Source organism: Arachis hypogaea, chromosome 4, assembly GCF_003086295.3.
Source record: "Arachis hypogaea cultivar Tifrunner chromosome 4, arahy.Tifrunner.gnm2.J5K5, whole genome shotgun sequence".
Taxonomy (NCBI): Eukaryota; Viridiplantae; Streptophyta; class Magnoliopsida; order Fabales; family Fabaceae; genus Arachis; species Arachis hypogaea.
The window spans coordinates 102,432,090-102,504,178 of record NC_092039.1 but is presented as its reverse complement, the minus strand read 5'-3'; the positions used below and the strand labels follow the sequence as shown (position 1 = coordinate 102,504,178).

General features: G+C 32.2%; 3 protein-coding genes, 1 long non-coding RNA gene and 1 pseudogene across 10 annotated transcripts; 3 read left to right on the top strand and 2 right to left on the bottom strand.

The window, feature by feature from the left end:
- Positions 1–5,601: 5,601 nt before the first annotated feature.
- On the top strand, positions 5,602–6,771 carry LOC112797082 (uncharacterized). Of its 2 annotated transcripts, none has more exons than XM_025839841.2 (2): positions 5,602–6,257; positions 6,410–6,771. In XM_025839841.2, exons 1-2 carry the CDS (start codon positions 5,741–5,743, stop codon positions 6,469–6,471), a joined length of 579 nt encoding a protein of 192 aa, XP_025695626.1. In that variant the 5' UTR covers positions 5,602–5,740; the 3' UTR covers positions 6,472–6,771. The 2 variants fall into 2 exon arrangements, with proteins under 2 accessions (XP_025695626.1, XP_025695625.1); XM_025839840.3 differs by having other exon boundaries at positions 5,621–6,257; positions 6,407–6,771.
- Positions 6,772–37,569: 30,798 nt separating this feature from the next.
- Positions 37,570–40,911, top strand: LOC112795098 (receptor-like protein 7). The gene has a single exon (XM_025837056.1). The coding sequence runs from the start codon at positions 37,570–37,572 to the stop codon at positions 40,909–40,911; it is 3,342 nt and encodes a 1,113-aa protein (XP_025692841.1).
- A 4,355-nt stretch (positions 40,912–45,266) lies between these two features.
- On the bottom strand, positions 45,267–46,199 carry LOC140184337 (uncharacterized). Its single transcript, XR_011880789.1, has 2 exons — positions 45,973–46,199; positions 45,267–45,880 (listed from the first exon to the last, which is right to left on the bottom strand). It is a non-coding gene; the product is annotated as an uncharacterized lncRNA (long non-coding RNA).
- A 2,189-nt stretch (positions 46,200–48,388) lies between these two features.
- Positions 48,389–51,549, top strand: LOC112794357 (gamma-interferon-responsive lysosomal thiol protein-like; annotated as a pseudogene).
- Positions 51,550–52,011: 462 nt separating this feature from the next.
- LOC112797081 (kinetochore protein SPC24 homolog) lies at positions 52,012–57,017 on the bottom strand. Of its 6 annotated transcripts, none has more exons than XM_025839838.3 (7): positions 56,477–57,017; positions 54,660–54,777; positions 53,597–53,824; positions 52,798–52,939; positions 52,574–52,675; positions 52,397–52,470; positions 52,012–52,293 (listed from the first exon to the last, which is right to left on the bottom strand). In XM_025839838.3, the coding sequence occupies exons 3-7, from the start codon at positions 53,772–53,774 to the stop codon at positions 52,178–52,180; spliced, it is 612 nt and encodes a 203-aa protein (XP_025695623.1). In that variant the 5' UTR covers positions 53,775–53,824; positions 54,660–54,777; positions 56,477–57,017; the 3' UTR covers positions 52,012–52,177. The 6 variants fall into 6 exon arrangements, with proteins under 6 accessions (XP_025695623.1, XP_025695624.1, XP_072091867.1 ...); XM_025839839.3 differs by having other exon boundaries at positions 54,680–54,777; positions 56,477–56,937; XM_072235766.1 differs by having other exon boundaries at positions 54,660–55,182; positions 56,477–56,932.
- Positions 57,018–72,089: the final 15,072 nt, after the last annotated feature.

Genomic DNA, 72,089 nt, shown 5'->3' with positions numbered 1-72,089 from the left:
ATCACAATCCAGTTCAAAACAGATTCAATCACAAAAAATACACACATCAAATAGGTAACCAACAATTCTACACCAAAAATCTAAACAAATAGTTTGAACTTAATAGGATCAGATCAGATCTAATTTGATCTCAAACCAAACTACAGACAAAACAAATACAAAGTTTTAACTCAAAATCAGAATTTATAATCAAAAAATATTATCAAAGAAAATATATGGAAGCAAATGAACAGAGCATAAAAAAACCCAATCAAATATTCCATTACCAACAGCACAACAGACTAAACATAGCCAAAAATCAAGAACAATCACAACAAAAATTAAAAAATAGCAATAAATAATCATCTTAAACTCTGAAATAAAAAAATCTATCAACAAAAATTCAAAAATAGCAGGTTCAGAAATTAAAAAATAGCAGCAGCATAACCAACAACAAGGTTTAGACTTTAGAACCAACAATTAATAATACTTCAAGTAATCAACTTCAACAATTAATCTTTTAATCATGCTTCAAGCAAGTAATCAGTTTCAACAATTAATCATGCTTCAAGCAATCAACAGCTAGATTTAGACTTTAGAACCAACAATTAATCAATGCTTCAACAATTAATTATGCTTCAAGCAATCAACAGTAAGGTTTAGAACCAACAATAAATTAATGCTTCAACAGTTATTATTACAAAAAACAAAATTTATACCTAGGGATAGTGGAAAACAGGAAAGGATGCAGAGCTGGCGGCAACAGGGACAGTGGTTAGCAAGATCGCAAGAGGCAAGACAATGACTAAAGGGGTAGATGGTTCGAACAAGCTGGCGCCGTGCGGGAAGACATTACGCGACAGCAAGTGGAGCTGGCGGTGGCTGCGATTTTTGATGGATGACTTCATGACAGAGAGGTGCTGCCCTAACAGAGCTGGCTGACGTTCGCTCCACGAAAGTTGCGACGGTGGCGGTGGCTGGACAGAGTTGCACTGGAAGCTCGCGGTGGATACTAGAGATGTGAGAATTGAGAGCAAGAGGTGAGAGTAGAGGGCTGGAGTCTCAAGCGGAGAGGGCCAGAGTGGTGAGTGGGTGGGTGACTAGGGTTCCTTTCACTTTCAGCATGCAAAAGCAAAACGCAGCGTTTTAGGACCAAATTTAAAAATCGACCGGATCACGATTCGGTTTGATCGACTGATTTCTGGCCGATTCGGGAGTCCAACTCCGGTTTTAAAATCTGGTGGTTTTGCCTTTTATCCGAACAATGTTTGCCAATGGTTCCCGGTTCTAGACACAATCCAACTTTCTTTCTCCCTATCTAGCATGACATACATCTTTACTCTGCATCTCGTGGCTGTAATTCTGTTTGTCCAAGTTGCTGCCTTCACCCGAGACTCCCGATAACCTTCTCGCATGCAGTGAATAGATTGATTAATGGGTATCTTTGATTCCTTCCGCGTCTTGTCGAAATTCATGTTCCTGACTTTAGTTACGAACCCAACTTTCTTTGCATAAAATTTTTTTGCCATAGACAACAAATCAAAATACATTCCTATGACTGGGATTTTCTCTTCACTGATCCCACTATGATCCGACAACTGTAATGCAATTCACAAAACCAAATACCAATTAAAACTAGCATTAACACACTAACTATAACGTGGTAATAAACAACAATGAATAATGATGAGTTTGGAAAACTCTAATTTAATTTTGATGATGAACAAACATTATTAAAATAATTATTTACAAAATTATTAATTTGATTTTCATTTAATATATGTTAATTAATAATTTTGTGATGCAGGTTTTTAATTTGGGCCGAAAATAAAATAAAATGTTGCAAGTCCAAGTGTGAATTTACTCCTCAATTCAGCATTGATTCAAAAATATTCAAATATGTATGGCTGAATAGTTGTGATGTTAATTGGGTCAGAACTCAAACATTATCATAAGCCCAATTAGTTTGATTGAATCAAAATTTTATTGGGTCAGATTAAGCTTAATTGCTACAAAGCCCAATTTCAATTTTGATAAATGTTTCCATGCATGATCCGAATCCAAAATGCATCAGGAAAGCAAATGTTATCATTTGCCTAATGCTTCCAACGGATGTCTTCTCTCTTCAAGGAGTGGAATTCAAATTTTTTAATAAAGTGAATTGAATACATGCATGGAAACTATGAGAGAGAACTTGAGTTTGACAAGATTGATTGCTTAATGCTGCACGCTACTCTAAGGGAAGTAAAAGTAATTTTGTAATGATATTGATTAACACATTCAATTGCTTTTCTTCCAAGTTGCTTATTCTCTCTCATCTCTTTCTTCTTCTTCTTCGGTTATTGACCAGAAAACCATGGAAGTTACATGGAGCTACACACACCGAAAAGAAGAAGCTGCATGCATCAAGACCATCAAGTTAATGATGGCACGGAAAAGAAAACCAAAAGTATGTTGTCGCTGAGATAATCACCAAAAAGTGGTAAGATTTGGTGAGGTAATCTCGGATCCTTCATACTCAAAAAGAAAGATGAAGATTCGGCCAGCAAAGAAGATCTTTGGAGGATGGCTTGTCTCTGATTCTGCTCAACCACCATAGGAAGTAGCTAGAGTGGCGAAGTGATGGAAGAGGCAGAGATTGGAGCAGATGAAGCCATCATCATTATGAAGCATCAAGGGCTAGAAATCCATCTTGGAGAGGAAGCCAAGGATGGAGCGCTCGGATTGATGAAGAGTGATGACCAAGGAAGGACTAGAGGTATTTGCATGTTGGTTTTTGCATTAGTTACCTCTTCTCTCTCTGTGGCCGAACCGGTTTGTTTTGAAGGAAAGGAAACTAAGCTCGGGTGGGTATTTCAACTGTGAAGGCTTCACTTCTCTATAAAAGGGGTGAACAGTCATGGTTTGATTCAAGGAAAGAAAGTGAGAGTGCAAAGCACAGAAGTCTCATAGCTACCTAAGCTTACAGATTTTCTTCTCCTTCAATGTTCTGTTTTGTAATTTTTCTGTTTAATTTTATCATGTCTTGAGTCTCATGGAAAAAGGCAAACAATGAGGTTTGTATGAAAAAGCCATAGAGCGGAAAAAGGCAGAGAGTGCAAAATTAAAAGAAAAAGCCATAGATGTCTTAGAGTTCCTTTGTTCATCTATGTTGTGTTTCATGATTCTGTGGGAATCTACTTGTAAGTTGGGTTAGCACTTTATAATTTGTAATCTGGATGATTATAGTGAAATTCCATCATTGTTGTGATGGAGACTGGATGTAGGCTGCATTGCACTTAGCAGCTGAACCAGGATATATCTGGGTGTAATCTTCTCTCTACTTAATTTCTCAACTAACCTCATCACTGTACCAGATTTTTCCAAATAAATCAACTTAAAAAACATCTAATTAGCATGAATAAGAAACATTCACATAATACACTGTCATACAATTCCCTACAATGGATGTCCAACATATCCAACATACCTTAGACCCCTCTGGAATAACAACATCACCCACACTCAATTCTTCATTGCCTTAGGTTGAATTGATCAATGTGCTATTCAATCTGCCTTTTGGGGTTAAAAACTCCATGGATAATACTCTCTTCCGGAAGCCTTGCACTGCGACGGCAGCTTCTTTGTGAAGGAAACGCTCCGCGTGATGGTCTTTACAGGAGAACGGGGACGTTATCAAGTCGGGAACACAACTTGAACCATGCTCACGAATGTCACCGCTAATGGTGACACGCAACGGAAAAAAGTGACGAGGGAGCCACGAGATGAATGATTTGATGGAGAGGGTGGGGGCAATCGATGAGCAGAAGAGTGAAAAGTTGCACCGCAGCCGAAAACAACTTGCACCACGATCAATCACAGCATTGCTAATGGCAGCACGGACTGAGGTTTGCCACGAAGGGAGCGCCGGGAGGATGGTAGGATGGAGGAGGTTGGCGCCTTTGCTGTTTGGAAGAGAAAACCGATGCACCGCAGCCGTGAAGAGGGAGAGAGGGTGAAGACTAGGGACCCTTGAGTGTACTTCCGTGATTCCCGTCGAAAATTTGGAACGTATCATTCAAAACCTGATTTTGGCATGAAAACAATTAATAACAAATATTCAAAATTAAAAATAAATAAAGCTAATTAAGATAATTATAATTAATTGAGTTGTTCAATTCTTTATTGGTTAGGAGTTGGTTCCATATACTTTTTTTATTACTTAGGATATTAAGAGAGATTACAATTAAACAGTTTAATTAAGTTCTTTTTGAAAAAATAGCTTAAACAATAAATGGCTATATTAAAGTAGCTTATAAATAAGTTATTTTGTATTTGGATTTTTAGTTCTAAAATTCCTTATTTTATAAAAATGTGATAAAAAGTAGTAGGTATGAGAGAAGTCATTTTTTTAACTTCTCTATACGTTCCTAAATAGCTTATTAGAAAGTCGCAATTTGGTTTTAAAAATTGCACCAGACATTAATACTACAGTTTTCATAAAAGCTCAAGAAAATTACTTTTAAAGCTTTCCAAACGGTCCTTAATTAAGTTTGAAAATGGTAACCCTTATATGTATATAAATAGGATAACGTAGTTGAGACAGAACACACAATAATAACAACAATTCCCTCTTTCTTTAATATTGTCAATATATGAAATACTATTCTCTATCTCTTTTATATGCAACAAATAAATTCGTATTTTCAGATATATGAATCATTTCTATTATATTAAGATAATTATATTAGTGAATATTAATACTAAAATTTTTTATTTATATTTTTTATTTTTTATTTTATATTTATTTATTTATTTATTTTACAACATTATTAATGATTTGTTTTATGCTTCTCTAATTCGTTATAACAATAAAATCATTAATAACGACTTAATTTAAATATTTCATAATTTATTGGTGACTGAAAATATTCCATAATTTGATATTACACACTAAAATTATAATTTATCTGAATTATACCACTTTTTTTTTATCAAATTTTAAAAAAATTCACAGCTAACATGTGCCTTAACTAATAAAAAAATTATTATAAAAAATATGTAAATTTATTTTTAATAGATTATTGTATATTTATTAAAATAAAAAAGTTAAAGTATTCTACTAATAGTAATTTTAATTTGTGTCTCTAAAATATATATCAGCTAAATTCTAACTTTTTTACACAAATTAAAAAATAAAAATACATTATTTTATAATTGAAAAAACATAATAATAATATTTATATTTTAAACAAACAATTAACTGATATAACTTTCTATTTCCAATAACAATTAGTTTAATTATTTGTACTCTGATCAGTAGTGTCCATGAGTTAAAATTTATTTATAAAATATAAATACTTAATTATTTATTGTCTTTAAAATTATGTGAAAAGATAAAAAAAAACATTTTCAAGAATTAATCCAACTATCTTATAATATTTATCCCAATTATATTTTTAATTATAAAATATCTTCATATTTATAAATTATAATATCAAGTGTTAGTTTTTCTTCCAAATTTATTCTAATAAGAATGTAACTTTAAAGATGAATAAATAGAATATTGATTATATTAATTAATATTCAACTTTTTATAAAAAAAACATTTGTATTTACCAATAAATTTTTTTTATTACTGTCAAAATAATTTATCTATTTTCATTGATATCCGTGTATTTTTATTCTTTTTCTACGTTGTTCTTATCTATTTAGTGCTTAGCAGGAGGAAATCGAGGGGAATCACAATTACAGTCACAGTTACAATCCACAAATCTATACTATGGAAGACGGTGTAACGGAAATTGATCAGAGTTTGGTTCCACCTCTGAATCGGAGTCCAGAAGATGGATCCAATAGAGAACACGATGACGAGGCTAACAACAATGGCGGTGAAGATGCTAAAGAAGAAGAAGGTAAAGGTGGCGGAGTAATTAGTAACTTGATCTCTACACTGGTGTCACCCTTGAGCACTCCAAGAACAGGAAAATCAGGACATGAAAGCGAGAAAGGGATGTTCAACTCTGAGGAAGGTGAAGGTGCTGGTTCTGAAGAAGGAAATAATGGTGGAGATGGAGGAGGAATCATAAGCAATATTGTTTCGAATTTGTTTCATAATCATCAGAGTGAAGGTGGTGTGGCGGTGGAGAATGCGAAGAAGGAGGAGAAAGAGAGAGAAGGAGAAGAAGATGACGAGGAGGTGAACAAGAATAAGCGTGCGAAGATTGGGGATGATGATAATGGCGGCGGTGGAAGCATCGTTCATGACATTGTTTCACATTTTCCTCCATCACTCCCAGGTACGCAACAAAAAATAAAAAATACCTGCTATATCAATTATTATATTTTATTTTATATTATTAATTATTGAGAAAACTATACCTTATCAAAAACGATAAAAAAAAAAAAAGAAAAATGGTGTGTGATAGGGAATGGGTGTTTGTTTCAGCAGAGGGTGCGGTTCCTACGGCAGACGAGGCGTCTATTTTGATTAACTCTCTGGTTCGTGACTAGCCAAATTATTGCTTCAATTTGGCACCAAGCTGCAACCAAACAAGCAGGATTCTTTCAATTTTCAATGTACTCTGTTTTGTGTTTATTTAGCGTTTTCTTTTTAATTTAATTTTGAGGGAGTCTGTTTTGTTAATTTTGGTAAGATTCTTGTTGAGTATATATATGGATATGGACTATGCGGCAGAAATCCATATATTTGAAGCTGGGCTTGTTGCATTGTTGCTGGGAAATTTTCAGTGGCGTGTACAGTTGTATTGTTGTTCTTGAAGATGATGAACATGGCTAACTTTTTCTAGTGGATCCTCACGCCTTTATATGTGCTAGCTACTTAGCTTGTCATACTGGTTTTTTTAGTCACATTTTTAGAATTTATTTATCTAGGTTACAATAATAGATCTGACTAACGTAAAAATTTGTCTTAATTTTATATAATTTAAAATTTTCAATATATAAATTTTTTTTAGATGAAAACATCGAATGTAAAATTTGTTAAGGATTTATTTTGGAGATAATAATAGTAATAATAATAATAATAATAATAAATTATTTTATAATTTATTATTATTATTATTATTATTATTATTATTAGAACATAGTTTTATGTTTATTTATTTGTGAATTCAAAACAGGATCAATTGGATTTATTTTAATTGCTTTTTTTTATATCATATCCTCGGTGATTTTCTTTTCTGTAAAATTTGTACTGGTTCAGTGGTTCTTGTAAAATCTTGGTAGTCAGTCGCTATGAGTATACAACACAAACATAAATTCTTGTAAAATTATTTTTACAAATAGTGTCCTCCTTATTGATTCACCATCTAATGGGCTGAGCCCATAGCGAGGTTTGTTGGGCCTACTTGGACTGCTTGAATCCTGATCTTTGATTGCTTGGGCTTCCACCTCAATTCGTGCAGTCCAATAAGCTGTGGATCTGTGGATAGCTGTGAGCTGAGGGAAGCGGCGCGTAAGACTTCGTTTATAAACCGAGCCATTTACTGACCAAAAAAAAAAAAAAAATCAAGCCATTGAAGACCGTAGAAAAATATAAACTGGATGCAGTTGGGTAGTTGCAAAGAAAGTTGCTGGAATTGCATGGAAGAACAAATTCAAGTCCATTGGTATTAATTTGTTGATTTTCTTTTCTCTTTTCTTTTTAATATATTATCTTTCGGAACTAAGGTTGGCTCTAGATATGGTTTAAGGGAGGTACGGTTTAAAGTAACTGTGTGTGAAGAAGACAAAATTTGTGAGATAATGACCTTGGAAAGCAAGTTATCAATAGGTCATCAAGTGGAGTTTTCTTGTCATGATAACTTTTTTATGTTCATTGAATTTTATTTATCTATTAGTTTTATTGGTTGAAAAAATATTTTAATTAGGTTATGAGCCAATTCCAGCCACCTATAATATGGGCTACAACAAAAAGGCCAATAACATAAAAAAATTTCAAAACCTTACGCAACCTAACCTAACCCCATTTTCCTGACCAAAAAAAAAAAAAACCTAACCCGATTTTCACTTTTAATCATTGTAAAATTCAAAAATTACCACATAAAAACTCTCTCCTTCCTCTTCCGCCTTCCAACTGCGCCGAACTTCATCTATTTCGATTAGTTCTATCGTCGGGAGACATCACCGCCACACCGAACCGTGCCAATCAATCTTCTGTCATACGAAGGAGCTGTCGTACCTAATATTGAAATTGACGTCCACAACACGCACGGTGAAAGTTTCTAGACGGTTTCATTGCGCTACACGACCTGACGTCGACCTCGAAAGGACATTTGCTGGCGCCCAACCTTATGCCTGGTGCACAGAATGAGCGGTACTTAACCCCTATTTTTTGGCAGAAACATGTAATTGTTGATGATCGGATGTTTTTTCCATGATAAACGGATGCTTTTTTTTGTAGAGATTTGAATGTTTCTTTTAGCGTACTTGATGATCAGATGTTTTTCCCAAGATAAACGAATGTTTCTTTTTGTGGAGATTCAGATGTTTTTTGGCACCACTTTTTGTGAATGTTTCTTTTTGCGGGGATTCGGATATTTAATTTTGCGGGGCTTGCAAGGAGAGAGGTGACGCGGGCTACCACTTTCGACAATGATATCAGCTACAATGGGCTGGCGGCAACAGCAGGTGCACGTCGAAGGTCTGATGGGGTCACATGAGACCTTGTATGCATAGCCGCACGTCGCGATAAAGAGAATTGGAAGCAGGGAGAACTGCGACGCTGTCTGGGACACTCCAATTATCGGGACTCGCAGCAACTGGAGCACGATGTCTACAGTCCGATCTCGCTGCAAGATATGTTGCGTGGAGATTGGTGCATCGCAGTGATGAGATTTTGATGCAACGAGACTAACGCCACAATGCGATCAGTATGGTGGATGAGGCGACGACGCACGACTGTTGCTGGAGCTTCAAGAAACGGCGACGCGAGGATATAAAGTTTATGGTGCAAAAGCAGCTACGCGATGATAGTACATAAAGAGTGTTTCGTGTTAGGTGTATATGGTAGATTTTTAATATCATAATCCTATATTTTCAAAATCCTAATTTTTGAACCATTGTTCAAATTGGCTTATAGTGGAGTTAGTTCTTTATACTTGTTCTTTTTATTTTATGTTTCTAAAAGTTTAAAATATGTATCCGAACCCACTTACAAAATTTAATTACTATTGGCTTATCTTTTAAAATTTACTCTTGATAATATATAATGAAAAATACTAGAAGCTAAAGTATTGATGACGGGTAATACAAAAACATACTTTAATTAGTTATTAATTTAATTTTTTTAGTTTAATAATTTAGTAATTCAATAATATATTTTAGCTCATTTTTGTAAACATTGATAATTAATTGTTGGATAAAAATAATAAATTTTGATGATCTTCTAATATTTTTTTTATATAATTTTATCTATTGATGCATGTCTTCTTTATATATGGGTAATTTTATTTATTTTACGAAGTTCTATATTATTTACAAAGGTTTTTTGTGTTTTTTATTTTGGGACAGCTATCGTGAAACTTAGGGAGTATTTACTTTATTGTTCCATTTTCATTTTCGAAAGTATAAACGAGTATCATAATTTTTTTTAATAAGTATGCTTTTGGATGACATTAAGCGGTGAGATTTTTTTTTAACTTTTTAATTTTTAAATGTTAGTGTATTTGACAATTTTTTTAAGTTAAAGTAAAAATACTAAAAAAATTTAAAAATATTTTTTTAAAATGCTATAATTTGCAATCTTTTAAGAATATTTTTTATTTTAGAAAAAAATGTCTTACCATAATAGAAAGATATTTTTATATTATTCTATTCAAACATAATTTATAGGTAAAAAATATTTTTATATTAGAAAGATATTTTTATATTATTATTATTATTATTATTATTATTATTATTATTATTATTATTAAAACATAGTTTTATTTTATTTATGAATTCAAAATTGGATCAATTGAATTTATTTTAATCGTTTTTATATCGTTTGAGACAACTCTGCTAGAAACTAACTCAATATCTACTGATTACAAGCCAACTCAATTGGGTTTAATAACAAAAAGTCCAAATAACTAAAGAAACACCCCAAAATTCATCCATTAGTTACCTAACCTCCCCAGTTTACATTTAGTCAAACTAAAAAAATTTACCGTACAATCTTTTTTCTTTCTCCCTCACTCACCATCCCTCCTGCTGCGCCGCCGCCATCCACCGGTGAAGTCACCGCCATCGCTGTCAGTCGCGAGCTCCATTCCGTTCAACGTCGTTGCCGCCGCGTCGATCAACTTCTGCGTCCTTGCCAACACTGCGCCGACCAACCCACCGCCTCCACGCGCGTTCTGAGTGACGTCCGTGTCCACCGTCGTCACCGACCTTCCTCCTTGTGGCGCTATCCGCCGCAGCGCCGACACCCTCTCACTGTAAGTCCTCTGTCTCTATTTTTTACCGCGTTTGAATATGTATCTGTTTCTTTTTTCAAACCTTATATTAGAGGAAAGTAGTAGTTGGAGTTTTTTTTCTGTGATTTGTGTTTAATAATGTTAAATTTGATGCGATTATAGATTGGATGTTATTGTTATTATAGATTGGATAGTTTTTTTTAAAAAAAAAAAATTACTTTGGATCTATTGGTGATGCCATTGAACAATTGGTTTTTTGTTAGGAATTTAAAAACGTGATGCTTTGATTTTAGAATTTCACTTGAACAAATATTAACTATTAGCAATCTATTTATGAAGTGTAGTTTTGTTAGTGCTGGATAGAAAGCTTAGCATTTATCACTACTGTCTTGCTACGATCCAAGATGTTGGCAAGATGGCAGAGCAGTGCGGCCGAGCATTTTCATATATTTGATTAACTGTTGAGTATGTTTATTCGTGAAATAACCATGCATCAAATATAAGATTGTCAAGCAATCTAATTACTCCTGCTATTGGTGTCCTTATTTCATGACTCTAATGAATCCAAAATCAAAACTCACAAACACACCTTAATTTATTTAAATAAATCAGCCTCATATTTGGAGTTGCTTAAATTATATGAAAATTAATTTTCGTGCTTAATTATTATATAGGATAAACCACCAAAAATGCACTCAAATAATTGGGTCGCTGACAAAAATACATTCAAATTTTGTTACCGACAAAAATGCCCTTATTTATACTCGTTTTCAAACATAAAGCCAGACCGAATAAGAATGAAAGGACCAACTATGGAAGGTGGCCTCTCATTCCCTACCCGACCTCTTTGAAGAGGTCGAACACCGACCCAAGAGCCCAGCTCTACTTATCCAATGCGACAGGTGACTAAATCTCTATTGTTGGGCCAACCGTGGGGAGCTCTCGACCACCAGAGAGATTTCGGAGAGGAATCAAGTGAGAGAATATAAGATGAGAAGACACCACATCCAACTCAAAACCTTAAGGTGTCAAGTTAATAGGTCTCTCATCTTATAAACTCATCACTCTTCCTTGCTTTCTTTGATGTGGGACTAACTTCATACACTCCTCACACTTGCAACACTAACAATCTCCCCCTCAAGTGTAAGCCTCTACATCAAACATCAACTCCCCTTTAGCTCCTCAACCACATATGAGTATTCATCCATCACACTGCCACAAAACACCGCGGGACACGCCGCCCGGACTACCTTTGCCGGGAAGACTTTCGATGCTTCACCTTGAATACCCCTTAAAACCAGACCGATTAAACCATCGGCTCTGATACCACTTTGTTGGGCCAACCGTGGGGAAATTATGGGTTTACACTTTGAAGACCAAAGATCAGGTTTTTAATGTGTTCAAGCAATTTCAAGCTTCCGTTGAAAGAGAAACTGGGAAGAAGTTGAAATGCATTCGTACTGACAATGGTGGTGAGTACTCAGGTCCATTTGATGCTTATTGTAAAGAGCTTGGTATAAGATATCAAAAGACTCCTCCGAAGACTCCTCAATTGAATGGCTTGACTGAAAGGATGAATAGAACATTGGTTGAAAGAGTTAGGTGCTTATTGTCACAATCTTGATTGGCAAAATCCTTTCGGGGTGAAGCTTTGAGCACTGTTGTTCATGTCTTGAACTGGACACCATGTGTTTCCTTGCAATTTGAAGTGCCTGAGAAGGTATGGTCAGATAATGATGTTTCTTATGATCATTTAAGAGTCTTTAGATGTAAAACTTTTGTTCATATTCCTAAAGATGAGAGATCTAAGCTTGATATAAAGACTAGGCAGTGTATTTTTATTGGCTATGGGATGGATGAGTTTGGTTACAGGTTTTATGATCCTGTTAGCAAGAAGGTGTTTCGGAGTAGAGATGTTGTCTTTGTTGAAGATCAAACATTGAAGGATGTTGATAATGTGGAGAAGCCAATGGTTCAGCCTATTGATGATTTTTCTGACTTGGATATTACTCCCTCTATGCCTATGGTAGAAGATGGTAGAGTTGAAGCTCAAAATAATGAGCATGATACAAGTGCAGGTGAAGATAGAACAGTTGATTTGATACTTGATGAAGTTGGTGATAATGATCAAGATGAAGAACCAGCTTTAGAAATTCCTGCAAATGCACTTAGAAGGTCTACAAGAGAGAGAAAGCCTTCGTCAAGGTATTCTCCATATGAGTTTGTTTTGTTGACTGATGGGGGAGAACCTGAATGCTTTGGAGAGGCTGTTGAAGATGAAAGCAAAGCTCAATGGCTTGAAGCTATGCAAGAAGAAATGAAGTCCTTGCTTGAGAATGATACCTATGAGTTGGTGAAGCTACCGACGGGTATGCGAGTTTTGAAGAACAAATGGGTATTCAGAATCAAGAATGAAGAACACAATTCTAAGCCTCGATATAAGGCTAGATTGGTTGTTAGAGGCTTTAGCCAGAGAAAAGGTGCTGATTATGAGGAGATCTTTTCTCCTGTTGTGAGGATGTCATCCATTCGTGCTGTGCTTGGATTAGCAGCGTCTCTTGATTTGGAGATTGAGTAAATGGATGTGAAGACAGCTTTTCTTCATGGTGATTTAGATAAGGTCTACATGGAGCAACTAGAGGGCTTTGTTGTTAAAGAAAAGGAAGATTTTGTGTGCAAGCTTAAGAAGAGTCTTTATGGGTTGAAGCAAGCTCTAAGACAATGGTACAAGAAGTTTGAATCTATTATGGGGGAGCATGGTTACCGTAAGACAACTTCAGATCATTGTGTATTTGTGCAAAAATTTTCTGATGATGATTTTATCATTCTTTTGCTTTATGTGGATGATATTTTGATTGTGGGCAAGAATGCTTTGAGGATTAATGAGTTGAAGAAACAGTTGAGCAAGTTCTTTGCTATGAAGGACTTGGGTCCTGCCAAACAGATTTTGGACATGACTATTACTCGTTATAGAGGTTTCAAGAAGCTTTATTTGTCACAGGAGAAGTACATAAAGAAGGTGCTTCAAAGGTTTGGCATGAATGATGCTAAATGTGTTGCTAGTTCTTTTGCTCCTCATTTTAAGTTGAGTACCAAGCAGTGTCCAACCACTGATGAGGAGAAACAAGCAATGGATAAAATTCCTTATAACTCAGCTGTTGAAAGCTTGATGTATGCTATGGTGTGTACTAGGCTAGACATTGCTCATGCGGTTGGTACTGTAAGTCGTTTTCTCTCTAATCCAGATAAAGAACATTGGAATGCTGTTAAATGGATTATGAGATATCTCAAAGGTACAACTAACTTGAGTTTGAGTTTTGGTGGTGAGAAACCTTTGCTAGTTGGCTTTACTGATGCAGACATGGCAGGAGATATTGATTCTCAAAAGTCTACTTCAGGTTATTTGGTCAAATTTGCAGGGGGAGCTATTTTATGGCAGTCAAGGCTACAGAAGTATGTTGTACTTTCTACCACAGAGGCAGAGTTTATTGCAGCACCTGAAGCATGTAAAGAGTTGTTGTGGATGAAGAAATTTTTTGCAGCACTTGATTTCAAGCAAGACCGTTATGTGTTGTTTTGTGATATCTAAAGTGCTATTCATCTTGCCAAGAATTCTACTTTTCATGCAATATCTAAACATATTGATGTTAGGTATCACTGGATACAGGATGTGTTAGATTCCAAGTTGTTGGAACTTAAGAAAGTTCACACTGATGACAATGGTGCTGATATGATGACAAAAGCATTGTCAAGAGAAAAGTTTGAAACATGTTGTTTGATCGCCGGAATGGCGAGAGCCTCCACCTAGTTGAGAAGGGGGAGATTTGTTGGGTTTTTTCTCTCCTTTATGAGGCTCAAGCCCAACATTTTGAGGGTGTTTTTTTGCACTCATTGTGCCACAACCCTAATAAGATTTTGGGGGTAATTGAGAGTGTGAGAGTGTAGCCACCAAGTGGGAAAGAAGAAAGAAAAATAGAAATTTTCGTTTTTATCCAAAATAGTAAATTTCAAATGCCAGTTTCTCATTCGTTCACCGTTGGATTGGCTTGAAATTTGAATTGCATGTTTCTCTCATCTTGTTCTTCATTCTGGTCGGTGGAGATTTTTATTGGAGGTTTTCAGTGGGAGAAATTGGCTTTGCAAGAGAGAAATTAGGATTCTCATTTTTATACAGAGCAGCAATCTTTGAATGGCAGTTTCTCATTCTTTTACCGTTGGATCGACGTAAAATTTGGACTGTAGATTCTTCACATCTGGTTCTTTATTTTGAATGGGAGAGATTTTAATTAGAGGTCTGTAGAGAGAGAAATTGGCTTCGACAACAGCTCTATTATTTGGGTATATTTCATCTTCTTGCTTCTCATTTATGAGCTTTGGTGCTTTCATATTTTGGCTAGTTATATGCACGTTTTTGTGCTTTGTTTGAGACTCTCTTGTATCTCATTTGATTATAGTGGAGCTATTTCATTGGTCTGGACGATCCGTGATTTTTACCTCTCACATTGAGGAGGTTTTCCACGTTAAAATCTCGGTGTGTTTTTGTTATTGCTTTACTTGCTATATTTGCTTGTTATAGTTGCTGCCATATTGTGTTGTGAGTACTTCTATATTGTTCTTGTGTTGGATATTTGGGTTGTTTCCACTGCTAGGCTCTTTCATCTATCTTCTATAAAAGATAGACTCCAACAAACTCCCAAGATATAAGATAAGATAAAATGGAACTACCACCACCAAGGAGATCATCAAACTCTACTATAAATATACTGGCACTCTCCAGGTATAACTCACGTTACTCTACTAAAAACCTGCTTAAAACCCTTGTTAACTTAAGCATTGGAGTCTCTTGCAAATACCACCACCCACCTCCTCATCACGAGGAACTCAGACAGGCGGCACCTCGACATCAACAAGTCGGACACTGCCACTTGAAGGGACTTGGACCTCACGTTCAGGTCCAACTCAATATTTTAGGTAACCCTCTGAATAACCCTCAAATAATTTAAAATCGTGACAAAAATGCTTAACAGTAAATATGTATTCTAAAAAAAATGTTTTAGAGATTGAATTTTGATGCATTTTTTGCAAACATGATTAGAAAAATGAGATATTTTCACTCGTAAATTTGGTGATTTTTTGTTAAGTATATATATTTTTTTATTTTTTTGTCAACAACCAATAATATTTTTAACAAATCACAAAAAATATATGCTTAACAAAAAATTACCAAATTTTAAGAATAAAAATATCACATTTTTCTAATTATGCTTGTAAAAAATCACATCGAAATTCAATATCTAAAACCTTTTTTTGAGAAATACATATTTAATGTTGGATATTTTTGTTGCGTTTTCAAATTATTCGAGGAAATTTTTGTCAATAGCAAAATTCGAGTGCAGTTTTGTCAACCACAAAATTATTCAAGTGCATTTTTGATAGTTTACTCTATTATATATATAGTCATATTTTTTTAATTAAATAACCAACTATTAAAATAATCAAATTTTTTAGTAGAATAATGATAATCAAATATGAAATAGTTAAATTATCAAATTTATTTATAATAGTACAATAAATTCTTTTCTTATGAGATGTCAAATATGCATTTCTATTGCCTTGATTGATTAGTGGCTAATTTTTTTGTGGATGTGAAATTGTTTAACATGCAAAAAATTTTTCTAGTTAAAAAATTTCGTAGTACCCTTTCCTGACCAAGTAAACAAGTGATCGTTTCAAACTTCAAACTTCAAAGATTACAAAATATTATTACACACGACAGCAATGACTCTCAAAACTTGATCTCTCTTCCTTCCAGATGTACTACCAAATTAAATAAAATATTTCAGTGAACTACTGAAGTCTTTAATTTGCCCATTGGTGGAAGCTTGACTTCCAAAGATGGGAGCTAGTTTGGATGCTAAAGTGATAAATACTGTTTTGTTTGTAAAATAAAATAGAATAAAATAAATCTCATGAAATATTGGGCAGGAAAGCCTAAGCTCCAAAGTTCACAACATTAATAAATAGTAGTGCAATTTTTCGCAAGAAAATTATGGCAAATTTGAACTGATGGTAAAATTTGAACAGAACTTAATTCAATTATATTCTAATATTCTATTGATTAAATCCCTACGTCTCTAGTAATAATAATGCTACTAGAATGAAAATTCACGTTGTGAGACAGATAACTTAATATTGAGCAAAAAAGTAAAAAAAAAACTATAAATGCACTCCAAAAATTAATATTCTGACAAAATAATTTCAAAAAAATGATAAAAGGACAAACAGAATATGAAAAATTAGCATTAATTAAAAAAAAGCTGTTTTAAAGGTAAAGTGTAATCACCAACTATTCTCTATCTCATTGTCTTTATTATTGTTGCTGTTATTATATGTGTTTTGAGTTTACTAATTACATTCATCACGAATAATAATGTAGTACGTAGTACGTACGCACAAAGATTATTTTGTTATTTTACTCAAACAAGACAAACCGGCGGGACTTGTCAGTTGCATGGCAATTTTATTGATAGGGAAGTTAACAATACATAAATAAAATGATGTGGAAGGAGGGAATATAATGTGACACAATAATATAATGATTATTTTCTGTCGTTATAATCGTACCATATACGTGCAGTGCAAAGGAATATATATCATGCATGGGATAATTTAAAAGTTATTAAAAATTATTATTTTTGTTATTATTTTTAGTCATCAATCAAAATTTTTTAGTTTCTAATAATATATTTTAGCCTATATTTTTAAATATTGATAGCTAATTAATGGTCAAAAATAATAAATTTTAATAATATTTTAATATTTTCTATAAAACATTTTAATAGATAATAAAAATTTATCAATTAATAAAAAGAAATTTTTTTTTTAAAGAAAATTTATATTGAATGATCTTTTGTAATTTTTTAAATGTTCCTTAAATTTAATTATCTGGTTTTAAATTACACTTTTTCTCGCAATTATAGTTTTTGGTAAATACTATTTTGTTTATAATAAAATAAATAAATCTCATGAAATATTGAGTAGGCAAGTTTAAGCTCCAAAGTTCACAACATTAATAAAAAGTAGTACAATTTTTTGCAAGAAAATTACGGCAAATTTGAACTGATGGTAAATTTAAATTTGCTCAAATTTTATTCAAATTATATTCCATTGATTAACTTCCTTGTCTCTAGTAATAATGCTACTAGAATAAAAATTCATGTCGTGAGTCAGCTAATTTATCAATGAGTAAATTACTATAAATGCATTCGAAAAATTAATATACTGACAAAAACAAAAAAAAATAAAAAAAAACAAAAGTTTCTAAAACAATAAAAAATAGCAGTTTTTATATAATAAATGATGTTTGGCTTGTAACATACGATAAAAAAATTCTATATCCAACTTAAAATCTTAAAACATTTTATTTATGAGTCTCTTATTAATACACTTTTTTTTGTTTTCTCCAATTTGAGACTAGCTATATCGCTTGCTCTTGCTAATCAATAGAATTGATGATATGTGATCATATAAAACAGCACTTTTTATTTCAACATTTCAATGTTGTTAGGCATTCATTAATTTTAAAGCGTAAAGTATTATCAACTATTTTCTTTCTCATTATCTCTATTATTGTTGCCGTTATTATATGTTTTGGAGTTTACTATTTACATTCACCGCGAATATAATGTAGTACGTAATACGTACGCACAAAGATTTTATTCTTTGACTCAAACAAGACAAAGCAGCCGTGTCAGTTGCATGGCAATTTTACTGATAGCGAAGTGAACAATATATATAAATAAAATGACGTGGAAGGAGGGAATATAATATAGATAATTTGATAAATTTCTTAGGTAAGAATCGTACCATATACGTGCAAAATAATGTGACACGATAATTTAAAACATTTTAAAGGATAATAAAAATTAGTCAATTAATAAAACGAAATTTTATTTTTAGAAAATTGGAAAAATTATATATAAAATTTAAAAATACACATAAAAATTTATATTTATTGATTATTTAAAATTTTTAAATGTTCTCCAAATTTAATTTTAATTATCTGATTTTAAATTGTATTTTTTTGTCGCAATTATAATTTCATTGTGACTAATATTTTTTTCACACATCTAAATGTTAGTTTGGATTAATTTATTTAAATAAAAAATGCTTTTAATAAAAAATACATTTATTAATTTTTAAACTCATTTAAATACATCTTTTAAAAGAAATATTTTATTAAAAAATTATTTTTTTAAAAGTTAACAATATTTTACTTGAAAAAAATAAAAAATATTTTTAATATTTAATTTTTTTTAAATGATCTAAATCTAAAATAATTTTTGTCTATTTAATTTTTTTTAAATACAAAAATAAATACATTTTTCAAAAGTCAATATTTTTTTGTTTCGAATCATTTTTAAATTATTAGTTTTTTTATAATATATATAACAGGTATATGAAAAATATAATAATATATTATTAATGGAAATAATAGAAAAAATGAATAATATCTTTAATTATGACGGGATCATCGGTAAAAACAATTTTTTTTAATAATAAAAAATCTTTTTTATTATTACCGACAACTTAGGCACTAGTAAATTTAATATTTTTTATTTATTTTTGACAAAATTTTTATTAACAACGACACAAACGTCATTATTATTATTTTATTTTTATAGACAGATAATAAGTTCAACTTAAATTGGTGTCCAAAATTTGTTTAAAACACTCAAATTGGTTCATATATCATAGTTATTAAAATCAGATCGGACTAGTCGGTTCAACTAAAAAATAAATAAACCGGTCCAATCTAAAATTAGAACCGTTTAAGATAAAATAATCAGTGCGAACTAGTCAAATTCGATGAAAACTGGATTAGACCAAACTGCTTGGTTGAAGGCAAATCTACGACGCTCCAGCTTTTCAAATGTAAAGCTTGTATGTGCGTACCATTGAGCTGGAATGCTTTTTACTAATATGTATACAAATTATTATATATATATATATATATATATATATATATATAACAATATTTTATTTTATTTATATTCAATTTATTTTAATTTTAAAATTACTCATTTTAAAATCAATTATATTTTATTTAACTATAAATTTTATTAAATATATACAAATTAAAAAGATAAACAAAAAATTTTATTAATCACAATTTATTTTTTTAATAAATACTTGTAGTATATAATAATAGGTAAAGACTCACATGTAGTTGTTTTCATATGAAGTTAATAGTTGAAAATTGTTAGATGATATTTAATCAAACTTGTCAAATTATCTAACGGTTCTTAAATATCAACTTCACATAAAAACAACTGTATGTGAGTTTTTATCTATAATAATATAATAATACAATAAATACAAACTAATTAATAAAGTATTAAAATTTGAAAATGATAATTATTTTTATAAAAAAAATAAAAGTACTTATAATAAAAAAATAATTAAATTTTATATAATTATTTAATTCTACCGGGTTAACTGGTTCGACCAGTGACCCAGTGACTCAGTAACCTTACCAGTTCGATTATCGGTTCGATTCTGACAACTATGCCATACACAATTATAAAAGAGAAATGTTACAGGACCATAAGAATTTATTATTTTTGGCCATCACTTAACCATCAACTCAATTTGTTTAGTCTAGTTCTTTTAGTGTAGTAATCCAACAACATACTTTATCCCATACTTTAAACATTGATGGCTAATTGATGACCAAAACGATAAATTCTGATGGCCCTCTAGCATTTCTCATTATAAAATCCTAACTCTCAAATCTTCATCTTAATCATTTGTTTTTCCTCTCCTCTTCTCTGCTGTTCTTTTTCTCCACGTCTCCTGCTGTTCTTCTTCTCTTTTTTGCGCGAGGCATGATGGGTGGTGGTGATAGAAGTAAAAAAGTTTAAGGATGAAAAAATCTAATGTGAGAAATTATAGCGAAAACAGGATTCAAAACAAGGGTAAGAATATTGTGTTATGTAATTGTGGGCTGCTTACGGTCATTAAGTATTCAGCCACCATAAACAATCTTGGAAGGTCATTTTATAGGTGTTCTAATTATGAAATAAATTTAGATATATTTGAAAGCTATCTGATTCTGTTACTTTGTGTTTTAAAGAATAATTTGGTGATTGTTATTCATTGTTTGCGCCTGGTTATTGCAATTTAGTGTCTACTATAATTTTTTTCGCTGGACTAATGAATATAAAACACAACAAGGTGTAGTTCAAATTTCATAAGAAGTACTGAATGAGCTCAATTGGAGTGTAGAAAATTTAGAGAGTGGTGCTAGCATATTGAAGATTATAATAGTGGTCCTGGCGTATGTTGTGGTTTGTGTTGGGTTTGGTTTAGATTTTTTTTTAGTTTTTAGTTAACAAGTAAGTAACGTGGGTGTGTTTGTGACCATCATGTACAATCTTAAGTTCATTATATAATGATTAAAATCAAGTTAAGTTTGGTAAGTTATTTCTCAATTTTCAGTTCATTTTCAATGGATAATATGGTAAAAAAAAACTAACAAAGATGGATTGATAAATAGAACAACTCCTAATTAATTAACATCATAATAAGTTAATAACCATTATGTTGGTGCAAAAGCAAAATATAAGTTAGGCCATTTAGTACTAGAGCCACACCAACGTACAAAAGCAAATACAAAATATAAGTTTAGTCATAATGTATAAAAAAAAAGCAAACTTAACAGCACCAAATGTGTCCTACTATCCATCTAACATATTACATTTATTATCGCATCATCAGCCTTTTTTTATTGGTGTTTTGATTCAGATGTTGGAACAAACTTCATCGAAACTTCTATCTTTCCAGATGTTCCTATACTTGCTCCTTCGATTGTCTCCCTTGAAACCATATTAGCAGCACCAACATTTGGCAGAGGTGAGCTGCAAGGGGCAGATTTTGGCTTTGGAGAACTGGCAACATCAATAGATGGCCTAATAATTGGAAGTTTATTTTGCCTAATTATTTTTTGCTTCAACAACTGTCAATCATAACAACTAGAATGAACCACAATGCTAATATTTGCAATATTAATAGTAATAAATGATTATAATACTCAATAAAAATGATCAAATTGTGGTATCTATACAATATTAGTAACATATATTACCTCAGCAACACCTTGAGCAGCAACACATATGGTGTAGATATCGTTGTTTACATCTTTTCTCATGGTTTACATCAACCATCCTCCACAGAAAAGCCTTAAAAAAAACTGCATCCAAACCAATCAAGGGTCTACAATCATGCACAAAAACTTCCTAGCAACCATGAAGACACATAAAAATTCTCAAAGATAGGGTCTCCCATAGGTTGTGCACTAACACCTAATTTTATAGTCAATTTCAAATTTGACCTTAGCAACTCCTCTGTATATTTCCTAAACTTGGCATACTGGGATGCTTCATCACTTCTCACAATCTTCCTAGCATCTTCTAAGGATCTTATAATGTTGGTCCTAGATAATTGCACTCTAGTTTTCCTCTTGAAATAATCAAATATCTTACAACACCTAAAAGTAGGTTGCTTCATAACTTTCTTTATTAGGATTCAGTAACCCACTTTCTAGTTACACACTTATTCCTTGTCTTTCTCTCACAAGTATGGTTATTATTAAATGTCTTAACCTACCATCATGCATGCCTCTTGTTATAAAAATAATAGACTAACTAAGGACACTCTTTATTTTTACAAACAACTCTAACTCTAGTAGTATCATTCTTTAAATACATTACTCCCATTTCCTCTTGTAGAGTATACTTTGTAATAGCCCTCTTGAAAAATTTTCTAGTTGTAAATTCCATTCCTAATTCCAACCTGATATGACCGAACTTGGCAGCATCATTGAAGATCGGATTGACAACCGGGTCTGCATCATCATCAGAATTTGCTAGAGTCCTTAACTCATCTGACTTCTAAGAGTCACTCGAAAATTAACTTGTAAATGATTAATTTAATAAAGTGCATTAGATTATACATACTTTAGTCTAAAAAAATATGATTTAGCAAAACATAAATGACCCTGATTCAAATAAATTATCAAGACTCCACTTATCAGATTTATATCCTCCATCTTTCTCAAAGTTTGAGTCATATATTGGGGGGATTAACATTATTTTATGAACAACTTTCTCTTTTTCCTTATTTTAAGTGTTGATTGCTTTCTTCTTTCTTTTTTTAGATGACTCCTCTCAACTTCACTATTAGATTCTGAAAACCTAGGTGGCAGGTGTGGCCTATACAAACTATCCTCTACATATTCATATGAATCAAAGGAGTCACCATCAACCTTAATATTTTGTCTTTTAGCTGTCTTCTAGCTATGGGATCTTGTCATAAGTTTATTTTCTGATTTTGTTCAAGTGTTAAACTTAAAGGCAACATGTTTTTTTGTTTAAGTAGCTTTTTTGGTTCCATTCCTTTCAACAGTTCTTAAGTTGCCTCTTTTTTTCTTAGTTGGGGGAGTGGGTCTAACTAGGTTTGGTTGAGACATTGCATTGGAGGTATGGTATTTTTTTTTTGGGAGTAGTAGGATTAGATTATGATAGGGGCACCCTAACAGTGGGGGTTCAAAATGGGCTCTGAATGGATTTTAGTATGGCCACTTATGTGGGTTCATGCATGGGCTTTGCTGTGGGCATTGATGTGGGCTTCAGTGCATTGATCATAGGATGGGTGATGGGCTTGGGTATACATGTATTTAGCTTAGTAGTTGTTGTGTTCTCTTCGTCATTAGGGTCATACAATTGGTTTAGAATTATGTTAATTTCCTTAACCTATTCTAACCTGAGACAGTTCCATCCTTTTATCTCTTCCACCAACACCTTGATCATCATCAGACAACTCCATATAATTTATATATTCAGGAACAAATAAACCATGCTCAAAATATATATGAATAGCATTGTTATTTTGATGACACATTTTTACTATGTCCCTTAGATCATGGTTCTCTTTCAACTTTCTCAAACCAAACTCCAATCCTTCTTTGTGGTCCAAAAACCAGCATGCATCAGCTTTATCATAGTCCAAATCCTAGTAGTAACCAGTGACAGCAAAAACATCAAGATAATCTTCATCAATGCTAAGCCATTCATCGATGAGGCTGGATGTGTACATAATATTTTTATTAGGAGGTTATGTTTCAAATCTTCTTCCATGGTAAAAAATGAATCTCGATCAATCACTCGTCCTAAAATGCACAACAAAACAAACTAGCATTTATCACTACAGAAATAGAATACATTACAAAAACTCCTAAACAATCACTCGATAAAATAATGCACATCCACCACCATAAAAATACACACTAAACCTAACTAACACATGCATTTATCTTATTAAAATAGATTTTCACCACAATAATGATTATAATGATCAGAGGATTCAAAATAGAAACCTTAAACCCTAGAAGGCAAATAAAAAATGGATGAGGGAGAATATAAAAAAGGGACAATGCAAGCAACCTAACACCAAATCATTGAATCATCATGTAAGACCCCGAATATTTGAAATTTAAAATAATGAGTTAATTATAATTTATTAGAATTCTTTAGAATTTTATATTCAGAAAATTATTTCACAAAAAAATATTTAAGTCAAATTGATGATACTTTGGGTTTAAAATCAATTAGGATTTATATAATTTTCATAATAATTAGGTATTTTCTTATTTAAAATTCAAAATTTTAATAGTTAAAAAATATTGAGAATTTTATATGGTTTAATTTGAATATTAGAATTTTGAATTTAATTTTATGAACTAGAAAAATTAATTAGAATATCTCTAATTCTAAATTAGAGTAGCTATTTGAAACTAATTAGTAAGTTGACAAATAAATAGTGTTCTTAAAGTAAAATTTTTATGAATTTTGTTTGATTTTAAATTAGTACTCTACTCTCTAATTCTATCAAAATATCTATTCCACCCTTACTTTTTTTACTTAATTCTAAAAGTCCTGACCCTAATTTTATCCAGACACACACCCTTACACATCTCAATCGCCACACTAACCCTTTCCTAATCCTAACACACACACATACACACGCAGGCACGCACGCACACACCCACACCAACATCGGCATCGGCAAAGAAGAACTATCGTCTACCATCGCTAACGCAGTGGAGAGAGAGAGAGAGAGAGAGAGAGAGAGAGAGAGAGAGAGAGAGAGAGAGAGAGAGAGAGAGAGAGAGAGAGAGAGAGAGAGAGAGAGATGCACGAGAGAGGAGGAGAAGGACAAGGCTGTCCTGCCATGCACTGTTGTCGCTCCTGGAGTCGATTGAAGCCACTGTCGCTGCTAGGGCTTGCTGCAGGAAGCATCACCGTCACTGTCGCCATTGCTGAAGCTCCCGTCATCATTGATTGGAAGACACCGCTATTGACAGGATGAACAGAACGTGAAGCGGGAGGGAACGAGCTCATAGAGGAGGGAGGAATGTAGCCAAACATGAACAAAGGGGGACGAGAAACTCGTAGAGGAGAGGGAGACCTTGTTGCCGCACCTTTGGTCGCCGGGAAATGGCGTTTTCATTGCTAGAAGCTGCAATCAGAACTACTATTATTACTACTCTGATCTCGTTCTGCCATAGTTGCTATTGCCATTGTTGTTGTGATTATTGACAGCGTTGCTGCAGCTTGGTGTTATTAGAGGTGCTAGAGTTGCTGCTGCTCCATTTTTTTGTTCCTTTTTAGTTTTAGTAAGTCATTCTTGCTCTACAATCTTCACTGCTATATTTTGTTATAAGCTTGATTGAGAATTTAGAGACATTAACATCTTAGAGCTGATCTACGGCGAGCCGTGATTGTTGATGCTCCGAAGGAATTAATGCTGCTGTTGCTCCATTCTCTTATTTCTTCTTAGTTGCAGTAAGTTCCTATTCTAAAACCTCACAGTTATTGCTGTGTTATTAGTTTGTTAAGGATTTTGAGGTATTGATGTCATAGGGTTAAATTACCGTAATTTCAAGTTGTGTTTGATGGTGTCGTTGTTCTGGAGTGCCATCAGAGTGTTGTTGTTCCTACAAATTAGGAATAAAGGGTTTACCACGTTTATCAATTCCTGCGGGTTTCGATTAACTGAGGTAGGAGATATTTGTTTTATAAATTTGGAATGCTTTGAAAGTTTAGAAAATATGTGCATTTGAGTTGATGAATGTTTTAAAGCTTGTTTATCTTTATAAAAGCTTGATTAATTAAGTTTTGATAATTTAAGATTGTTTTTCGTAATTCATTGAAATCGATAACGAATTAAAAGAGATTAAATGCTGTAATAATAAAAATAATTAGTAACAATGCTTGAAGTCTCTTATTGGGCGGATTAGGATTTGGACAAATTGTTTGTTACCTTAATGTGTGAAAATTTAATAATTTAAAGATAAATTAAGATAAAAAATAAATACATTGATATTGGAAATTTGATTTGGTTGAGAAATTGTTTGATATTGGAAAGATTGAGAAGGATTTGATTGATGTTTGGTTTGGATGGAACTCTTGAAGGGTTGAAAATTTTGAGTTTTAATGGAGGTTATGCTAAAAGTTTTATAAGATTTTGAATGAAATTAAATAATAAGAATAATGGAGACTAGTGTTACTTTCACAAAGACTGAAAATTTTATTTTGGATTTTAATTTGATTAATTCTAATCAAAGAGTCATGTTTTAAGGATTTTTATTGAATTTAAAGTAATGGATATTTAAAATGAACTTAAAGTGGAGTTGAAGTTAGTTTAGGAACTTGGTTAAATAAAATGAGTTTTATGATTGTGATTGATTTGGTAAAATTGATTGGTGAGTTAACTTACTTGATTAACAATGAAAAGAATAAATAAAGTAATTACAGTTAACTTGAAAAGAGATTTAATTAACTAAAGATCTAAAAAGCTAATTAATTATCAATTCAAGGGTTCGGAATAAGAAGTGTGAGATGAGATTCAAATGGAATTAAATATAAGACTGGAGGAAAAGAGTTATTTAAAGAATATGACTACAAAGTTGTGATTTCTAAGAATGATGAGGGAAGTATTAAGTATCTTTACCTATATCCAGAATTTGAACTAGAGGATCATGAAAGTTTGGTTTGTATAAAGTGAATAATTAAACAATGATGTGATGAGACTGAATGAAATATGGCGTGCTCGAGTTAGATTGATGTTAGTTATAAACGATTATGTTGTATTTGAGTTTGTTTGCAATCTTGACCTCGAGTCTAGGGTATTGTATTAGATACCTCATACCCACAAGCCATATGTAACAACCTAAGCCTAACCCGGCGGATATTAAAGTGTGTAATATAGGAAGTAGAGTTGTGTTGTTGGTTATGAGACTAATATAAAAAATAAGATTTTGATTAGAGGGTCACAGTGAAAAGTGAGATTGATATGAGACTCAGAGTGAGAATTGTGATTAAATTGAGATATATGCAAGAGATTATAATTGATGATGATGATATGTTATTGATGATACAATTAGTAATAATTTTGAGCTGTTAAGCCTTTCTGACAAGTTTGTATCCCATAGTAAACTTTGTATGGAGTCAAAGAATCATTCTAAGGGTTCGAAATGTGTCGGGGATGAGTTTAATAAGTCTAATTGAAATAATTCTCCTATGAAACTTGTTAAATGAAATAAGAGCACTATAGGAATGGTGATTTCGTCCCTTTCACGGTGAGAATGGTGGCATTGTCCCGCTCACAGATTAACGATGATGTTAAATATCCTAGTGATAGAGGGGGTTATGATGAATTATAATTATAACTTATGAAATTGGTTAAGATTGTGATTATGATTGAATATGATTATAAATGTGATATAATAACTGAATTGGAAAGGACAGAAATTTTGTCCCGCTTACGTTACTGTGGTTGAGATATGATTACTGATTGGCAAGGACATAGATTTTATCCCGCTTGCGTTAGTGATGAAACACCTGCACCTGATAAGGATGGTGGTTTTATCCCGCTTGCTTAGTGTTGCAGTGTGGATGTGGGGATGGTAGTTTTGTCCCACCCACATTCTCTCTGATTGTAAGGTAGAAAGATACTCTTCTTCTTTATAAGTAGGAACCATTGTTATAAGTGCAATAGAAATAGTCATGTTCCTCAACAATACTTCATTTTTTTAGGTCTTTTGGTGAAAACAAATTGTATAAAGGTGTTCACGATTATAATACTCTTAGACAACCAAGAAGATTTCACATAAGAGGATCCAAATGAATTTGGATACCTAAGGTTAGTTGAAGAACATACAGGTTTGCCTTACATCTAAGAAGAAAAAGAACATGTAGTATCTTGATAGTGGATGTTCAAGGCGTATGACTAGCTAGAAATGCTACCTTCTTCATCAAACTCAACAAGTATGATGGTGGGTTTGTCACTTCCGAAGATGATGGTAAAGGTAAAATAATTGCCATTGGTAAGGTTGCCAAAGAATTTTCTACTTGCATAGATAATGTTTTTCTAATAGATGGGTTAAAGCATAATCCCTTGAGTATAAGTCAATAATGTGACATTGGATATGTAAAAACCTTTAGGAAATTAAATTGTAGAGTCATAAATGAAAAAACAGAGGCTATTTTGTTTATTGCAAAAAGATATGATAATGTCTATGGTCTCACTCTAGATTATCTTAAGCTTCAAAATGTAACTTATTTTTCTTCGATGGAATCTGAAAAATGAATATGACACAAGAGGTAAGGACATGCTAATATGTTCCAAATCTCTAAACTTGTTAAAAAAGAATTAGTTAGAGGCCTTCCTAATATTAAATTTGACAAAGACATCACATGATACTTGTCAAATGGGTAAACAAACAGAAACTTCTTTCAAACCCAAGAAAGATGTCTCTACTAAGAAACCATTGGAATTGTTACATCTTGACTTGTTTGGACCAACTAAGACTCAAAGTCTTGGAGAAAAAAGCTATAGAATGGTTATTGTGAATGACTACTCTAGGTTCGGTTGGATGTTCTTCCTAACTCATAAGCATGAAATATTTTCTATTTTTGAAAAATTCAACAAGAAGATTCAAAATGAAAAGGATCTAAAAATTGTTTCAATTAGAAGTGATCATAGTAAAGAATTTGAAAACCATTTTGAATCTTTTTGTGATGAACAAGGAATATCACACAACTTGCCTTATCCTAGAACACCACAACAAAATGGTGTTGTGAAAAGGAGAAATAGAAGTTTACAAGAAATGGCTAGAGCTATGTTGTGTGAATATGATGTTCCCAAATTCTTATGGATTGAAGTTGTAAATACAGCTTGTTACGTTTTAAATCAAACTCTCATAAGAAAGTTTCTGAAGAAAACACCCTATGAACTTTGGAAAGGACACCCTCCTAATCTCAAATATTTTTACGTGTTTGGTTGCAAGTGTTTTATACTGAATATAAAAGAAAATTTAAAAAAATTTGATCTTGAAATAATAAAGGTATTTTCCTTGATTATTCCACAAATAGCAAGGCCTATAGAGTCTATAACAAGAACTCTAAGACTGTTGAGGAGACTATGCGTGTCACATTCTATGAATCTATCAATATTCCTAGTGTTTGCATTGAAGAAATTCCAGGAATTGAAGTTGAAGTAATGAAAACTACTGAGACAGAACATTCTAACTAAAACTCACAAGAAGCTGCACGTGAAAGCTTAAAGAATGGAAATTCTGTAGGAGACCATTTGAAATTATCTCCTATCGAGCAGAAAATCCTGAAGCTGATGCAACTGCTGATCAAGATGACCCTAAATCTTCAACCCAAATCAAAAGGCCAAGAGAATGGAAATTTTTGAGCTATCTAAAGGAATTCATAATTGGTGATCCCTCCAAAAGTGTGACAACAAGATCATCTTTGAAAAGAGTCGAATCAAATAATATATCTTTCATTTTAAATATTGAACCTCAAAATATATCTAAGAAGTACTTGCTGATCCATCTTGGGTATTGGCTATGGAGGAGGAATTACATCAGTTTGAAAAGAATCAAGTTTAGACCCTTGTACCTAATTTGAATGGAAAGAAAGTCATGGGTACAAAATGAATTTTTAGAAATAAATTGGGTGAAGATGGAACTATTGTCTGAAACAAAGCAAGATTAGTTTCTCAAGGTTATGGTCAAGAGGAGGGAGTTGATTTTGATGAATCATTCATACGTTTAGCTTGAATGGAGGCCATCAAATTGCTCTTAGCCTATGTAGTTCATTGTGGCTTCATGCTATTCCAAATGGACATAAAGTGTGCATTTCTAAATAGAATAATAGATAGAGATATCTATGTGGCTCAACCTCTTGGATTTAAAAACAAAAACTTTTCAAATTATATTTTCAAACTAGCTAAAGTCTTGTATGGTTTGAGACAAGCTCCTAGAGTTTGGTACGAGAGGCTTAGCTCATTTTTGTTGAAAAATGAGTTTCAAAGAAGAGCCACTAACACCACTTTATTTATTAAAAATTCCAATGATCATTTCATTCTTGTGGAAGTTTATTTTGATGATATCATTTTTTGTTCCGCTAATGAAGATTTGTGTGCAAATTTTGCTAAGCTTATGACTAGTGAATTTGACATGAGTATGATGGGAGAGCTTACTTTTTTTCTAGGCTTGCAAATTAAGCAAACTGCAGAGGGCATCTTTGTTCATCAAGAGAAGTATGCCAAACAACTTGTCAAGAAGTTTGGACTGGACTGTGTTAAACCAATGGGAACTCCTATGCATACAAATATCAAGCTAGACAAAGATGAACATGCTAGAGATGTAGATGAGACTAGATATAAAGGAATGATTGGTTCCTTAATGTATATCACTTCCTCACGGCCTGATATCATTCAAAGTATTGGTGTGTGCTCAATATTTCAATCAAAGCCCAAGAAATCTCATCTCTTAACTATGAAAAGAATCATCCGATATGTGCTTGGTATCAGTAATTATGGTTTATGGTATCCAAAAATTGATTCCTTTCAATTAGTGGGTTATTGTGATGCATATTTTTCTAGGGATAAAGTTGATAGAAGAAGCACTAGTGGCATTTGTTGCTTTCTTGGCAAATTTCTCAATGTATGGTCAAGTAAGAAGCAAGTAACAATTGCCTTGTCCACTGCCAAAACTGAGTACATTGTAATCTCTTCATGTTGCTCTCAATTATTGTGGTTGAAAAAATCAGTTGGTTGATTACAAGTTGAATGCATCTAACATTCTATTATTTTGTGATAATATGAGTGTAATAAATATTTCAAAAAATCATGTTTTGCACTCTAGAACAAAGAACATTGAAGTTAGATTTCACTCTATTAAAGAACATGTGTAAAATAGAAATTTAGACATTCAATTTGTTAAATTAAAAGATTAAATAACTAATATTTTTACTAAACCTTTGATTGAAGAGAGATTCTGTAAATTGTATACTGCATTGGGTATTATTGATTCTTCTAATTTTTCTTGATCTTTCTAATGCTCTAATTTAATGTTTTATCTCACAAGTCAATATGAGATAATTCTAGGCAAATGATGAGTGAGCTTCATTAAATTGTCACAACACTACAAGAAAATGGAACATTTGTAACAAAAAATTTGTATCAAATTTAAAATTATTACAAAAAAATAATATTTTATAATAATTTTTTATTATTACAAAAGAATAATGTTTTGTAACATTACAAGTTGTTACAAAATATGATAATATTTTGTAACATGTTTTATTTTGTTACAAAATTTTGTTAGTTTTTGTAACGATATAGTGTTTTGTTACAAAAATTCAAAATATTTTGTAACAATTTTTTTTGTTTCAAAAACTCCAATTGTTTTGTAACAAAATAACTTTTTGTTTCAAAAATTCTAGTTATTTTGTAACAAAAAATTAATTTGTCACAAAATTCAATATTATTTGTAACAAGTTAATTATTTGTCACAAAATATAAGCATATTTTATAACAATTTTTTTTCAAAATGTTAAACACTTTAAGAGTAAAAAAAATTGTGTATATATTTTTTTCAAAATAATTTTATTTTATTTCAAAAATTAAATTTTTTTATATAATATATGTATTCATTAATTTTTAAAAATTATAAATATTATTTTATATTCTTCTAAATAATTAATATATAACTTTTATTAATAATTAGATTTTTACACTACAAATAATTTAATAATTAGTAGAGATTTTTTAGTGGAAATTTTTAAAAACTTACACAAAATATTTTTTTGTGGCAAATAATAAAATTTTCCTGCATAATTTTAAAAATTCCCCCACTATTATACATAATTAAAATTCTCAACCCCCTCCAAACAAGCCCTAAAGCTCTCAGCCGTCACAGTGTGAGAGAGAAGATCTCGTGGAAATGTGCAAGAGGCTAGCTTCAACCCTAAAGCTCGTAGTCGTCGCTGCCTCCATCGCCGCCACCATCACCACCACCATATCTGTAAGACCCGAAACTTTTGAAAAATCTTATTATGATCAAGTCTCAAATCATATAGTTATTTATAGTCATAATTTCAGAAATTATTTTATTAAAGATAATTAGAGCAAGTTTTGATTAATTGAATTTGAAATAAATTAGAATTATTATCCAATTTGATAATTATTTGATTATTTTCTATATTTAAATTATAAAGTTGATAATTATGAAATAATAAAAATTCTATATGATTTGGAGTAAATAATTAATATTTAAAATATTAATACTGCTGCTTTGGAAAATAAAAAAATTAATTATATTATTTCTAATTTTTGGATTTGAACATTTTATTGAAAGTAATTTGTAAAATTGATGAATAAATAGTATTTTTATACATTATTATTGTTGGAGTAAAATTTATTCTTAATGATTATATTATCCCCACTTTTATTTAAAATTACAAAACTACCCCTAGACCTATTTTTACTCAAAACCCTAATCCACCCTCACTCATCTCCCAGCCGTAGCCCTTCCCCAAACATAAACGCCCTCAGCAAACTCATCAAGCTTGAAACACACACAGCAGCACCGAACTCAAGAAACAGAAAGGGTAGAGAGGAGAAGGATTCACAGGAAGAAGGGGAGGGGAGAGTGAGGACGGTGCCGGCGGGCGTCATTGCCGCTGCGCCGTCGTGTCGCGCAGAGAAGAGAGAGGTTCGAGCCGAGGAAAGAGAAGGAGGAGAAGGTTGCGCTGTTTTCGCCGTCCTTGTGCCACCGCCGTTCGGTCCGTCCACGAGCTGCTGTCAGAACCGCGCGCGGAGGAAGCCGTCGCGAGGAGAAGCGTCGCGTCGCTGCCGCTGTCTGGGCCGTCTTTGTCGTAGTGAAATTTGTTTTGTTACAAATATTACTTTTTCTTGTAGTGCAACTTGGAACCTTTGTGAATATATCAGATATTGTGGACCCCTAATGTTTGTTTCTCTTTTCTCATATGGACCATATGTGTCTGACTTTATTGGGCCAGTTTTTGGACTTCCATTTAAAATAATTCTTTTCACATTAATTTTTTAATTAAATGCATTTTTCTGATACATGGTGTACTGTATGTTTCTTGAGTCACAGCTATAAAACTATTGATTTTCAAATTTTTTCAACATTTTCAAGTTGAGACCTTTGCATTCACATACCTCATTCTTCACATTTTGAATCTAACCAGTGTTCTATAAGTATTACTTTTTTTAGCGCTTTTCATTTTGTGACATACTAGTTATGTTTTCTAAAATTTCCATTTCATTTGTTTATATTTTGTTAAGACATATGCATGAATGTGTTCATTCAAAAATTGCTTTACCTCGTTAACATTGGTTTCTAAATCAAATTCTGCCAAGATCAAAACTTTAACTGGGATTGTAAAAGATGTGTTTCAAGAGTTTGAGAATTTGTTTGATCTTCCTATTAACATTGGGCTAAAAGAAAGAGCACTGAAGGAATGACTGAATCTGCAAGGCCGCTTCGCATCCTCGAAAACTTTGCTGAAGACATTGTAGCTGGTTCCATTATCTCTGAAAATGAGAATGATGAAGCCTTGGACGACTCCAACTCTGATGCCTAAATTATCCCATCTTTGATCTAGACTCTTCAAACTCTCTCTTAATACTCTGTCTTGGTTGCTAATTAACTGCTACTTCTATGTTTCTAACATTTTTTTTTGCAAGTTCCTTAGTTTTCCTCTTTGATAACAAAAAGGAGAGCAAAGAAAAGAAAACTCTATTGTGAGAGGCTTAGGCTTTTGATGTTTAATGTATATGTTATTTATTTTTTGCCTTATGTGTTCATTATAAATTTGCTGCTGCATCTTTTTCATATTTCTTGTGATAGTTGATTATTTGTCCTGTATTATTGTTGCTATGTTATATTGCTTTGATGCTAGTTTTTGGCTATTGTGAGCATTTTCTATTTCAAGAAAAAGTTATAATTAAGGGAAAATATGCTGACATTAAGGGAGAGCAGTACTCATCCACATTCAGTTCAAATAATCATCAAAGGAAAGTATTCTTACTTCATTTAAATTAAATTTTAATTTTATTTATCCTATTTTATCATGTTTGTCATCAAAGGAGAAGTTGTTAAGTTAGAATTGATTTTGGGTATATTAAGATGATGACAAACATTCATCATTGGATTAAAAACCCAAGTAAAGTTTAATGTGTATTTGTAAGTGTTGCACGCCCAATACACACATCTCAACCCACAACATGCAGAATTAGAAAAACACTTCACAAGGCTCAAAATAAAGCCTCAGCTCAATGGTGACAGTGAAAATTAGAATCACAATACTAAGAAAAATGGTTCAACATTACATGGTTTGACTAAGGAAGCAAAAACAAAAGAGACAGTTGAAAACACTATGAAAAATGAGAGACAGCACAGACACAAGGACAATACTAGATAAAACGGCAGAAGATCACTAATAAAGTTGGATAGAGCAAAACAAAAATGCAGAATAATGTACAACCGTTGTAATAGCGCAAAATGAAAAAGGTATGCATGCCAAGAAAGATACCAACTCTAAGGACAGCAGAGGATCAAAATTCAGAAGTTGGTAGGACAAAAACAAAATGCAAGAACAAGTAGTGGAGCAGCTCCAAGAACAACAGAAATAGTGAAAAAAGTGGAAAAGCATTGCATGCCAAGGATGACAGCTACAACGGGCAGAATAAACAAGAAAATTAAAGAGGCAGTGATGGAATTTGAAGAGCGAGTTTCATACTATAAAGTTGAAATCTCAACAACATTTGAAGACAAGAAAAATAGAGTGACACTTGAGCATCATCTCATATACTTGAGCTGAAATATTTTTCTTCAGTTTTGTGATTCATTTGAAATTTTAATACTATGGCTATCTAATATTATTTTTCCGTAATTAAGAAAAAGACATATTATTGGTGGTAGAAAAAATAAAAAATTCATGAGAGAAGAGGCAAGAGAGATGCATTGAAAAAGTCAAAGAAAATTTTTGTATATTTGGTTTTGTTGAACTAGGATTAGTTCTCTTTACCAAGTTGGGATAGTACTTGGTGGTGGCTAGGCTTGGGTAGAAGTTTAGTGGTTGATACTCGATAAATTAGGTTGTAATTCATTGGTATTGGTGTATGTAATTAGTTTGATTATGGTGAAAATTCTGCTATAGTTATGGTGGAGACTGGATGTAAGTTTCATGGCACAAAAAAAACCGAACCAAAATACATGCCGGCCTTATTCTCCTCTCCCTTTCTTTTTTTAGTTCTGGTTTTAGAAACAAAACGCAAAAAATTTCCTGCATAATCTGCTTCCGCGAAATACAACATAAAAGAACTTCATTTCTAAAATCAACTTGAGTCAACCCCTCTTTCTCAAATTTTAGTATTACCATCAACTATATAATAAACTACCTGTCTTACCACATAAATTCTCATTCTAGTAGCATCACTATTAGAAACACAACACAAGAAGTTAATCAATAGAATATAATTTCAGTATATTTTATAGTAATTTATTTAAGAGTAAAATACCCGTCTTACTGTATGAATTCTCATTCTAATAGCATCACTACTAGAGACACAAAAAATTAATCAATAAAATATAATTTGAATAAATTTTAAGAATATTTTGTCATCAAATTGAATTTGCCATAAATTTCTTACAAAAAACTATACTATTATTTTTTAGAAAAAATTTCATTCTCCTTTTTTGAGAGATGTTAAAATGACACTTCTCTCCCCTTTATTTGTAAAATGTACACTACCCCTAATAACTTTTAAAAAATTTCTTCCTTAATCCATTTTAAATTTTTATGTTAACTAACATTAACTTTATCTTTTTCTTAAAAAAATATTTTTTACAATAATACCGTTTAATAAATTTTTTTTGATTAAATTTTGTTTACCAAAATATTCTTTAATAAATTATTTTTCTATTGATTAAATTGTATTTTTTTAAAATATTTTTGAAAAAATTTTTTAATGATTAAATTATTTTTTCCGAAGATATCCTTTAATCATTTTGTAATTATTAAAAAACTTGCTTTGTAAAGATGTGAAGGAATGAGATACTAATTTTTAAATTTAGAATTTATCCATCTCGATTTGTTTTTAATTTTCAATAATTCTATGAAATAAATTATTTATTAATATTAATTTTATACATATTAACAATGGTAATATCTTTTAATTTAATGTTAAAATAATATACACTTATATCAAAAAATTAATAGTAAAGTACAAAAATAATTGTTAACGAAAATTTTAGTAAAATCACAATTTAATAATTAAAAAATTATTGAAGAATATCTTAAAAAAAAAATAATTTAATCATTAAATTTTTTTTAAAAGAATATTTAATAAAAATATAATTTAATCAGTAGAAAAATAATTTGTTAAAGAGTATTTTAGTAAATAAAATTTAATCACAAAAAATAAAATTTTTATTAAACGACGATATTTTTATAAAAAATAATTTATTTTTTTTAAAAATGAATAAAGTTAACGTTAGTTAACACAAAAAATTTAAAATAGATTAAAAAATTTTTTTTAAAAGTTTTAAGAAAAGAAAGTATATATTTTATAAATAAAAAATATCATTTTAACCTCTCTAAAAAAAGAGTGAATTTTTTTTAATGAATAATATTCTGAATTTAATTTTGAGTTTAAACTTTTCTAAACAATATTTCATGAGATGTATTTTATCCTATTTTATTTTATTAAAAAGAAAACAGTATTTATCACTTTATCATGCAAACTCGCTCCCCACCGATACGCAAAAGACCTCAATAGTTCACTGAAATATTTTATTTGGTAATAGCAGGAAAGATCAAGTTTTGAGAGTCATTGTCTTATGTAATAATATTTTGTAATCTCTTAAGTTTGAACCTATCAATTGAATACTCATTATTCACTTGTTTACTTGGTCAAGACAGGGTATTAGGCATTTTTTTAACTCAATTTTTTTACATGGTCTTAAACAATCTTTTTATGTGTAACTGTATAAACAAAAAATTGCCTACCATTTAATCAATTGCATATACAATATATATTTGGCATCTCAAAAAAAGTTTTATTATACTATTATAAATAAGTTTGATTATTTAACTATTACATATTTAATTATTCTATCATCATAAGTTTAATTATTCTGATAACTGATTATTTAGTTAAAAAATATATAAATTAATATGTATAAATATATAAAAAATATATAATGACTAATTTTTAATATACATAAAGTATTTTTTGTTCTTAAAATATATCTAATATGTATTTTAAAATAATTATATTACTAAATACTAATTTTTATTAATAATTTAATTATATTAAAAGAGTAATTTATTAAAGTTTTTAAAGTAATTACACATTAATAAAAAGTGGATATTACAATGAAGACTTTATAATTGTCTTCATGTGAAAATTATTTTTTTTATTCTTGGATGATAAATTGTATGATTAGATTTTGATATTTATAAAAGTGTTGTCTTAATTTAAAATGTGGCTAAATAAATAAGTCACACTTTTAAACAAAGTATTTTTATAAAAATATATTTTTGTCATCTTCATTTGAGTAGTTGCCTTAATAAAAATGTTGTAAGATAGTCAAATATCTACCGAATAATAATAATAATACTACAGAGAACTATAAGAAGAGTTTTAGATTATCTATAAATAGATCATGCTCCAAATGTTTACATACACCATCCTCAAATTTCTTAATCTACCAACCTTAGTTCCAGTAGCAAAATTCCCAATGAGAACCCATCAAATCTTCTTGGCTTTCTTTATACCCTTTTGGTTGATAAACCTTAGTATCAACATTGATGCTGCAAGAAATCACTATTGCTTTGGCCATCAACAGCTTTTGTTGCTCCAATTAAAGAATAGCCTTATATTCAACCCTGCTACATCCAAGAAATTGGTTCATTGGAACAAAACTGATGATGATTGTTGTCAGTGGAATGGAGTAACATGCAACAAAGGCCAAGTAGTTGGTCTTGATTTGAGTGATGAACTTATCTCTGGAGGACTACACAACTCATCAAGCCTCTTCAATCTGCAATATTTGCAGAATTTGAATTTGGCTCACAATGAATTTGGTTCTTCCATTCCTTCCACATTTGGAAAGCTAAAGAATCTGAGGCATTTAAATCTATCAAATGCCGGCTTTGTGGGACAGATTCCGGCCGAGATATCTCAATTAACAAAGTTAGTTGCTCTCGATTTGTCTTCATCATTCTCAACACAACATACTCTCAAACTTGTGAAGCCAAATATTGCCATGCTGGTGCAGAACCTTACAGAGGTCAGGGAGTTGTTCTTGGATGGAGTGAAGATATCAGATGAAGGAAAGGAATGGAGCCAAGCTTTATCATCGCTGCGAAAACTGCGAGTTCTTAGCATGTCATATTGCAATCTCACAGGATCAATTGATTCTTCAATATCAATGCTAGAGGCACTCGAAGTGATTCGACTAAACTTGAATAATATTTCAGGTCTAGTGCCAGAATCCTTCTCGAGTTTCTCTAATTTGAAAGTCTTGGAGCTTAGGGATTCCAGGTTGAGTGGCTATTTTCCAAATGGTATCTTCCAAATTCAATCACTCAATGTTCTTGATGTGTCAACTAATCATGATCTTCATGGTTACTTACCAAAATTTTTGCAGAATTTGTCTCTTCACACCTTGAAACTTGACAACACAAAATTTTCTGGACAAATACCAGATTCCATTTCCAATCTGAAGCACTTGTCTACATTAAATCTTTCCAGTTGCCAATTCAATGGAACCTTGCCTACCTCAATGTCAAAACTCACCCAAATTGTTGAACTAGACTTATCATTTAATGAGTTTAGTGGTCCAATTCCATCTCTTAATATATCTAAGAATCTTAGATATTTCTCTGTCTTGCACAATAATTTGACTGGATCCATTAAATCATCTCATTTTGAGGGCCTTCTACATCTCCTTAACATTAATTTAGGTGATAACTCTCTCTTTGGGAAAGTTCCTTCATCTCTTTTTACCCTTCCATCTTTGCAAGAGCTCACACTTTCTAATAATGGATTTCAAGGTCCATTGGATGAGTTTTCAAATGCTTCTTCCTTCCAACTACATTTGGTTGATTTGAGCCATAATAGACTAGAAGGACAGATCCCTCTTTCGTTCTTTCAACTTAAAGGACTTCAATTCCTCCAACTTTCTGAAAATGAATTCAATGGCAGTATACATCTTGATGTGCTTCATAATCTACCAAGCTTGCATACATTAGGCCTCTCAAACAACAATTTATCAGTTTATATACCACCTTTCAATGATGATCATAGCCTTTCATCCTTTCCTATTATGAAGTATCTGTTGTTGGCATCTTGCAAGTTAGGGGAATTTCCTGGTTTCTTAAGAAACCAATCCCAACTTCATGCACTAGACCTATCCAACAACCAGATTCATGGACCAATACCCAATTGGATTTGGAGGTTTGAGTCTTTGGTCTATTTGAATCTTTCCAAAAATTTTCTCACAAGTTTGGAAGGCCCTTTGGAAAATCTCAATTCTAATCTATATATCCTTGATCTTCATTCCAATCAACTTCCTGGGTCAATTCCCACTTTCACAAAATATGCTGTCCATTTGGACTACTCAAGCAACAGATTCAGCTATGTCCCATCCACTTTGGACAAGTATATTCCTTCCTTATTTTATTTCTCCCTTTCAAATAATAGCTTACGAGGAAACATTGATGATTCATTTTGCAAATTTTCCTCCCTTAGGTTGCTTGATCTTTCATATAATAGCTTCAAGGGCTCTATTCCCAAGTGTCTGACTAGAAAGAATAGCACACTTAGGGTCTTAAATCTTGCCAAAAACAAACTCATAGGTTATGTTTCTGATCGAATCTCGAGTTCTTGTAACTTGAGGTTTCTTGATCTCAATTCAAACACTTTGGTTGGTCCAATTCCAAAATCTTTGTCCAACTGTCAGAAACTGCAAGTTTTGAACCTTGGAAACAATCACTTCTCAAATGAATTTCCATGCTTTTTAGGCAACATTGCCACACTGAGAGTGTTGATTTTAAGGTCAAATAGACTCCATGGTCCAGTTAAATGCCAACATAGCAATAGAAATTGGGAGATGCTTCATATTGTTGATCTAGCCTCCAATAATTTTAGTGGTATGGTATCTGGGTCTCTCTTGCAAAGATGGTCAAGAATGATGGGCGATGACAATGAAGCCCATCAAAAATTTGGAAATTTATTTTTTGACATGTTTGATAACCATGATACCATACGTTTTAAGGATCTTTTCACTGTCATTGATAAAGATCTTGTGATAAAGCTAAACAAATTGTTGGGAGGAGAACCTTACTCTGTGATAGATCACATATTTGCTTATTATGTGACTGCCAATGAACTTGGAGGTAGATACTTGGATTCAGTTACAATTGTCGGCAAAAATTTACACTTGAATTACATCAAAATTCCTTCCATCTTTACTGCATTGGATCTCTCTTCCAACCATCTTGAAGGTCCAATTCCTGAAGAGCTTGTGAATTTGAGAGCACTTCATGTTCTTAACTTGTCACACAATGCATTTTCTGGTCACATTCCATCTTCTATAGGAAACTTGATGAATCTTGAATCCATGGACCTATCATATAACAATTTGAGTGGAAGGATCCCTACTGAGATTTCAAGTCTATATTTTCTATCAGTGTTGAATCTCTCCTTCAATCATTTGGTGGGGGAAATTCCAACAGGTTCTCAGATTCAGACTTTTGATGCATACTCCTTTGAAGGTAATGATGGGTTATGCGGCCTTCCATTAACCAAGAATTGTGGTGATAATGGAATGAAAGAACCATTGTCACCATCTTCTGAAAAGAAAACTTCAATTAACTGGAGTTTCTTAAGTGTTGAGTTGGGATTCACATTTGGGTTTGGACTTATTATCCTTCCTCTTATTTTTTGGAAGAGATGGAGACTATGGTATTGCAAGAACATGGATGATTTACTTCACAAGATCTTTCCTCAACTTGAGTTTGTTTATGAGCAACAAGGAGAGCAAAGGTACAGAAATTTAAGGTGGAATCGAAGCTGATTACTCAAAGAGTAATACTTTCAAGATTCTAAAACACATTTATACGTGTTCCACAAGTATATACAATTAACCATAATTATGTGACATTAAATAAATTAAAATAAATGGTCATGCATAATTATGGTGGAACACGTTAAATGAAGTTCTAGTTCTAGAACTTGCAAGTATCTCTCTCTTTAGATAGCTAATATATCATGTTATTTCTGGCATCTTTTGAATTTTGTAATTTTTTTTCTAAGTTTAGAAAATATAATGTGAAGCATCTATGTAACTTTTTATCGTGCAACTAGCCACAGTCCTAACCATTAGCTTGCTCTTCAGTCCGTGCAATTTGCAACAGCAACACTACTTTGTAGTAAGTTGCAACTGCTCTCACGCATATTCTCCTATTGATCACCAGTTTCATTGCTCCAAAATGCTCATAACTGAACACAAATACTACCGGAAAAATGTCGAGTACTGTCGGATTTACCGATGAAAAACTGAAATTAATCCATCAGTAATAAATTTACCGTCGAATTTTCTATCGGTTTCAATTCGATGGTATAAATTTCGCCGGTAAATATTTCTCATCGGATTTTGTTGTCCGCCGATAACTTGCGGCAGATTTATTTTTTAAGCTACGAATATCTAGTGTCAATTACCGAAAAAAATTTTCGACAGTAAATTTGATGCCAAACTATTTTGTTTCCACATTTTTACCGTCAGATATTTCCGCTAGAGAATCCCGCGCTAAGTTTAATTTTTTATTGTTTTTTATGAAATTAGTGGTGAAATTCTACATTTTTCATTTAAATGTATTTTATGCACAATTAGTAATCAAATTCTAAATAATAGAAGTCAAATATGTTAAATTATCAAATGTACGAATAAAATGAAAAGTCAAATAACAGAGGATATGATACAATCAAACAGTGTATAAACAAACCCTAGTCATTGAAAGTTGTCGTCGTCCCACTGGTCCTACTGCAAAGACGGCGGCCTAGGCGGTGATGCCTGTTCCCCTCCAGTAGCACTGCTGCCACCAGTGTACATTTGATTCTCGTACGGTGTCATGTTCTGTTCTGTCTGTTGAAGCTGCTCCAGCTCCCGCCTCCACTCCAGCCTGAGGTCATCAATGTTTGTCATGCGTGAGAGGATCACCTAATATCTCTCCTCAGACTCCCGCAACTGCTAAGCCTGTTGGTGAAGGTTCCGGGTGAGGAACAGCACCTGCTTCTGCAAATCAACGTCCTCGGGATCGACAGGTCGACTGGTGGCAGAGGCGGATGAATGTCTCAACGTGGATATAGGGAGGTTGTCTATGAAGAACGATCCGAGCCTGTACATGCGATTCTTGTACGGCTCAGATGCGGCCTCGCACCAAACCCTATCAAGATCGACAGCTGGTTCAGTGGAGTTGTTGCGATTGTCTCCAATATGCTGAGATTGTTGGGTTGTGGCCTCCAATCTCTTCGTGTAAGAGTCCTATGTAACACATTTTATGATTAGGGTTGCAGTTGATTTAAAAATCGTATATCACATGATGTTTACTCACATAATGATCCGCAGCCTGCTGATCAGCAAATCTCTTCTTGTTGTCCTTCAACGTCTAGGTATACTTGAAGGTCTTTGCCATCGTCGCCTCATGATCCAACAATTTGGACTACACATTTTGAAACCACATGTTAAGTTAAGTAATAATGACATTATATTAATACTAAATGAACTTAATAACAAAATAAAAAAAAGTTACTTACAATCCTGGCCTTAGTCTTCATGAAAGTCGCTGATCCACCGGTATATTTCGACGACCTGCCTGATGCCCTGTTAGCTCTGTTGGTGAGACAACGATGCTTGAACCCCTCATCAGTCTTCCAATGAATGTACTGTAACTTCTTAATGTCTGGACGGATTCAAATAGTGAGGTGGTCATGGTGCTCACGTACGTCCTCCAACATCTGCTGAAGCTGCCTAGCCATCCGATGGTAGAAGATATTCTTGATCATGAGATCGTAAGTCTTGCCCCATAAGAATTTCTTCTGCAAAAAGAACATTTAGGACGATTTAATCGAAATTAAATACATAATTAAATAAAATAAAAGATATAAGCTAACATTAAGGTTTGAATATGTTTAGTTCTTACCACCCACTTTTAAAAATATCACTCTATGGTCTCAGATGGGATCTTTTTGTAGTTCGACCATGAGTGGTCGTACATCATCTTGATGACCTCAGTACACTCCTATGTACATGTATTGTTATTTAGCGCAAAGCTATCAATGAAAAACTTAGGTTTAATAGTTTACTAAAAAGTACTTCGAAGTAATCTATAAACTTCAATTATATTTAGATTTTGTTAGAAATTCTGGCAGAGTTTCTTCTATAACTAGAATGCGCCAAAAACTACATCCATCAACAATTCACTTAAATAGCAACATCTATCAACAATCAAGAATTATCAAACACAATAAGCAATTCAAACCTACTAAACTAAATTGAACCTATCTTAACAACCTAAGTCCACTAGAACTAGTAAAATTGAGTGTAACTAAATTAAACTGATTAACTAAAATGCTTTACATATAAAAGAATTAAAATAGCACTCACGCTAAAGTCCCATCAAGCCAAATTGTCATCCGTACGATGGGAGGTAGTGAAAAGGTATCTGGCTGGGATTCATGAGACGATTCCGGCGGCACGGTGTCTATCATTGGAGGCGGCATCATCGAGGTAGTGCATTGCTAAGCGGATGAAGAAGTTCAATCTGATGAAACAGACAGATGACCTGGTTGCGAGGGTAGCGCAGCAGTAGGAGCCACGTAGTTAGGATTAGGGACCATAATGTGTAAGACCCAAAATTTCCAAAAAATCTTATTATTAGCTAATTTCAATTTATTTATTCATTAAAGATTTTATTTTCAGAAATTATTTTATTAAAAGTAATTAAATTAAGTTTTGATAATTAAATTAAAAATTTTACTTAATTTTAGAATTATTGAATAATTTTCTATATTTAAATTATAAAAGTTAGCAGTTGTAAAAAGATAAGAATTTTATATGATTTGATTTAAATAATTGAGATTTTGGAATTTAATGCTTTAAATTTTATGAATGACGAAAATTAATTATACTATCTTATATCTTAAACGAGAGTACTTGATTGAAAGCCAATTAGTAAATTAATACAACAAATAATATTTTAAAATAATTTTAAGAAATTATATTAGATTTCAAATTTATACTCTACTCCCTAATTTGATTAAAATTTACCAAATCTTTATTTACCCAAAAAATTCCTAACTTTAAATTTGTCCCAAATTTAACCCTAACCCTAAAATCCCAAAACATACACACTCTCCCCTAACCATAAACCCTAGTTTCCAAAGGAAAGAAAGAAACATTGAGAGCAGAGAAAAGAGAATGGGAGACAGAGAAGAGGGAAGAGAGGAAGGCGACGCGCCGGCGCTAGTGGGCCTTGCCGCCGACGTCACCGCACCCTGCTAGTCGCCGTCGAGATGACTGAACAAAGGGGAGAGAGAGCCCAAACGCGAGGAGGGAGAAGTTTCCGCCGTCGCCGTCCCGTTGCAACTTGGTGTGGTCATCGTCGTCGCGAGATCTGTGCCACTGTCATCGTCCTCTTCACGGAGCCATTGCATGAGAGAGAGAGAGAGAGAGGGACGCCGTCGAGGAGAGAGAAGGAGTTCGTGAGAGAGAAGCTTGTCACAGCCACTGTCGTTGCTCTTTCGCCGTCGCCGCTGTTGGGTAGTCACTGGAGGGAGCCGTCGCTGTCAGTGCCGCCATCAGAACTACCGCTACTTTGTCCTAGCGTTTTTCTTGAGTGTGGTAAGTGTTCTTTGTCCGGAACTCTCGAAAAATTAGTGTTCTGTTAAAGTTTATTAAAGATGTTGAGATGTTGGTACCGTAGGGTTGAGTTCCGGTGTTTGCGCGTCGACATTAAGGTTGTTGCTGAACCACTGAAACTTTTGGCCGCCGCCGTCGCTTGAGGTAGTTGTCGGAGTTGCTGCTAGGTCAGCTCGAAGTTGCTACTACTTCGTCCTATTATTACAGTGAGTGTATTCTAATTCCAAACCCTCATAATTAGTGAGGTATTTGATGACGTAGAATTGTGTACCGTTATTGCATGCTGCGCTTGTGGCTGCGCTTAACTTCATTTTTCGCATTAAATCCAAATTTACGTTAAATATGTTGTTATTGTAATCATTGCAGGTGCTTGGAGATCATCAAAGTTGTTGCTGCTTTTAGATTTATATACTTGACAAAATTAATCATAATAAATTAATTTTATTCTAATTGTTACAAACAGTGGCGGAACCAGAAATTTTATAAGAGGGGGGCCAATTAAATATAAAATATAACAAAAAATTAACAAAATATGATTTGTAGCATATATATCAAAAAAGTAATTATATTATATAAAAGTCAATGTTCAACTACATACTAAAACTTTATGGTCCAAACTTTATGTATGCTCTACGAATTTCATCTTGTTGATTGATAGGATAATTCCAAATTTGCGGACGCTTTCCGGGATCACGCATCAATGTATCAATATTAACTTGATCTATTTCAGTCCTTGCTATTTTGGAAGCAGGGGGTTGAATATCTTGCTCAACAAGTTGTGTCACAGGTTGTTCAATAATATTTTGAACATTACTCAAAGAATCTGAAGCTGAATTTTGTTCATCATATATTCTCTCTTTTCTCTTGAAAAATGAGTGAATTGTTTTCATCTTTGACATTTTTAACTTAACTTGAACTATCTAACAAAAAAAAAACAAAAATAATTGCATATATATTATTTTCTTAAAAAAAAATATTAAACCTATTGAGCAATAACAAATAATTTTAGAAACACAAATATATAATAACCAAAAATAAAGTTATTGATTTACCTGATTATTTTTTGTTCCAAGTCTCACAAAAAAATAATTCTATTGAGTTTTGTCCTCACTTCAATCTTTGAACACTGTCCATTATAAAAAAAAAATTAATTATTTTAAATAAATAATGTAAATAATACTTGACATTGTCATTAACTTAAAAAAAATTGAAATATACCTCTTTGAATCTTTGTTGTGCATTCAATGGTTAATATTTTGTTGTTCACTTCTCTTCAATGGTTTTTCTTCATATGTCTTGTTTTGGTATGGAAAGAAAATTAAAATGAGAAGAGTAGAAGACCAAAAGTTTGGGAATCACTAAAAGAGAGAGAAAAGTGACGCTATGCCTATGATAGTTTGAAATAAATATTTGAAAAATGTACTAGGGTTACTTTAATTAATAGTATGGGCTTGGACTAGTATAATAGAACCATTTTTATTAATTATTAGAATGAGCTATTTGTTAACAAGAACAACAATAATTCAAATATCCAATACATAGTACAGTTTTTAGTTATTTTAATTTATAAAATTTTGTAATTTATATTTTTTTTAATATTATATATAAAAAAATTTAATATTATTAATTATTACTATTTACTATTTTTTTTTAAAAAATTTGGGGGGACCATGGCCACCTTAGATCCCCCGTGGATCCGCCACTGGTTACAAAAGGTAAAATTCATTTGATAAAACTAATAAAATATTAATTACGTCTCAACTTCATTTATAAAACAAAAATATTACTTCTCTTTTAAATTTTAGCTTTTAGTCAATTTTTTAATTTAAATAATACATATTCTTATTTTTTAGATAAATATATTATTAATTAAGATTAATTTAAATATTATAAATTAAAATTTCTCTAACTTTCTATTCTCGTAATAAAACAGTTAATTTACTTTATCTCCCCCGCCTTCCTCTCTTTCTCTCTCTCCTAATGTCATCGTCACCATATTTTTTCTCGCGTGCGCGCTATCTGCGCTCTCTCTTGTATAGTAAAGAACCGCATTCAAAGGTTCTTCTCTCCTCAAGTAAAAATGCTACTTCAGGTAAGAAAACTCATGTTTTACTTTATTATTATTATTATTATTATTATTATTATTATTATTATTATTATTATTATTTGCAAAAGATAAAATTCATTTAGGCATTTTCAATTAGTGCACAAGCAAGCAATTCAAACAATATGTATATGATGTATGTTTGTCTTATGACTGATGAGTCTTATCTGTCGGTTATCAAAACAACCCGACAAGTTCGACTGCTAAATCCTGGACTGTCTCCCATTGTGCATCTCCAAGAATCTATACATAACTTTTTCTCATATATAATCTGCTCATTGGGGGTATCCTTCTCGAAAATTTATACGTGCTCGATTACTCTCGTAAGGGTTAACAGAGTATCAAGTCTCAACCTGAAAGACTTGGTGGCAAGCCACGATACTTTACCCAAAAAAACTTGTATCTCAAGTCTCAACCTGAAAGACTTGGTGGCAAGCCACGATACTTTACCCAAAAAAACTTGTATCTCAGATAAATAAAGAAGAAACATCATCTTGTCCTTCCAACGGTTGAAATTCGTTCCATAAAAGCGATCCAACTTAACAAATTCTTGATTCATGACCTTAAACATGGTGTTTTGATCTTGTGCCATCTTCAAGAAATATCTCTCTAAAATTGTTGGGTATATGAAGATGGTTTCAAGACACGATTATATCGCTTTCTTTAGAGAGATATTTGTCCCCACACTTATTTGTTATAGGGTTAATGACAATACTCACTCTCCCAAAATACAATGAAATCTAAATATTTCTTAATTAGCAATAATAAAAAATTCTTAATTTTCTTGAACAAATAAAATTTTTTAATAGTTAAAATAGATACTTAATTAGTATGTATAAATAGTGGACTAAGGGTTTTATTTATAGCTATTGCACATAGCAATTATAATTTGTCACGTACATAATTAACAATATATGAACGATTAGTAATTGTTTATTAATATTAATAATAATATTAATAATAATATTAATTATTTAAATTGATAAATATTTTTTATTTATTTTATTATTGTTGTCGTATATAATATATAATGATTATTAAAAAATATTTAAGTTAAATAAAATAAATATATATATTATTTAATTTTTACAAAAAAAAATAATATTAATTTTACAAATAGTGAAAATAAAAATGTTATTTGGGTCCCCCAAAGAGAAAAAATGTCGTTTTTTCGTAATATAAATATGACATTTTTTAGATTATCTTTTAGGCAATAGATAAAAAATGGGTAATTACGTAGATGATCATTCTATTATTTATTATATGACAATATAAACTTTTATAAGACAATAAATAGAAATTAAATTCACATTAATGTTATTTAATGATTCAAATTTAGTCACTATCGTGTGACAAACTCAAATAATAACTCCAAGACACAGCAAAAAAGTCCTCCTAGTTACTTTGAAGTCTCATTCTATATTTATTATATTTTCTATAACAATATAAAACTTTCGTAGCGCAATACATAGAAATTAAATTCAAATTGATGTTATTTAATGATTTAAATGTAGTCACCATCTTGTGACAAACTCAAATAATAACTCCGGAACACACAAGCTCAAAAAAAAAAAAATGGTTGTTCCTCTAAAACTAGGAATAATGATCATTGTTATAGCACAAACCCTTTTGATTTTCATGGATGAATCTAGTGGTGTTAATTCATACCCTTGTGATTCACATGATGCCAATATTGTTGATGAGACTAATATTATGAAAGTTAATCTCTCAGTGTACTATGGAAGCCTTTGCCAGCCATGTTCAACTTTCATTATTAAGAATCTCCAGGAAATATTCTACAATGGTCTTATCAACATTATCAATCTCCAACTAGTTCCTTGGGCCAATGCTTATATCAACAATGACACTAATAATTCCATAATTTGCCAGGTTTTGTGTTTTAATTTGTTTAATTTCTATTATTGTACATATAGAAGTATTTATGTTATGCTGAAAGAATTAGATACTGTTTTATTATATCTGACTAGATCATGAAACTTCCTAAAAATTTCTTAATTTTTGTGAATTTTGATAATGATTTCCATTTGCTTTGTATTTTTAGTGTTGTACATTCAGTTTGTTCTTTCAATATGCTTTCTAGGACTCTCTCTTCTTTTCACTTTAAACAGGGGAAAAATTGTTCAAGCTTCAAACTTTCTAACAATGACTTTTTATTTCAATTTTCACAAAGTTTTGAACATTTCTTGTTTAATTTATATATATTTTGTATTCTTTTTTAATATTTCACTTTGTAATTTTAAGCAGAATGGCCCGGATGAATGTGAGCTTAATTCGGTGGAAAGCTGTGCCATCAACATTTTGAATGATGTGGTGAGTGCACATGATTTGTCTACAAAGATAGTAAAAATAAAAGGCTTCTTGTTATTTATATATAGTTTCATTAAATTTTTAATAAAAATTTTATAAATTTCAATTAAACCTTACTAATTATTTTCTAGTTAAAATATAAAATATTTTTAAAATATTTATTTTTAAGTTTAATTTTAATACACTGGTAGTATAAAACGTTTTACACAATCATATAATTACATTCATTATTTTGGATAACCATTTACTCAGTTAACGTGAAAAGTAATTATTTATACTGATATGGCATTACGTAATTAGATATATGTGTAAAATTAATTCACACTTAGTGCATAAAAATTAATTTTTTTTTTGTTTAATGCTAAAAAGAATTGTGAAATATTTTATAAATAAATATTCTATAATTATGTTTTTTCTGAAATCTAATAACTACTAAAAAATTAATTAGAAATATTTGTTTAAAAACTTTTAAATTATAAAAACTCAATTAAAATTTTGGTAAAATTTAAGAGACCATCAGAGCAATTAAATCAAAATGAAACATGTTCTAAAAATCTTGTTTCAATTGGATCATAGCTTTCTAAAATAACAAATTATTTATTTTATATGATGCAGAACAAATACTATGCTTTGATTGAGTGCTTGGAGCTTCTAGCAATTGAAAAAAGGCAAAAGAATTGGGAGGAATGCTTCAACACATTAGGTTTGCCTAATGCTCCTATTGTCAAATGCCATAACACAGGAAATGGAACCGAGGTTACCATATGTTTCTATCCATTTATAATTATTAAACAAAACAATTTAGAAGAGAAAGTACTCTATAAAAGATGTGTTTTTTTATTTTTTTTAAATGATTAAATAATTTTTTTTGTCTCTATAAAATATGGTAGTTCATAATTTTAGTTTCGTTAAACATTTTTTATAAACATTTAGTTTTAACAATTTTCGAAGTGAAATTAATCTTTAATATCATATTCTATATATATGTATACAAATCAACTTTATATTTGTGATTCAAGTACAAATATTTTAAAGTCACGGTTGAAAATGAATTGAGTAAAATATATATACATACTACAACAAGAAAAGCACATAGAAGTATTATTATTATTATTATGCAATGTGTTGATTGGACTCGATATTATAATTCCTCATTTTATCTAATGGCATAAAAAATATATAACAGTGTATCAATAAGTATCAATGTGTTAGTCAAGATATATAATAATAACAAATATGATGTTAGTCAAGATAGTAAATAATTTAAATTCTAACAAAAAAACGTTTGGGTTTGAGTCTTTAAAATAGTAAAAATATATTTTTTTTATAGGTTATATATAATAATTAGTATTTCAGAAAAGAAAATTTGTATACCAAACTTCTCTTATATCACTTTTATATATATATAAAGTAGAGATAATAGATAAATGTAATTCAATTTCCACTTTATCTATGATGTTTTAACATTAAATTTTAATTTGAATTTGGCCTATGCAGCTTGGACGAAAACATATTAATGAAACTGCACTTCTTCATTCACCTCACACATTGTTGCCAGTGGTGGTGGTAAACAATAATTCAATTGGAAAGGTTTTTGTGCATTTCCTTCATTTTTCCCTTAGCTTTCTTATTGTTTCTATCAGATAATGAAACTTGAAACATATGAGGAATACTTGTATACCTTTTTAAAAGAGTTCAATTAGGCAGCTAAATTTTTTAAGTTAATATCAATAGATATTTTACATTAATTTTTATTTTAATTTTTAATTTTTAAATTCTAAATACTAAATTCTAAATACTTCAAAAAATGAGTTAGAAAATAATTTTACAATAAAAAAATTAGCTTATATTGACTAATTAAAAAGTAGTTTTTTATACTTTTTTTTTTAAATATTTAATATGTCCTTTATGAAGAATAAGCACATCCTACATATATATAACTCCTTTAACTGTTGTAAATATATATAACTCTTAATCTATGGTTTGGTTTATTATTGTTTTACAAATGTTCTCTTAAGTTAAAGTTTATTGCTTGTTTCATTCAGGAATATGAAAATTTCACAAGCTACGTTTGTAATTCTTATAGAGGCTCTTCTATGCCAGAAGCATGCAAACTTCATTAGAAATGAAATAAAAGGCTATACACTATGCTATGACTATATGAGCCAATCAACCATGGCCAAGCTCTCAACAGAGATGTGTAGTAGATGCAGAAAAGCCTTATAATATTATTTTATTTTTCTATAGTTCATCCTACTAGTACTAGGCAGTGAAATGTCACCATATGTGTAACAGTTCTGGGTATTAAGAAATCAATGACAACAATTAAACAGGGATAGCATATATTAATATTATTATTTGTTTCTGTTGTGCATTTTTTTATTTTATGCCTAATACGGTAATACCATTTTCCCCGTCTTATATGGTCCATTTTACATGATCCATCATATCCATATTATTATATGACTAAACAATTCTTTTTTCTCTTTTTGGGTTGTTACTGAAGTGTATATCAGTATATTACAACTTTAATCATAATAAAACCGTTGGCCGTTTAATGGTTAATAGTGTGGGACACAGTTACAAAGTCTATAGCAATGCTAGGATGAAATCAAAGGTGCTACAATGTGCTATTTGTTTACACCCTTTTTCAAATGCACAAGAAATGAGTTTCTTTTTATAAAGTATGTGTCAACTTAATATATGAATACATTAACACAAAATATTCATCAAATTGTAACGAATCAAACTAGTATCTGATTCTAGGCATAAAACAATCCATGAAATTGAGTATCTAAAGGTATACTCTCCTGGCTAACTAGTCAAAAAATAAACATTGCAGGATTGTCATTCATGTTAAATTAGCATATAACATAAATTCTTACACCATTGAACAAGTGACGACATGATTCCTATGATAGTATGATGTCACTCAAAGTTGGGAAATTATATAGTTACAACAATCATCTGAAAAACAGACATGTTTGTTGTTTAACACAAATCTGCACTTATTCTTTTCCAAATGTCATTACATACATCAAGGGGAGTCATCATTGATGTGTCATATTCAAACTTCTCCGCTGCATTTTTATCCTTGTCAACAATATCTGCAATAATGATTAAGGAACAAGCATATTTTGCATTCTAAATGACCTAAAAAGGAAGAAAGAGATGCAGGAACAAAGAATAGTAAACTCAACAAAAGGATACAGCCTGAAATTTTGGAGGGATCATCCAAGTCTGGTAAAATATTTGAGACACAAGCATACATTGAAAGTAGCTTCCTGAAACACGAGAATAATGCAATTCTTTATGTTCTAATCTATATGGAATTGTGTATAAGACTATAAGTTAAGATTTCTCACTAGTTTATAACAATTTACTTACTCTTTCCTTCGCTTATCTTTGTCAATTTTCAATAAAGCCTTCTTTCGCTCTTGGACAGAATTTTGCTGCTGCATTAGTTCATTAAACTCAACCCCAATGGTTGTGTTGAATCAAAATAGATGGTAAGAACTAAGAAGATATGTCATCCAGAAAGTCGGCAATCACGAGAAAAACACGCACACACGAATACACAATTAGAAATATGAAAACATCTAGACACTTATCTAAATTCCTCTTTCAGAAAGTTCTCTTTCTCAAGTTCCTCATCCAGCTCTCTCTGAAGAAGGTCTAGTTCTGCATCAGAAGCACTCTCACATCTAGCTTCCTCTTTTTTCTGCTTGCATGCATCTATCTTTTTCTGACAATCTGATTCGCATACAAACTAGTCAACCATACAGCTAGAAGGCCCACTCATCATAATTATCATGAAATAGATAACTTGAATTCAAATGGGCAGATATAAAATAGAATTGGTTGTAATGGAGTTCTTTCTTCAATCACAAAGAAGGCACAAGTACATATTAAACCTACTAATGAGTGAATCAGAGGCAAAGATTATAAAATCTAAGGAACTTGCACCTTTCCATGTAAGATTGTCATAATTTAGACTGAACTTATGTTATATATAAGTAAACCATAGAGGCAAATTTGCTAGCTTTGTAAAATAGAAAGACATTGCTTAAAACTTCTGCTCTGCTTTTAAATGAATTATATTTATGATATTGTTGAAATGTTCAAAATCATAAGAAAGACTTGTGAGTTGATACCAGAAATTGAAGATCAACATCTTCATCAAAGTTGCAACATTAGCAGCTACAACATCCGAGGTAACCAAATAACCAATGTACTTACCCCTCATCATCATAAAATGAATTTTTTGAACAAAATAAAATTCTCAAATTCCCACCTTTTCTCTTTCTACCATTGCATTGCAAAATTCGAATAGTACCTACTAAAATGGAACAAAATCGCGGCACCAGATGAGTTAAATAGAACAACAAAAATTGGAGGAATGAAAAAGACCTTGGAGCAAGTTGCGGACATGGTTGAGGTCGGAATTGCAGGTGGAAGAGAGGGAAGTAGTGCGTCGGAGACATAGAGCAAGGTTGTCGATGTCGTGCCGATCCGATAGGATCTTGACGAGGTCGTCGCACCAGGAGATCAACTTCTCTACCTCGATGGTTCTAGAAGGATCCACCATTGGAAATCTGAGTGGGAAAAAGGGAAAAGGAGTCTCTTCTGTGCGTTCCTCTTCACCATACCAAGAGTAAATAGAAATTAGAAAACAAGAGACACAAATATAGGTTCTAGCAGGAAAAAGAACTAGGGGTGTTCATGGTTCAGTTTTTTTTCATAAACTGGACTGAAACCGCACTAAACCAAGCTGTTTTTTTCACATAACAAGTTCTCTCTCTCTCCCCCTCTCCCTCTCCCTCCCCTCCCCCTCCCTCCCTCCTCCCTCTCTCTCTCTCTCTCTCCCTCTCCCTCTCCCTCTCCCTCTCCCTCTCCCAGAAGTCAGAACCCTCAAGTTGTCAAATTTGAGATATTTTACTTCACTTCACCTTCAAAGTTGATCAAGTATGGATGGAAGTCCCGAATTGTAATTAAAATCATGAGAAGAATTAGTAACAAATTTGTAGTCAACTCCTTGATTCTGGAAAATAAATTATATATCAACACAAGTTTCAAGTGCATAGGGAATCATCCATATTTTGGCATTCTTAAATATTTCAATATATTTAAGACTCCACTGTGTTCTTTTGTCCTTATTATTATTCTTAACATTTCAATATATTTCATGCTATATATATGCCCAGAAATTAATTAGTGTCCTGATGATGCTACTACATCATTTTATTCTTCAACATTCTTATTCATTTCAGCGGACCACAGGAAAATATAATCACATTACAAATACCTTTACACACTACATATTACTTATTATTTAAGGCCCAAGCACTGATGTCAATTATTTAATTTGTCAAACATTTGAATCGGGGAGTTTGAGTTGAACAAATCACCAAGCATGAAGAAGTTAAAAACAAAATCAAGAGGCTACAAAAACCTGAAGAAGTGAGATTCTTACTGTTTATGCAGCAGCAGTACCTAGCTTTCTAAAACAGTGATCATCCACGAAAGGTAGAAGCTTTGAACGAAATGGAGCATACCCAGATGTAAGATGGCTGTCTCCCCTGGTTCCAATTCTATTAAAACATAAAGATAGGACAAGGGTAATGAATGGCAAATAGAAAAAGAAAATAAACAAAGAAAATATGGATGAACTGCATACAAAACTGTACAAGATAAAATAATAACTTGAATGCCAAAATCATATTGCACTTGCAGCAGCTTTAAACCATGATTTGAAACTTGTTCTTGCTGGAGACTAATGTGTATAATTAAACGAAACTAAGAAATACAGAACGCGGAGACCGTTCCTAATGCTCTCCAATCCGGAAGTAAGCAACGAAAGCTAGGGCCGAAGTGGTGTGCTAGGGTTTAGCCGTTTGTAATGGTGCACCGTAGCATCATGGAGGTTTTTTATGTTTGCAAGGTTCTAAAAATCGGACCGGTCATCAAACCACTCCGATCACTGGTTCACTGGTTTACTGGTCCAATCAGTTCAATCGTAGTCCAACCGGAAAAACCGTTTTATAATAAAATAATAAATAAATTATAAATAAACATCCTAGTACATACTTGTAGTCTAATACAAACTTAGTCATTCCATAAGAAAAATCATCACCATCTAAAGCAAAATGCAATTCCAATCAATGAATACTATTCAATAAGTCAACCTAATCATTTAATAAGTTAATAAGTTCAAACAAAATGCAATTATAATTAATACTATACAATCCTTACAACTGAGTAGCAAGACCTCTTTTGCAATTAAGCTCAACCTAATCACTAAACCAAACCTTCTCAAAACACAATAATTATCAAAATTTATCACAATCTAAACTCATATCTAACAAACAGCTCAAAACTCCAGGCCATCAACAAACACCAACACAGGCAACAAAGATCAAAGATATCATCAAATTGAAAAATAAAATAAAACAAAATAATAATCATACCTGACCACACCCAACTGCACAAATCTCCTGTGTGGTGAACAGAGCATAATGGAAGAGAAAAAATGGAAAAGAATACAATCCCCAATTGGAAGAGAATAATGAAAACATTCAGCATATAATGACTGAGGCAGAAAACAGTCTCAACAGAGCATATTGGAAGAGAAAAAATGGAAGATAGTCACAATCTAAGCAAATGCTTCTTGATTGGCAGAAAATATTATTATTATGAGCAAATGCTTCTTGATTTATATTATCATCCATAACTGAAATTAACAGTTACAATCTAAGCACAAGATTAAGAAACTAACTCCTATAAGAATTAAGAAACCTGTAATTCAATTCCAAAGATTTATTAACGGAAATAATATGTTGATAGCAAAATCGCTAATAAAAAACCAAAGTGACATTTATTTTTGTTTCCAATAATGATTAATTACAAAACTTCTTTTATGATTTTGCAAAGGAATGGCCACAAAACCCCACATATGATGAAATCAAATTGTAATTAAAAAGAGAACACGGATAGTAGTAGAGATATAATGCTTCTCCTACAGAAACCATGGCGTAACTTAATTCCAGTAAATTCACTAAGCATCAATTCAACAAGCCCGTATCAATTTATCACAAGAATCAGTATCAATTTATCATCAAGAAGTAAGCCCGTAACGGACTTAATCAACCAGAGTTCACAAACATACACAAAATTAACTATTTTTTTTTTACTAAATCATTCTAAACACATTAAAAACTAAATTAACCAATCACATTTTCTTATAAACAACTGATTAAAAACAAAAAAATTAAGCAAGAAAAATTAACTAACCTTCGGTGGTCTTCGAACGAGCAGAGTAGGGAGGAGAGGGAGCAACAATGTGACGTGGAGAAGCTGGCGGCAGTGGCGATGCAACAGACGACGAAACTGGACCAGGCAAAGAAGCTGGCTACGCGCGAAGAAAAGAAGCTGGCGAAGAACGGCGGGACGGCGGCGGTGAGAAGAACGACGGCAACAATGGAGGCTAGGGTTGGTCACCTTTTTTTCTTTCTTTGAGAGAGGGAAGCTTGGTTGAAGGTTTCAAGGTGACTGAGAGCAATGGGCGGTGGCGCTGATTCTCACGCCCTGCGGCGGTGGGGAAGACTTTTGTGACCTAGGGTTGTGATTTGGGGGTGGGGGACTGCAGCGCAGAGGGGTGACTGGGTGAGGACCGAAGAGATACTGGCGCGTTCTTTTTCTTAAAAACGAAACCACGTCGCTTCAAGAAAACCGACCGGGTCCTGATTCAATCCGACCGGCCAATTTCTGGCAGATTCAATTATTTTTAGCCCTTTTTTAAAAAAAAAAAATGGTTTTTGATATTGAACCAAACTGCATTAGCACCTGATTCGTGATTAGATTGATCAAATAGATCGGTTCAATCCGATTTTTAGAATCATCGATATTTAGATTTTTGACATTCATTCAACTTAGAAACCAGTTTTTTTATAGTTTGGTTTTATAAAAATTGTGATCTCAATTTGGTTATTTTACTTCAGTTTGATTAAACTAATTTCTTCTAACACCCTTAGAAAGAGCTGAGTTAGTACTCAAAGTGGTCCTTGAACTTGTAGTTGAACCTCAATATAATTTCTGAACTTAAAATTGCCCTAAATTTGCCCCTAAACTTAACAACGATCGTTCATGATATACTTTCCGATGACAAAATGATAACGTGGTTGGATGGAAGCCACGCTGCACTGGTAAAACATCGTCGTTTCATTTTTTGCACCCAAATAGAACATAAACGATATCGTAAAGTATCTATTTCGGCGCAAAAAATGATACAACGATGTTTTACCAGTGCAGCATGGCTTCCGTCCAACCACGTCATCTTTCCGTCATCGGAAAGTATCTCACGAACGACCGTTGTTAAGTTCAAGGACAAATTTGGGGCAATTTTAAGTTCAGAAACGACATTGAAACTCGACTGCAAGTTTAGGGACCATTTTGAGTATTAACTCGAAAGAACCACTAATATAACATGAAGAACAACACTGCATACCTAAATTTTTGTAGGAGACAGCGTTCGTTGCGATGCCAGTAACAGAGATATTAGGCGACGGCAGATGCTATTGGTGGATAAACAACGGTCAGAGAGAGAGAGAGAGAGAGAGAGAGAGAGAGAGAGAGAGAGAGAGAGAGAGAGAGAGAGAGAGAGAGAGAGAGAGAGAGAGAGAGAGAGAGAGAGAGGGGCACTGAGATCGGGTAGAGTGACTCGAAGAAGTAGGTATTCGTAGGCAATTGAATCCAAAATGCGATGTGGAAGTGGTAGGATATTTTGGCGAGTAAATTGCCATTTCTAACCATGAAAGATTTGGATGCTAACATTTCTACCCATGAAAGACAAAAATTAAAGTTATACCCATGAAAGATGGGTTTTTACAGAAAAAATTATCCAAATCCTAAAATATTAAATAAAATTTCCAAACTACCCTCTAATGTAACCTAAGTCTAACCTCGAATTTTACTCCACACCACTACTCACCCAATCCCAAACCTTACCACCACTTTCATCCTCAACTACTGCCATCACCACTGCCATCACTATCACCACCACCGTCATTACCACTTCGTTTTCTGTTCTGTCATCATATTCCACTCGTGGAACCACTGCTATTTCTCACCATACCATCTAAGAGTAATAGAAGAAAAGCAAAACCAAACCATCATCAACCTCCTCTCATACCCTTTTGCACGGAACCACCTTATCTTCTCATCAAAGCCACCTTCAAAGCTTCTCAAGATTGCACTCTTTGTTAAGAGATGGCCTCAGGGATCTCATGTCGGAGGGCTTGAATGCCATGCTATGATTATCCATATTGCTCTTGCAAAAAGAGGCCATGAACTTCACATATTCACCACTTCACCAAGTTCCTCTACTATCTCGAAATCTAAACTTGAAAAGTATTTTCACTTCTCAAAACCAACTCCAAGTAATTACCTTGACCAAGCTTTAGTTTGGGAACAGTTTTAGGAACAGAACAAAACAGGGTCACCATTTGACATTGTTCATACTGAAAAGTGTTGGCCAAATTTGAGGAGGATTATGAAGAATAGGACGAAAGAGAAAGTGAGGTTAATAGTGAAGAAATTGAAAAAGTTAAAATTTTTTAGATGTGTTCTTTTTCTTTGCTTTTTTGGGTACCTTTGATTTTGGAGAAAAATAAAACAAAAAATGATTTTTTCCTTTATTTTTACATGAAATAGGATCCATGGTTAGATTTTGATGAAAATAGAAGAGAAAGTACGAGAGATAAACAAAATTTTGGATTTGGTGAGTTCTATGATGTGTGTGTTCTACGTTTTCGATGATGATAATGATGGATAGTAATGGTGGAATCGAACATGTGTTGAGGTAGTGTCCAGGAGCAGTAGAGGTGGTGCTAGCGGTAGTGGTGATAGTGATGGGAGCAGTGATGATGGTAGTTGGGGGATAGGAGAGTGGTGGTAGAGTTTGGAATTGGGAGAGTGATGATGTAAAGTAAAATTAGATGTTAAAGTTAGGTTATACTAGAAGGTAGTTGAGAAATTTTATTTAATTTTTTAGGGTTTGGATAATTTTATATGCAAAAGCCTATCTTTCATGAATATAACTTTAATTTTCGTTTTTCATGGGTAAAGACGACAGCATCCAAATCTTTTATAGTTAGAAATGATTATTTACTCATATTTCGGCAAGTACCTGATTGTCCATTTTTTAAATTGGTCTCTGATTTTCTTTGTCACCTCTATTTACGACATTAAAAATTACTAATGTGACATATTAAGTAATATTATATTAATTATAATATACATTTAACAGTTTTAGTTTTTTTTTTTATTTTTTTCAAAGATAAATAAATTTTTTATTTGTTGAATAAAATTGAGTCAAAAAACTTCACACAAGTAAAAAAAAGAGATATTTACTATAATTAAATTATATAAAAAGACAACAACAAAAAACTAAGTTAATGTATGATATATCTATAACATTTATCTTCTTCACTTATCTTCTTTCTATCTAAGAGAAGCTATTCAGTTAAGGAAAAATTATTGTCAAAGATGAATGAGCTACATGCTTTTCATATTAGTTAGAGAAAATTAATAGTGAGTAATAGACATTTTTTTGTTTCTTTTTTTTTTTTAATTATCAACAACTTCCACCCACCATTTTCAAAAGACTTTGTTGGGTTTAAATTGAGGATTTGGAATTTTAATTTTTGCCAAATAGTGCTAGAGTGAACACAACAGATTAAGCTATAATGCTCAAGAAATTCTTTCAATTGCTTGCATCTTGAGCAAATTAGAGAGATTGTCATTATTTTTTTATGAAGTTTTTGGCTAGCTGGTAAGCCATTGCACATCACCTTTTACAAAAAAAATCCTAATTATAAGCTCACAATTGAGAGCCCATATTAAAGATTATAAGCGCTTTTCCCGACATAACTCTGACAGAAAAAAATTGGAAAGCTATGCAATAGCCTTAACTGAATATCATCCATCTTTGGTGCCCCTCCAAGTCAATTGATAGCGTGCCATCCGTTGGTTTAGAAATTCTCTCAAAAAGAATCTTGTTGCAAGTATAGTTCTAAACCAACATACGACATGTATCAGAATTTAATTTATTTGCCATGAATTTAAACAATAAAAACCGGGAGTTTTAAATCTCGGATCGTCTCTCAAAGGAATTGCAATGCGGTGTGCGTATTATCGGTTATGAGAATAAGGGGTTTGAAGGCAAAAAGACAAGAAACTAAATTGCAAGAAAGTAAAGCTAACAAATAAGGAAATTGAAATGCTAAGACACTCCTGGCAAAGATTGAGAGTCAAGGCTTCCTATCCAAGTCATTGATCACAAACATGGCAATTACCTAGAGTTAATCCTACTTTGTCGTCTCCTATATCGGAAGAAAGCCAAATAGGCATAGTTAATCTTAATCCATTGGTCTTACTCGTTAGTGAAAACAAGACCAACTAACAACCCTAAATCACCAATTAATATTGGACATCAATGACTCTCAATATCACTAACCATGACATGATGATTACAAAGATTGAATCCAATTCGTCAACCTCTAAATAGTGAGGTAAGTCAATCGGGATTAATTAATCTTAATCCATAGGTCTTACTCATTAATGGAAACAAAATTAATTAAATCTCTAAATAATCAATCAATTCGAACATTAGCGATTCAAGGTTACCTAAGTCCTCAATTCCAAGGCAAGAGTGCTAAAATTCTACACTAAAGCTAAACCAAGCATTTTATCAAACACTTGGAAGACATAAAAGAAAAGCATCATAAATTGTAATAATAATAAAATCTATAACTACCAAAAATAAGAAAACAATAACAATAACTCAAACAAGCATCAAGAAAACATAAAACATCACATTGTATTAAAGAAAATCAAAATTAACAAGAGAGTTTATAAACTAAAGTTAACAAAATAAAGAAACTAATAAGCAAAATTAGAAAAATTAAGACAATAGAACAAGGAAAGGTAAACAAATCCACCCTAAAATAAGAATTAAACCCTAAACTAAGAAGAAACTAAACCTAAAATCCTAAATTCTAGAGAAAAAAAAGAGCTTCTCTCTCTAGAATTCTAAACCTAAAACATCACTCTAAACTATTCTATGACTCTATCATTGATCCTCCTTGAGTCTTACTTCCATATGCATTAGAAATGAGTTAGATTGTGTCAAAATTGGGCCAGAAATTGCTAGTCACGTATTTACTTAAGTGAATCATGTGTTGTAACTAGTGCGTACGCACAAGCCATGCGTACGCACAACCTGGCAGATTTCCAAAAGATGCGTACGCACAACCATGAATTTCTCCAATTTTTATTTCTTCATGAATTCTCCACTTTTGCATGCTTTTTTTTTTTCATTTCTTCAAGCCATCCTTGCCTTCTAAACCTTAAATAACTCAAACAAACACACCAAGGCATCAAATGGGAGACAAGTGAATTAAATTTGGCAATTTTCAAGCACAAAAAGCATGTTTTCTTACCATTAAGCACAATTAGGAGAAATTCACAAAACTATGCATTTTCAATGAATAAATGCAAGATAAGTTGATAATTTCTCTTCTTTTCAACCTAAAATTCATCATAAAATAGGAGTTTATCATCAGTACATCTTCTTTTCCAATTTCAGTTTGTAAAATGAGTTATGCTGTTTCTAGTCTAAAATTTTTGGAGGTTATTTGATGATTCTATTATTTGTCTTGTGTAATAAGCTGTGAGATCCATTGTACTTGTGGGTTGATATTTAGATTATCCATATTTATTATTGGAGAATTATTTGCCAACCACATATCCTCAACTATTCTCACCCCAATAAGGCTTCTCCATTCTCAAGATGGATTGGTACCAACCTTTATCTTCAAAAAATTTGAGAATTTTAAATATTTGCTTCTATAGACCTTAAAAATCAGAGAGTTTGTCCTGGACAGCAATTTCCAGCCCTGTCTACCCATCATTGCTAAGTTAAAAGCTCTCAAATCTTTAATATTGAGCCCTCTCTAATTCTTAGGTCGACAAACAGTACTCCATTTCACCCAGTGTAATTTTCTTTTCGATCCTCGTTGTCTCCACCAAAACTGCATAATCATTTTATGAATCTCATCAAGCAAAGTTTTTAATAATTTAAAATAGCTAAGAGTATAGATAGAGATAATTGATGCTACTTTCTTAATAAGAGCCTTTCTACCACTAGCCCATGGTTAGAACCTTTTTCACTATTGTAATTTCTTTGCCACTTTATCCTTCACGTATTTAAAAGTAGCTTTTTTTATTTGTGAACTTCGGAAAGAAGACCTAAGTATTTGTCTTGATTTCCCACATGTGAAACTTGTAATAAGGTAGCTAATTGATTTCTCACTCATTCGGGAGTATTATCATTGAAAAACATAGATGATTTGTCTAAATTGACCACCTATATACTAATCTGACCATAGATGTTTAAAGTATTAAGCAAGTTCAGATAGTCCTCCTGCGAAAGCTCTAATAATAGTATAGAGTCATCTGTAAAGAATGAATGATTGATCTTAGGACACCTTTGGTTCAGTCTCAAACCTTCAATTTCATGTCTCTATTCTTCTATGTTTAGCAGATAGAATAATCCTTTCTACAAAAAAAAAAGATAGAAAAAAGAGAGTCTCCTTGTCAAAGTCCTTTATATGGCTTAAAAAATCATAAGGTTGTCATTCTATAGTAACAGAGTATGAAACAGTTGCCACACGCTCCTTTAACCAATCCATCCACCTTTTACAAAAACTCATACTCTCCATTATCGCCCAAACAAAACTCCACTCTACTTTGTTATATACTTTGATCATGTCTAGTTTAAGAGCCATCTCATAATCATCATATCTCTTGTTCTTCAAATGATGCATGAATTTATGAACAATCAGACTACTGTCACTGATAAGCCGGCCTCTAATAAATGCACCCTGATTATCAGTTATCACCTTATTCATGATGTGTTTATGCGATGGATCAAAATCTTAGACACTATCTTGTAAAAAACGCTGCTTAAACTGATGGGTCAGATTTGTTTCATAGTACGGGCATTATCTGTTATAGGAATCAAACATACATGAGTATGGTTAAAAGTCCTTAGTAATGTCTATCAAAAAAGAAGGTAAAAATAACTCTTAAAACATCATCTTTAATAACATTCCAATAGAATTGAAAAAAAAAATTGCAATAAAACCATTATCATCTGGAGTTGAGAAAAGATTAATAGAGAAGTTGCCTTCACTTCCTCTTCTAAGAACGGTCTAGTTAATATTCAACTAGTACCATCATCAATTTTCGAGGGGTAAATCATTTAGAAATTTAGTAGGACTACTCAGGTTAGAGGACTTAAATAAGTCTTCAAAATATTCCTGTGCTATGGATGCAATTCCAGTTGGGTCCGACTTAATTCCTCCATTTCCATTTTCCAAATTGCTGATTTTGTTCTTGCGGCTTCTAGTTTAGAATTTGAAGGGAAAGAATTTAGTATTATTATCCCCCTACATGAGTCATTGAACCCAGGACTTCTCTTTCCAAAATCTTTCCTCCGTTTCATATACATCTTTCAAATAAGTTTCCATCTGCCTAATAAATTCACTATTGGCTTCCTCACTCTTATCTTTCTCGAAAATTAGTTGCGCAAAATAGGCGTTGATATGCATTTTTAAATTGGAATTAGAAGTTTTTTTTCCATTCCACCAAAGCATATCTACACTTCCTAAGCTTTTGGAATAGTTTGAAAATTGAGAAACCCTCCACCTCTACTCTATATACCTCCCAAACTATATTCTTCACCTCTTTCTTATCACACCAATGCTTTTAAAAATAAAATATGTATTTTACTTTGAAGGAACCAGTTTTTGAATTAAGTAGGATAGGACAATAATTAGAATTAGCATCACTCAAGTGAGAAATGATTGCTCTGGGAGAGTTGATAAGGGATAAATGTCGGTAGGAAATTACCAAAGGATTTTTCCAATTCAATGTTGCAAAGTATAGTCCCAACCGACAAATTATCCTCGATCAAAGTCTAAAAGGTTTTCACAATACAAATTAAAATAACCGAGAGTATTAATCCCGGGTCGTTCTTCCTATGAATTGCAATCAAGTGTTCAATTATTAGCTTTGAGGAAAATCGGGGGTGAGATATCAATTGACCAGAAGTGTAAATAAGCAATTAACTAATAAAGGAAAGGAAATCAAATGGTAAAAAGGTCTTAGCAAGGGTTGATGGTTAAGGATCACTATCCTTATTACCAACCACAATATGATAATTGCAAGGATCACTCCCAATTTGTCATCCCCAAAATTGGAGAAAAGTCAAGTGAGCTTAATTGATTCTATCCATAAGTCCTAGCCACTCACTAATTAATTTAGTGAAGACTAGTGTCAATTGAAATAAATTATCAATCACTTGGACATTAGTAACTCAAGGTCACCCAAGTTACCAACCCAAGCCAAAAATAGAAAAATCTAATCCATGGCTAAAAGAAATATTTCATCAAACACCTAGAGTGCAATAAAGGTAAACATCATACAATGCAAGAATTAATAAAACCATAACTAACCCAAGCAAGAAATCAATAACAACAGCGAAAGCAAACACCAAAAGACATGAAAGCATAAAATTGCATAAAAAGGGAATTAAGATTAACAAAAGAGTTCATGAACTAAAATTGGCAACATGGAGAAATTAACAAGAGAAGTAGATAAACTGCTAAGATACTAGAACAATAAAAAGTAAAGAAAACTAAATTAAAACAAGATTGAAACCTAAATCTAAAAAGAAATTAAACTAAGAAACCCTAAAACCTAGAGAGAGGAGAGTGCCTCTCTCTCTCTCGAATTCTTTCCCTATCTAAAAACTAAGCTAATGGCATGTATGCCCCATTCTCCTTCACTCACAGTCTCTAATCTGCAGAATGGGCTTGAAACTGGGCCAGTAGGAGGTTTGAAATCACCCCCAGCGTGTTCCCTTTAGTGAGGCACGTGCCGCTTGTCACGCGTACACGTCGATCGACTGCTGCACCTGGTCACGCGTACGCGTCAGTCACATGCATGCGTCGGTACTAACTTCTCAATTCTTCTAATTTTTTGTGTTCCTTCCACTTTTGCTTGCTTTCTTTCCATCCTCTAAGCCATTCCTGCCCTATAAACCCTGAAATCACTTAACAAACGCATCACGAAATCGAATGGTAATAAGAGAAGATTAAGAATTAGCATTTTTAGGGCCTAAAAAGCATGTTTTAAACTATGAACCATAATTAGGAAGAAATCTTAAAATCATACAATTTATGTGAATAAGTGTGATAAGAGTTGACAAAATCCACTCAATTCAATTCAAAATAAACCATAAAATTGTGGTTTATCAATCTCTCCACACTTATACATTAGCATGTCCTCATGCTAAGTTCAAGAAAACCACAAAGGAGTGAAGGAGAATGGTAAGACTTATAAAATACGGCCTATCTATATGAATGCAACTATCTGCAAAATACTTCTACCTATTTGGTTAAAAATAAATCAATCTCCAAGAACATATACGAACATGTAGGGCTAAGATAGCATGATGATTCAAGAATTCCACCAATTCAAAAATCAACATGAAGTGTAAATAAACTTGTAAGAAGAAAGCTCGCGAAAGCAAGGAACAAAGGATTGAGCATCGAACCCTCACCGGAAGTGTTTGCACTCTAGTCTCTCTAGTGTTTGAGGGTTGATTCTCTTAATTCTCTACTAATTTTTCTTTCTAAGGCTTTCTCTTATTCCACCAATCAACATATATTCAATGCATGGATAAACATATCAAGATATCTTTTTAAAGATTGTAATGGGGTTAGGGTCAAGGTAGGATTGTATTTGGTCAAGTGGACTAAAATCTAAATCCTTAATTAACCTAAACTTTCCACTTAACCTAGAAAACTCAATGTAATCAAAATGCAAAACCTAACCACCTGCTTCCTATCTTTTCTACATATTCATGCATCCCAATTTTAAGCATAGTTCATATGCATTGCTATCACTATTATAACACTCCGAATTTTTAAAAAATTAAATAATGATATATTACTTTATTTAAAAAAATTATTTTTCTAAAAGATTAAATTAAATTTTATGATAATTTGAGTTTAAAATCTATTAAAAGTTTTAAACTATTTTTATTATTATAATAAGATATTTCAAAAAAAAAATATATATATATATATAAAAGAAATATTATTATTATTATTATTATTATTATTATTATTATTATTATTATTATTATATTAATGATCGAAGCCATTAAGAAAGTAAAGTTAAGAAAAGCCAACACATGGCTTATGCATGCATGCATCTATATTATAAAACCAATGATATTCCTTTCATGACACATATTTGTTTATATATGTATAATCTAACGACACCTAAGCTTCCTAATTTTCATTAATCATCATCTTCAGCATCTCATTTATCCCTTTTAGCGTTAAGAAAGAAAAGGAAAGAAAGCACCGAGAGAGAAGGAAAACCGTGAGAGAGAACGAGAGGAACCATGGCACCGTAAAACTTTTGGTTTTGATTTCTTGCGATCCGTAACTCCAATAAAAAATCTAATCCGATAAAAGTGTTTGTATTCTCCTCTTCTACGTATTGGCGTTACTTTTGATCGGTGAAAGTCGACGGTGACGTAGCTCTCCTGCCCCTTCAGTTCGGTTAACTGGAGTTCTAGGAGATACAGATGATTTCTGAGCTTTCCTCTTCAGCAGTTCGGTCAGAAAGTTTTTCGAAACTTTCGTTGATTTTGATTTCATACGGAGGTAGGGGATTTTGTTTTGAAATTAACTGTTTTTAAACTATAAATGCCATGGAAGTCTAGTGGGTATTTGTAAATAATTTATGATTGTTTGAAATGACTGAATGATGAGTTTGAGTTATGTTTGTGACTGAATTTGACGAATATGTATTTGATTTCTCGATTGAAAAGATGGTTGAAAATGGTTCAGTTGGGACTCGAAAAAGGGTGGCTAACCCCGAGTTTTAGGGGAAGTGCTGGCGAAGTTTTATAAAAATCTGAGGTTTTATTTGAAAAGTTATTTTAAAAGATTTGGTTTTGGAAAATTAAATTATTTGAGATTTATTTAGTTGAGAAAAGGTGTATTCTATTTTTAAACTAGATTTATTAAGAAAAACATAATGTTTTAAATCCAATTTTGTAAGGAGAGATTTTGTTCTAAGTGTTGTTTTGAGTTTGTTTTTTTAAGAAAAGGAATCTCTGACACAGGAGAGCAGAGAACAAAGATTAAAGGAATATATTAATTAATGAAGCGTCTACCACAGGAGAGCAGATGTGACATTGTTTGGGACTTAATGCCAAATGTAAAGTGTGGACGCCCACACACTGAGAACTGTTTTCCAGATGTACGCTTATTGATTTGGAAAGTCACACTGATGCGGTATAGCCGTACGACTTATAAGCACACTGATGCATCTGGAAAGCCATATCTGGGACTTGTGCCCGAGTAATATCGGGAGTAGGTAGGCAACCGACACATGAGATCATGGCTTGCGTTAGGGATAGACATGCATCATGTTGTTTGCACATTTGCATTTGATTGCGCTTGCTTGTTTTATTACTTTGTGATTGTATTGTTTGTCTTGTTGTAACTTGCTTGTACATTGAATTGAGTCTCTTGCTTGCACTATTTGTTTGTGAGTGTATTAAAGTGATTACGAGTTGACATTTGACTGAGGATTAACTATGTGGCTGAGAGACAGAAAATGTGACTAGTTTTATATTTAAAATTTGTTTTGAGTTTAGAAATTTAAAGAAAAGTAATTATTTATCTAAAGTAGAAATAAAAGTATTTCCAAAGGGTTAACAAAATAGTTTTACTAAGTAAGTTAATTATTTGCATTAAATTCATTACTTTTACGGCATTCCCATTCCCTACTGAGAATGTGTGGTTTGTTCTCACTCCAAAATCTTCCACCCTTTCAGTGACACAGGTTCGAAGATTCAGTTAGAAGATGCAGACGACTAGTAGATTTACTTGTGATTCCTGTTATTTTTATAGAGTTCCCTCACCCTTGTTGCTTTAAATTTTATTTTATCCAGAGGGATAGGTATTGTATTTGAGTATTATATCGAATTCATTTGTATAGCATTTATTATTATTAATAATTGTGTGATTTGAATTACTACAAATAATTTTCTGGTATTTTCTTATAAACTGAAACGCGATGTCGACCTAAAGGCTCAATATTAAATAGTAAATAAGGAGAACAGGTTAGTAACTCCTTACTTTTGGTATGATCATGACGTGCTAAAGGTTAGGGTGTTACATTATGGTATCAGAGCAGTTCGTTCCCGTTAGAGCCTTGGGAATGGACTGACTATGCTTTACTGCATACTCTGAGTGTCTGTCATGCAGTAGGACTTGTCCCACTGACAAGAGTTTGAGTTTCAAATGCATGATTGTCTATTGATTAATGCTATTAGTCGACCGTTGCATCTCTCATGGTATTAGGTCTGGCCAACTTAATACTAATGATTCATGTATATGAAAACACTAATGGATTATCATAGACGAGATAGAAGTAATAGGTAATGTGAATCGTGGGTTTTTTTGGGAACGTTAGGAGTTAATTTCTTGATGTTACTCGGTTACGTATCTGTTCTTTCATGGTTTGCCTTGAGGTTCTAGTTCGAGATTTCTTTCCTGAAGAGAGCTAACTGATTATTCTCCAACCCTGTTTCCTCGTTCATATGTTTTCTCATTCGATCCTGATTGCATATGTCTTCTTAAATTTCTTAAGTATCTGCCTTGTATTGTTTAAACTCCTCTTCTTGACTTATATATTCTTTGATGTAATTTAGATTTGTTTAATGCATCAAAGTAAATCCTTGAAATCTTTGTGAACCTTGTCCAAGTTGCTTGTCCTTTCTCTGAGATCCTGTATCTTTTTGAGTGAATTGAGATTAGATTAGTGTGTGTGGACGTTAAACACGACGTTTTAACCCCATGCATATTTTATAACCTTTCGTTATCTTGCCTTACCATCACATGATTAAACCATGTTATCTTTTGCATCATCTCCCTTGTTACTTTCGCTTGCAACCACACTTTTATCTTTGTATCTTTATGCCATATGACTATCAAAGTATTTGAAAGTTGTATATATATATGTATGCTGAGATATTTTTGCTTCTTCTTTAAATGGGTTTAAAAAAAATGAAGTGATATGAAATATTTTTTGTTTTGTATCAATTTTCGAGGACAAAAATTTTTATAAGGTAAATGGAATATAACACCTCGAATTTTTAAAAAATTAAATAATGATATATTATTTTATTTAAAAAAATATTATTTTTTTAAAAAAATAAATTAAATTTTATGATAATTTGAGTTTAAAATTTATTAAAAGTTTTAAATTATTTTTATTATTATAATAAGATATTTCAAAAAATATATATATATATAAAAGAAATATTATTATTATTATTATATTAATGACCGAAGCCATTAAGAAAGTAAAGTTAAGAAAAGCCAACACATGGCTTATGCATGCATGCATCTATATTATAAAACCAATGATATTCCTTTCATGACACATATTTGTTTATATATGTATAATCTAACGACACCTAAGCTTCCTAATTTTCATTAATCATCTTCTTCAGCATCTCATTTATCCCTTTTAGCGTTAAGAAAGAAAAGGAAAGAAAGCACCGAGAGAGAAGGAAAACCGTGAGAGAGAACGAGAGGAACCATGGCACCGTAAAATTTTTGGTTTCGATTTCTTGCGATTCGTAACTCCAATAAAAAATCTAATCCGATAAAAGTGTTTGTATTCTTCTTTTCTACGTATTGGCGTTACTTTTGATTGGTGGAAGTCGACGGTGACGTAGCTCTCCTGCCCCTTGAGTTCGGTCAACTGGAGTTTTAGGAGACACAGATGATTTCTGACGCTTTTCTCTTCAGCAGCTCGGTCAGAAAGTTTTCCGAAATTTTCGTTGATTTTGATTTCATACGGAGGTAGGGGATTTTGTTTTGAAATTAACTGTTTTTAAACTATGAATGCCATGGAAGTCTAGTGGGTATTTGTAAATAATTTATGATTGTTTGAAATGACTGAATGATGAGTTTGAGTTGTGTTTGTGACTGAATTTGATGAATATGTATTTGATTTTTCGATTGAAAAGAGGTTGAAAATGGTTCAGTTGGGACCCGAAAAAGGGTGGCTAACCCCGAGTTTTAGGGGAAGTGCTGCCGAAGTTTTATAAAAATTTGAGGTTTTATTTGAAAAGTTATTTTAAAAGATTTGGTTTTGGAAAATTAAATTATTTGAGATTTATTTAGTTGAGAAAATGTGTATTCTATTTTTAAACTAGATTTATTAAGAAAAACATAATGTTTTAAATCCAATTTTGTAAGGAGAGATTTTGTTCTAAGTGTTGTTTTGAGTTTGTTTTTTTAGGAAAAGGAATCTCTGCCACAGGAGAGCAGAGAACAAAGATTAAAGGAATATATTAATTAATGAAGCATCTGCCACAGGAGAGCAGATGTGACATTGTTTGGGCCTTAGTGCCAAATGTAAAGTGGGGACGCCCACACACTGAGAACTGTTTTCCAGATGTACGCTTATTGATTTGGAAAGTCACACTGATGCGGCCTAGCCGTACGACTTATAAGCACACTGATGCATCTGGAAAGCCATATCTGGGACTTGTGCCCGGGTAATATCGGGAGCGGGTAGGCAACCGACACATGAGCTCATGGCCTGCGTTAGGGATAGACATGCATCATGTTGTTTGCACATTTGCATTTGATTGCGCTTGCTTGTTTTATTACTTTGTGATTGTATTGTTTGTCTTGTTGTGACTTGCTTGTACATTGAATTGAATCTCTTGCTTGCACTATTTGTTTGTGAGTGTATTAAAGTGATTACGAGTTGACAATTGGCTGAGGATTAACTATGTGGCTGAGAGATAGAAAATGTAACTAGTTTTATATTTAAAATTTGTTTTGAGTTTAGAAATTTAAAGAAAAGTAATTATTTATCTAAAGTAGAAATAAAAGTATTTTCAAAGGGTTAACAAAATAGTTTTACTAAGTAAGTTAATTATTTGCATTAAATTCGTTACTTTTACGGCATTCCCATTCCCTACTGAGAACGTGTGGTTTTTTCTCACCCCAAAATCTTCCACCCTTTCAGTGACACAGGTTCAAAGATTCAGTTAGAAGATGCAGACGACTAGTATATTTACTTGTGATTCCTGTTATTTTTATAGAGTTCCCTCGCCCTTGTTGCTTTAAGTTTTATTTTATCCAGCGGGATAGGTATTGTATTTGAGTTTTATATCGAATTCATTTGTATAGCATTTATTATTATTAATAATTGTGTGATTTGAATTACTACAACTAATTTTCTGGTATTTTCTTATAAACTGAAACGCGATGTCGACCTAAAGGCTCAATATTAAATAGTAAATAAGGAGAACTGGTTAGTAACTCCTTACTTTTGGTACGATCATGACGTGCTAAAGGTTAGGGTGTTACAATTATTTACCTTGGGGCATTTTGTCCGCTCTTTATTGCTTTCATTTTCTCTTTTTCTCTCTTTTTTTTCTATATTTATACATGTATATATATGGTAGAGAATATATACAAGAGATTAATGCATATGATTAAAGTATTGAATGCATGAATATGTGCCCAAAATTTTTCACATTTTCACAGAAAGTATAAATACCCAATTCTCAAACCAAACGTTCCCAAACTCAATTTCTCCACACTTAAATTATGAACACTCTCACTAGTCTAAGCTAACCAAGGATTTAAATTGAGGACGTTTATTATTTTTCGCTTAGAGTTAGTGATGTGCTAAAATAGAGAACAAAAGGGGTCAAATAGGCTCA

Bases quoted from the DNA above. Each gene is read 5' to 3' on its own strand.
- LOC112795098 (XM_025837056.1), top strand. From the start codon at position 37,570: ATGAGAACCCATCAAATCTTCTTGGCTTTCTTTATACCCTTTTGGTTG.
- LOC112797081 (XM_025839838.3), bottom strand. From the start codon at position 53,774: ATGGTGGATCCTTCTAGAACCATCGAGGTAGAGAAGTTGATCTCCTGG. The intron at 52,940-53,596 runs GTCTTTTTCATT...TATGCGAATCAG, and splicing joins TGTCCGCAACTTGCTCCAAG to ATTGTCAGAAAAAGATAGAT. The intron at 52,471-52,573 runs GTAAGTAAATTG...CTCGTGTTTCAG, and splicing joins AAAGATAAGCGAAGGAAAGA to GAAGCTACTTTCAATGTATG.
- LOC112797082 (XM_025839840.3), top strand. From the start codon at position 5,741: ATGGAAGACGGTGTAACGGAAATTGATCAGAGTTTGGTTCCACCTCTG. The intron at 6,258-6,406 runs GTACGCAACAAA...TGTTTGTTTCAG, and splicing joins TTTTCCTCCATCACTCCCAG to CAGAGGGTGCGGTTCCTACG.